Source organism: Cetorhinus maximus, unplaced genomic scaffold (genome assembly GCF_964194155.1).
Source record: "Cetorhinus maximus unplaced genomic scaffold, sCetMax3.hap1.1 HAP1_SCAFFOLD_1783, whole genome shotgun sequence".
Classification (NCBI taxonomy): Eukaryota; Metazoa; Chordata; class Chondrichthyes; order Lamniformes; family Cetorhinidae; genus Cetorhinus; species Cetorhinus maximus.
This window is the reverse complement of record NW_027597723.1, coordinates 7,135-68,422: the sequence shown is the minus strand read 5'-3', so window position 1 is coordinate 68,422 and position 61,288 is coordinate 7,135. Positions and strand designations below refer to the sequence as shown.

The 61,288-nt window shown below is 52.4% G+C and overlaps 2 protein-coding genes across 2 annotated transcripts; one reads left to right on the top strand and one right to left on the bottom strand.

Annotated features, from left to right (window-relative positions):
• The first annotated feature begins 11,014 nt into the window (after nucleotides 1–11,014).
• On the top strand, nucleotides 11,015–13,774 carry LOC144676649 (uncharacterized). The gene has a single exon (XM_078537020.1). The coding sequence runs from the start codon at nucleotides 11,015–11,017 to the stop codon at nucleotides 13,772–13,774; it is 2,760 nt and encodes a 919-aa protein (XP_078393146.1).
• An 11,003-nt stretch (nucleotides 13,775–24,777) lies between these two features.
• LOC144676648 (sperm acrosome membrane-associated protein 4-like) lies at nucleotides 24,778–35,263 on the bottom strand. Its single transcript, XM_078537019.1, has 3 exons — nucleotides 35,066–35,263; nucleotides 26,911–27,015; nucleotides 24,778–26,484 (listed from the first exon to the last, which is right to left on the bottom strand). Exons 1-3 carry the CDS (start codon nucleotides 35,112–35,114, stop codon nucleotides 26,285–26,287), a joined length of 354 nt encoding a protein of 117 aa, XP_078393145.1. The 5' UTR covers nucleotides 35,115–35,263; the 3' UTR covers nucleotides 24,778–26,284.
• Nucleotides 35,264–61,288: the final 26,025 nt, after the last annotated feature.

The window sequence follows — 61,288 nt, the reverse complement described above, 5'->3', positions numbered from 1 at the left end:
GGTTGGAGTTAGTGATTTACGGGCGATCTATGCCTGTCGCAGGTTGGAGTTAGTGAATGCAGGGCGCTCTCTGCCTGTCACAGGTTGGTGTTAGTGTGTGCAGGGCGCTCTCTGCCTGTCGCAGGTTGTAGTTTGTGAGTGCTGACAACTCTCTGCCTGTCGCATGTTGGAGTAAGTGAGAGCAGGGCGCTCTCTGCCAGTCGCAGATTGGAGTAATTGAGAGCAGGGCTCTCTCTGCCTGTCGCAGGTTGGATTTAGTGAGAGACGTGCGCTCTCTGCCTGTCGCAGGTTGGAGTTAATGAGTGCAGGGCTCTCTCTGCCTGTCACAGTGACTTAGTGTTGACTGGACTTAGTGAGTGAAGGGCGCCTCTACCTGTCGCAGGTTGTAGTTAGTGAGTGCAGGGCGCTCTCTGCCTGTCGCAGGTTGGAGTTAGTGAGTGCAGGGTGCTCGCTGCCTGTCGCAGGTTGGAGATAGTGAGTGCAGGGCGCTCTCTGCCTGTCGCAGGTTGGAGTTAGTGAGTGCAGGGCGCTCTCTGCCTGTCGCAGGTTGGAGTTAGTGTGTGCAGGGCGCTCTCTGCCTGACGCAGGTTGGAGTTAGTGAGTGCATGGCGCTCTCTGCCTGTCGCAGGTTGGAGTTAGTGATTGCAGGACTCTCTCTGCCTGTCGCAGGTTGGAGTTTGTGAGTGCAGGGCGATCTCTGCCTGTCGCAGGTTGTAGTTAGTGAGTGCAGGGCGATCTCTGCCTGTCGCAGGTTGTATTTAGTGAGTGCAGGTCGCTCTCTGCCTGTCGCATGTTGCAGTTACTGAGTGCAGGGCGCTCTCTGCCTGTCGCAGGTTGGACTTTGTGAGTGAAGGGCACTCTCTGCCTGTTGCAGTTTTGAGTTAGTGAGTGCAGGGCGCTCTCTGCCTGTCGCAGGTAGGAGTTAGTGAGTGCAGGGCGCTCGCTCTCTGCCTGTCGCAGGTTGGAATTAGTAAGTGCATGGCGCTCTCTGCCTGTTGCAGATTGGAGTTAGTGAGTGCAGGGCGCTCGTTCTCTGCCTGTCACAGGTTGGAGTTAGTAAGTGCAGGGCGCTCTCTGCCTGTCGCAGGCTGGTGTTAGTGAGTGCAGGGCGATCTATGCCTATTGAAGGTTGGAGTTAGTGAGTGCAGGGCGCTCTCAGCTTGTCGCAGGTTGGAGTTAGTGAATGCAGGGCGCTCTCTGCCTGTCGCAGGCTGGAGTTAGTAAGTGTCGGGCGCTCGCTCTCTGCCTGTCTCAGGTTGGAGTTAGTGAGTGCATGGCGCTCTCTGCCTGTCGCAGGTTGGAGTTAGTGATTGTAGGGTGCTCTCTGCCTGTCGCAATTTGTTGTTAGTGAGTGCTGGGCGCTCTCTGCCTGTCGCAGGTCGGAGTTAGTGAGTGCAGGGCACTTTCTGCCTGTCGGAGGTTGGATTTAGTTAGTGCAGGGCTCTCTCTGCCTTTCGCAGGTTGGGGTTAGTGAGTGCAGGGCGCTCTCTGCCTGTCGCAGGTTGGACTTAGTGAGTGCAGGGCGCTCTCTGCCTGTCGCAGGTTGGACTTAGTGTGTGCAGGGGGCACTCTGCCTGTCGCAGGTTGGACGTAGTGAGTGCAGGGCGCTCTCTGCCTGTCGCAGGTTGGACTTAGTGTGTTCAGGGGCTCCCTGCCTGTCGCAGGTTGTAGTTACTGTGTGCAGGGCGCACTCTGCCTGTCGAAGGTTGGATTTAGTGAGTGCAGGTTGCTCTCTGCCTGTCGCAGGTTGGAGTTAGTGATGCAGGGCGCTCTCTGCCTGTCGCAGGTTGGAATTAGTGAGAGCAGGGCGCTCTCTGCCTGTCGCAGGTTGGAGTTAGTGAGTGCAGGGCGCTCTCTGCCTGTCACTGGTTGGAGTTAGTTGCTGCAGAGCGCTCTCTGCCTGTCGCAGGTTGGATTTAGTGAGTGCAGGGCTCACTCAGCCTGTCGCAGGTTGGAATTAGTGACTGCAGAGCCCTCTCTGCCTGTCCCAGGTTGGAGTTAGTGAGTGCAGAGCGCTCTCTGCCTGTCGCAGGTTGTAGTTAGTGAGTGCAGGGTGCTCTCTGCCTGTCGCAGGTTGGAGTTAGTGAGTGCAGGGTGCTCTCTGCCTGTCGCAGGTTGGAGTTAGTGAGTGCAGGGCGCTCTCTGCCTGTCGTAGGTTGGAGTTAGTAATTGCAGGGCACTCTCTGCCTGTCGCAGGTTGGAGTTAGTGTGTGCAGGGCGCTCTCTGCCTGTCGCAGGTTGGAGTTAGTGAGTTTAGGGCACACTCTGCCTGTCGCAGGTTGGAGTTAGTGTTTGCAGGTCGCTCTCTGTCTGTCACAGGTTGGAGTTAGTGAGTGCAGTGCGCTCTCTGCCTGTCGCAGTTTGGACTTAATGAGTGCAGGGCGCTCTCAACCTGTTGCAGGTTGGAGTTATTGAGTGCAGGGCGATCTCTGCCAGTCGCAGGTTGGAGTTACTGAGTGCAGGGCGCTCTCTGCCTGCCACAGGTTGGAGTTTGTGATTGCAGGGCGATCTCTGCCTGTCGCAGGTTGTAGTTAGTAAGCGCAGGGCGCTCTCTGCCTGTCGCAGGTTGGAGTTAGTGACTGCGGGGTGCTCTCTACCTGTCGCAGGTTGCAGTTAGTGAGTGCAGGGCGCTCGCTCTCTGCCTGTCGCAGGTTGGATTTAGTGAATGCAGGGCGCTCTCTGCCTGTCGCAGGTTTGAGTTAGTGAATGCAGGGCGATCTATGCCTGTCGCAGGTTGGAGTTAGTGAGTGCAGGGCGCGCTCTGCCTGTCACAGGTTTGAGTTTCTGTGTGCAGGGCACTCTCTGCCTGTCGCAGGTCACACAGGTTGTGTGAAGGCCATTTCTGCCTGTCGGAGTGTGGATTTAGTGAGTGCAGGGCTATCTATGCCTGTCGCAGGTTGGAGTTAGTGTTGCAGGGCGCTCTCTGCCTATCGCAGGTTGGAGTTAGTGAGTGCAGGGCACTCTCTGCCTGTCGCAGGTTGGATTTAGTGTGTGCAGGGCGCTCTCTGCCTGTCCCAGGTTGGAGTTAGTGAGTGCAGGGAGCTCTCTGCCTATCGCAGGTTTGAGTTAGTGACTGCAGGTCGCTCTCTGCCTTTCGCAGGTAGGAGTTAGTGAGTGCAGGGTGCTCTCTGCCTGTCGCAGGTAGGAGTTAGTGAGTGCAGGGTGCTCTCTGCCTGTCGCAGGTTGGAGTTAGTGAGTGCAGGGAGCTCTCTGCCTGTCGCAGGTTGTATTTAGTGAGTGCAGTGTGCTCTCTGCCTGTTGCAGGTTGGAGTTAATGAGTGCAGGGTGCTCTCTGCCTGTCGCAGATTGGAGTTAGTGAGTGCAGGGCGCTCTATGCCTGTCACAGGTTGGAGTTAGTGTGTGCAGGGCGCTCTCTGCCTGTCGCAGGCTGGAGTTAGTGAGTGCAGGGCGCTCTCTGCCTGTCGCAGGTTGGAGTTAGTGTGTGCAGGGCGCTCTCTGCCTGTCGCAGGCTGGAGTTTGTGAGTGCAGGGCGCTCTCTGCCTGTCACAGGTTGGAGTTAGTGTTTGCAGGGCGCTCTCTGCCTCTCACAGGTTGAAGTTAGTGAGTGCAGGGCGCTCTCTGCCTGTCGCAGGTTGGAGTTAGTGAGTGCAGGGCGTTCTCTGCCTGTCGCACGTTGCCGTTAGTGAGTGCAGGGCGCTCTCTGCCTTTCGTAGGTTGGAGTTAGTGAGTGCAGGGCGTTCTCTGCCTGTCGCAGGTTGGTTTTAGTGAGTGCAGGGCTCTCTCTGCCTGTCGCAGGTTGGAGTTAGTGATTGTAGGGTGCTCTCTGCCTGTCGCAATTTGTTGTTAGTGAGTGCTGAGCGCTCTCTGCCTGTCGCAGGTCGGAGTTAGTGAGTGCAGGGCACTTTCTGCCTGTCGGAGGTTGGATTTAGTTAGTGCAGGGCTCTCTCTGCCTTTCGCAGGTTGGGGTTAGTGAGTGCAGGGCGCTCTCTGCCTGTCGCAGGTTGGACTTAGTGAGTGCAGGGCGCTCTCTGCCTGTCGCAGGTTGGACTTAGTGTGTGCAGGGGGCACTCTGCCTGTCGCAGGTTGGACGTAGTGAGTGCAGGGCGCTCTCTGCCTGTCGCAGGTTGGACTTAGTGTGTTCAGGGGGCTCCCTGCCTGTCGCAGGTTGTAGTTACTGAGTGCAGGGCGCACTCTGCCTGTCGAAGGTTGGATTTAGTGAGTGCAGGTTGCTCTCTGCCTGTCGCAGGTTGGAGTTAGTGATGCAGGGCGCTCTCTGCCTGTCGCAGGTTGGAATTAGTGAGAGCAGGGCGCTCTCTGCCTGTCGCAGGTTGGAGTTAGTGAGTGCAGGGCGCTCTCTGCCTGTCACTGGTTGGAGTTAGTTGCTGCAGAGCGCTCTCTGCCTGTCGCAGGTTGGATTTAGTGAGTGCAGGGCTCACTCAGCCTGTCGCAGGTTGGAATTAGTGACTGCAGAGCGCTCTCTGCCTGTCCCAGGTTGGAGTTAGTGACTGCAGAGCGCTCTCTGCCTGTCGCAGGTTGTAGTTAGTGAGTGCAGGGTGCTCTCTGCCTGTCGCAGGTTGGAGTTAGTGAGTGCAGGGTGCTCTCTGCCTGTCGCAGGTTGGAGTTAGTGAGTGCAGGGCGCTCTCTGCCTGTCGTAGTTTGGAGTTAGTAATTGCAGGGCACTCTCTGCCTGTCGCAGGTTGGAGTTAGTGTGTGCAGGGCGCTCTCTGCCTGTCGCAGGTTGGAGTTAGTGAGTTTAGGGCACACTCTGCCTGTCGCAGGTTGGAGTTAGTGTTTGCAGGTCGCTCTCTGTCTGTCACAGGTTGGAGTTAGTGAGTGCAGTGCGCTCTCTGCCTGTCGCAGTTTGGACTTAATGAGTGCAGGGCGCTCTCAACCTGTTGCAGGTTGGAGTTATTGAGTGCAGGGCGATCTCTGCCAGTCGCAGGTTGGAGTTACTGAGTGCAGGGCGCTCTCTGCCTGTCGCAGGTTGGTTTTAGTGAGTGCTGGGCTCTCTCTGCCTGTCGCAGGTTGGAGTTAGTGAGTGCAGGGCGCTCTCTGCCTGTCGCAGGTTGGATTTAGTGATTGCAGGGCTCTCTCTGCCTGTCGCTGGTTGGAGTTAGTGAGTGCAGGGCGCTCTCTGCCTGTCACAGGTTGGAGTTAGTGTGTGCAGGGTGCTCTCTGCCTGTCGCAGGATGGAGTTAGTGAGTGCAGGGCGCTCTCAGCCTGTCGCAGGTTGGAGTTAGTGAATGCAGGGCGCTTTCTGCCTGTCGCAGGTTGGAGTTAGTGAGTGCAGGGCGCGCTCTGCCTGTCACAGGTTTGAGTTTCTGTGTGCAGGGCACTCTCTGCCTGTCGCAGGTCACACAGGTTGTGTGAAGGCCATTTCTGCCTGTCGGAGTGTGGATTTAGTGAGTGCAGGGCTATCTATGCCTGTCGCAGGTTGGAGTTAGTGTTGCAGGGCGCTCTCTGCCTATCGCAGGTTGGAGTTAGTGAGTGCAGGGCACTCTCTGCCTGTCGCAGGTTGGATTTAGTGTGTGCAGGGCGCTCTCTGCCTGTCCCAGGTTGGAGTTAGTGAGTGCAGGGAGCTCTCTGCCTATCGCAGGTTTGAGTTAGTGACTGCAGGTCGCTCTCTGCCTTTCGCAGGTAGGAGTTAGTGAGTGCAGGGTGCTCTCTGCCTGTCGCAGGTAGGAGTTAGTGAGTGCAGGGTGCTCTCTGCCTGTCGCAGGTTGGAGTTAGTGAGTGCAGGGAGCTCTCTGCCTGTCGCAGGTTGTATTTAGTGAGTGCAGTGTGCTCTCTGCCTGTTGCAGGTTGGAGTTAATGAGTGCAGGGTGCTCTCTGCCTGTCGCAGATTGGAGTTAGTGAGTGCAGGGCGCTCTATGCCTGTCACAGGTTGGAGTTAGTGTGTGCAGGGCGCTCTCTGCCTGTCGCAGGCTGGAGTTAGTGAGTGCAGGGCGCTCTCTGCCTGTCGCAGGTTGGAGTTAGTGTGTGCAGGGCGCTCTCTGCCTGTCGCAGGCTGGAGTTAGTGAGTGCAGGGCGCTCTCTGCCTGTCGCAGGTTGGAGTTAGTGTGTGCAGGGCGCTCTCTGCCTGTCGCAGGCTGGAGTTTGTGAGTGCAGGGCGCTCTCTGCCTGTCACAGGTTGGAGTTAGTGTTTGCAGGGCGCTCTCTGCCTCTCGCAGGTTGAAGTTAGTGAGTGCAGGGCGCTCTCTGCCTGTCGCAGGTTGGAGTTAGTGAGTGCAGGGCGTTCTCTGCCTGTCGCACGTTGCCGTTAGTGAGTGCAGGGCGCTCTCTGCCTTTCGTAGGTTGGAGTTAGTGAGTGCAGGGCGTTCTCTGCCTGTCGCAGGTTGGTTTTAGTGAGTGCAGGGCTCTCTCTGCCTGTCGCAGGTTGGAGTTAGTGATTGTAGGGTGCTCTCTGCCTGTCGCAATTTGTTGTTAGTGAGTGCTGGGCGCTCTCTGCCTGTCGCAGGTCGGAGTTAGTGAGTGCAGGGCACTTTCTGCCTGTCGGAGGTTGGATTTAGTTAGTGCAGGGCTCTCTCTGCCTGTTGCAGGTTGGGGTTAGTGAGTGCAGGGCGCTCTCTGCCTGTCGCAGGTTGGACTTAGTGAGTGCAGGGCGCTCTCTGCCTGTCGCAGGTTGGAGTTAGTGTGTTCAGGGGGCTCCCTGCCTGTCGCAGGTTGTAGTTACTGAGTGCAGGGCGCACTCTGCCTGTCGAAGGTTGGATTTAGTGAGTGCAGGTTGCTCTCTGCCTGTCGCAGGTTGGAGTTAGTGATGCAGGGCGCTCTCTGCCTGTCGCAGGTTGGAGTTAGTGAGTGCAGGGCGCTCTCTGCCTGTCACTGGTTGGAGTTAGTTGCTGCAGAGCGCTCTCTGCCTGTCGCAGGTTGGATTTAGTGAGTGCAGGGCTCACTCAGCCTGTCGCAGGTTGGAGTTAGTGACTGCAGAGCGCTCTCTGCCTGTCGCAGGTTGGAGTTAGTGAGTGCAGGGTGCTCTCTGCCTGTCGCAGGTTGGAGTTAGTGAGTGCAGGGTGCTCTCTGCCTGTCGCAGGTTGGAGTTAGTGAGTGCAGGGCGCTCTCTGCCTGTCGTAGGTTGGAGTTAGTAATTGCAGGGCACTCTCTGCCTGTCGCCGGTTGGAGTTAGTGTGTGCAGGGCGCTCTCTGCCTGTCGCAGGTTGGAGTTAGTGAGTTTAGGGCACACTCTGCCTGTCGCAGGTTGGAGTTAGTGAATGCAGGGCGATCTATGCCTATCGCAGGTTGGAGTTAGGGAGTGCAGTGCGCTCTCTGCCTGTCGCAGTTTGGACTTAATGAGTGCAGGGCGCTCTCAACCTGTTCCAGGTTGGAGTTATTGAGTGCAGGGCGCTCTCTGCCTGTCACAGGTTGGAGTTTGTGATTGCAGGGCGATCTCTGCCTGTCGCAGGTTGTAGTTAGTAAGCGCAGGGCGCTCTCTGCCTGTCGCAGGTTGGAGTTAGTGACTGCAGGGTGCTCTCTGCCTGTCGCAGGTTGCAGTTAGTGAGTGCAGGGCGCTCGCTCTCTGCCTGTCGCAGGTTGGAGTTAGTGAATGCAGGGCGCTCTCTGCCTGTCGCAGGTTTGAGTTAGTGAATGCAGGGCGATCTATGCCTATCGCAGGTTGGAGTTAGGGAGTGCAGGGCGCTCTCAGCCTGTCGCAGGTTGGAGTTAGTGAATGCAGGGCGCTTTCTGCCTGTCGCAGGTTGGAGTTAGTGAGTGCAGGGCGCGCTCTGCCTGTCACAGGTTTGAGTTTCTGTGTGCAGGGCACTCTCTGCCTGTCGCAGGTCACACAGGTTGTGTGAAGGGCACTTTCTTCCTGTCGGAGTGTGGACTTAGTGAGTGCAGGGCTATCTATGCCTGTCGCAGGTTGGAGTTAGTGTTGCAGGGCACTCTCTGCCTGTCGCAGCTTGTATTTAGTGTGTGCACTGTGCTCTCTGCCTGTTGCAAGTTGGAGTTAATGAGTGCAGGGTGCTCTCTGCCTGTCGCAGATTGGAGTTAGTGAGTGCAGGGCGCTCTATGCCTGTCACAGGTTGGAGTTAGTGTGTGCAGGGCGCTCTCTGCCTGTCGCAGGCTGGAGTTAGTGAGTGCATGGCGCTCTCTGCCTGTCGCAGGCTGGAGTTAGTGAGTGCAGGGCGCTCTCTGCCTGTCGCAGGTTGGAGTTAGTGTGTGCAGGGCGCTCTCTGCCTGTCGCAGGCTGGAGTTTGTGAGTGCAGGGCGCTCTCTGCCTGTCGCAGGCTGGAGTTAGTGTGTGCAGGGCGCTCTCTGCCTGTCGCAGGCTGGAGTTAGTGAGTGCAGGGCGCTCTCTGCCTGTCGCAGGTTGGAGTTAGTGTGTGCAGGGCGCTCTCTTCCTTTCGCAGGCTGGAGTTTGTGAGTGCAGGGCGCTCTCTGCCTGTCACAGGTTGGAGTTAGTGTGTGCAGGGTGCTCTCTGCCTCTCGCAGGTTGGAGTTAGTGAGTGCAGTGCGCTCTCTGCCTGTCGCAGGTTGGAGTTAGTGAGTGCAGGGCGTTCTCTGCCTGTCGCAGGTTGCAGTTAATGAGTGCAGGGCGCTCTCTGCCTTTCGTAGGTTGGAGTTAGTGAGTGCAGGGCATTCTCTGCCTGTCGCAGGTTGGTTTTAGTGAGTGCTGGGCTCTCTCTGCCTGTCGCAGGTTGGAGTTAGTGAGTGCAGGGCGCTCTCTGCCTGTCGCAGGTTGGATTTAGTGATTGCAGGGCTCTCTCTGCCTGTCGCTGGTTGGAGTTAGTGAGTGCAGGGCGCTCTCTGCCTGTCACAGGTTGGAGTTAGTGTGTGCAGGGTGCTCTCTGCCTGTCGCAGGATGGAGTTAGTGAGTGCAGGGCGCTCTCTGCCTGTCGCAGGTTGGAGTTAGTGAGTGCAGGGCGCTCTCTGCCTGTCGCAGGTTGGAGTTAGTGAGTGCAGGGCGCTCTCTGCCTGTCGCAGGATGGAGTTAGTGAGTGCAGGGCGCTCTCTGCCTGTCGCAGGTTGGAGTTAGTGAGTGCAGGGCGCTCTCTGCCTGTCGCAGGTTGGAGTTAGTGAGTGCAGGGCGCTCTCTGCCTGTCTCAGGTTGTATTAAGTGAGTGCAAGCCGCTCTCTGCCTGTCGCAGTTTGGTGTTTGTGAGACGTGTTCACAAGGTTGAAGCACAGAGACGCACAAGGTGTTGGAGGGATTTCTTTCCCTTGAAAGATAAGCCCCCTGGTGTCAGAGAAATTGTTCCAGTTGTGATGTTTATTTAGGAATTCCACCCATTTCCATAGAATTACACAGAATATACAGCAACGAGAGAGGCCATTCAGCCCAACCAGTCCACGATATACCCCTCCCAAATCTTAACTTGTCCTTCTTAGTGTAACTCAATGTGTTGGGTAGTGTAGGGGTAGAAGCATATTATCCAAATGTTGAGAGATTGCTGAGCTCTGAGATTTAGAGGGATCTGGGTGTCCTAGTGCATGAATCACAAAAGGTTAGTATGCGGGTACAGCAATAATTAGGAAAGCTAATGGAATGTTATCATTTATTGTGAGGGGAATTGGTCACAAAAGTAGGGAGGTTATGCCCCAGTTGTACAGGGATCTGGTGAGACCACATCTGGAGTACTGTGTACAGTATTGGTCACCTTATTTAAAGAAGGATGTAAATGCGTTGGAAGCAGTTCAGAGAAGGTTTACCAGACTAGTACCTGGAATGGCTGGGTTGTCTTATGAGGAAAGTGTGAACAGATTCGGCTTGTATCCGCTGGAGGGTAGAAGGATAAGAGGTGACTTGATTGAAACATAAAAGATCCTGAGGGGTCATGACAGGGTGGATGTGGAGAGGATGTTTCCTCTTGTGGGAGAATCTAGAACTAGGGGTCACTGTTTAAAAATAAGGGGTCGTCCATTTAACACAGAGATGAGGAGAATTTTTCCTCTCAGAGGGTTGTGAGTCTTTGGAACTCTCTTCCTCAAAAGGCGGTGGAAGCAGAGTCTTTGAATACTTTTAAGGCAGAGCTAGATAGAGTCTTGATGAACAAGGGGGTGAAAGGTTATCAGGGGTCGGCAGGAATGTGGGGTTGAGGTTACAATCAGGTCAGCCAGGATCTTATTGAACGGGAGAGCAGGCTCGAGGGGCCGAGTGGCCTACTCCTGTTCCTGATTCGTATGTTCGTAGGACTGGTTGGCAGGCAGGTGGCGGAGGGGTGGGATGTAAATATTGGGCATCGCCACTGGGTATTAACCTGTGGTGGGAGAGACCCTCCCAGGCAGTCAAGGGGGGGGTACCTGTTTTATGAGCCCCCTGTGCCCATTGGAGGCTCCCATCCAAGGTATTACCACACCCTGCATTTCCCCTCCCCCCTCCACCTTTCCCTGTCCACCCCGGCTATCCCACAGCCCCTTGTCGCACACCCTCCACTGGGCTCTGCTCACCTGGCTCCAGTAAAACTTCCCCCCCACACCTACATTCAAATCCAGCTCTGTCGGCTAGATGCAGTCCCAGCTGTGGCCATTGCTCCCGGTGGCGCTGCTGGGACCAGAGGACCACCAGCCAATGAATGAATGGATGAATTAATTGACCGTCTAGGGGCTGCCTGTTCCCCCAGTAATATCCAGCCCAATTAGTGCAAGTGTTAGCTCCTTCTCCCTCATCCGATTACTCTGCATCCCCTTCAGTGAAAATATTCACCCCAATTACTCCCACATTCTGACTACAATTGTCCAGGGTTTTGGGGAGACCACATCTGGAGTACTTAGTGCAGTTCTGGTCTCCACATTTAAGAAAGGATAGACTTACACTGGGGTCGGTACAGTGAAGATTCACTAGATTGGTCCCTGGGATGAGGGGGTTGTCCCGATGATGAGAGGCTGAGTAAATTGGGTTTATATCTGTGCATTGTGTGTGTGTGTGTGCGTGTGAGTGTGTGCGTGTGTGTGTGTGTGGGGGGGGGGATGTGTGTGTGTGTTTGTGTGCGTGTATACTGTGTGTGTGTGGTTGTCTCTACTCTATCAAAACCCTTTCATAATTTTAAAGACCTCAATTTGTTCCCCCACCAGGTTTGAAGTAAGTTTAAGACTGTGCAACGGAATGTAAACATCGGCTATGGCACCCACGGTGAATCTCCCTGCCCTCTGTCTCCTTGTGGTGTCCTGTTTGACTGTCAGTCATCCCTACACCTTGGAAAGATGCCTGCGGTACTACCATGATCTAACCCAAGTTTACTGTGTCAACCACCAGATCCGAAACCTCTCGCTGACCCTGCAGGATATCCCGCCCAGCACGTTGCCCCTCAACCTGTCTCACAATCAAATAGGGGACTTGGGTGAGGGGAGTTTCTCCCACTTACCCAGCCTGCAGGTTCTCCGGATCGACCGGAATAAGCTGACCCGTGTGGGCAATGCCTCGTTCAGTGGCCTGCGGAATCTGTCACTGCTCAACCTGTCCTGTAACTCCATTGACACGCTTCTGAGCTGCTCGTTCTGGGGCCTTGGGAACCTGCGCACTCTGCTGCTGTCCCAGAACCGCCTGTCTCTGCTGCACCCGGGGGCCTTCCGCTCGCTGCCCAAACTGGCGCAGCTGGATCTGCATCTCAACAGCCTCCGGGACTGGGCCGGCCTGGTGGCCGTGGCAGTGAAGCTGCCCGGGCTGGAGGCCCTGGACGTGTCCGGCAACTCCATCGCCCGCCTCAGCCTCCAGAACGCCTCCCTTCAGGCTCTGAGTGAGCTGAACCTCTCCTACAGCCCCATCGCTGACATCGACCCCGGGGCCTTCCTCGGGATGCCCAACCTAACCTCCCTGACCCTTGACGGCCTCCGGCTCAACCTCTCCGAGCTCGGCCTGCGCTCCCTCCAGGCCCTGCGGGTGTCCAACAGCAGCGCCTTCGCCAGGCCGCAGCTGACAGACTCGTGCCGCTTCCTGAGGGGCCTCGGGGGCCTTCAGCAGCTGGTGGCCAAGGCGGCGGGGCTGACCTCACAGGGAGTCCGGGCCCTGAGCAGGTGCGCCCGGCCCACCTCGCTGGACCTGTCCTGGAACGCCCTGGGGCCCCTGGACGGTGGCGAGTTTGAACATTTCGAGGCCCTGGTCAGGCTGAGGCTGGTGAACTGCAGCATCGCCAAGCTTTCCAACGCCACCTGGATGCATAGCAACCGTCTCAAGCACTTGCAGATCAACCTGAGCAAGAAGCTGCACCTGGAGCCTTTCGCCTTCTCCCGGCTCCAGGCCCTGGAGTACCTGGACGTGTCCGCAAACCGGCTCAGAGAGGTGGACGTCTCCGTCTTCTACGGCCTGGAGGACCTGCAGCAGCTGCACTTCGAGGCAAACAAGGTGACCGACCTGGACATGGCCCCCTTCAGGTACCTGCGCAACCTCAGGGGCCTGAGCCTGGGGTGGAACAGCATCCGGGTCATCCAAAGGTCGGCCTTTCAAAACCTCAGCCAGCTGGTAAAGCTGTTCCTGGCACAAAACCGGATCAGCCGCATCGAGAGGGGCAGCTTCTCCGGCCTGGTGAGCCTCAAGGTGCTGCACCTGTGGGGCAACTGCCTGAAGGAGCTGCCTCTTGGGGCCTTCGCCGGTCTGGGGAGCCTGGTGCACCTGGACATCAGCCAGAACGAGCTATCCTCCTGGTCATCGTCCAGGAGAGCCCCCCAGTCACCCTTCGCCACACTCAGGCAGCTTCGCTTCCTGGCCCTCCAAGACCAGGGCTTCCACCGCCTCGGCCTCCTGCCTAACGCCTACTTCAAGGGCCTACGCAACCTGGAGAAGCTGGTGCTCGGCTACGGAGGGACCATCCAATTTGCCGATGCAACGTTTCAGCTCCTTCCAAACCTGCGGGAGCTCCACATCAGCTACGCCAAGCTGGAGGCCTTGGACTTCCCCCGTTTATTTCGGCCCTTGAAGAGCTTGGAAATCCTTTTCCTCACCAGTGTCGAGCTGGATGACATCCCACTGAGCCTCTTCCAGGGCCTGCCCCACCTCAAGTTCATCAACCTGGACCGCAACCACCTGAAGAACCTCAGCCAGGAGCTGCTGGACAACCTGGACTCACTGCAGTGCCTGTCCCTTGACAACAACCCCCTGTCCTGCTCCTGCACCAACGCCTGGTTCCACAACTGGTCGGTTGAAGACCCTCGTGTTCAGATCCCCTTTCTATCCAGCTACCACTGCAGCCACAAGAGGGGGAGATTCGTGAACTTTGACACCTCACCCTGCAACATCGACTTCAGCCAGTACTGCTTTATGGCCACCTCCCTGATGACCCTGTTTGTCATGGTACTGCCACTCCTGTACACCAAGGCCAACATATACTGCCGCTACCTGTGGTACATGCAGAGAGCCTGGCTGGGCAGCAGACAGGCGGACAAGCGACGCCAAGGGTGCAAGTACGACGCCTTTGTGTCTTACAGCTCCAGCGACGAGGAGTGGGTTGTAAACCAACTCTTGCCTCACCTGGAAGAGCAAGGACCCGAACACTTCCATATCTGTCAGCACAGCCGGGACTTTGAGCTGGGCCTGGACATCTTCAGGAACATTGAGAAGGCGATCTACAGCAGCCGAAAGACCCTGTGCGTGATCAGCAGCCAGTACCTGAGGAGCGAATGGTGCTCTCTGGAGATTCAGTTGGCCAGCCTCAGACTGTTCTATGACCAGAAGGATGTCCTGATCCTGATATTCCTGGAGGACATCCCAAACTACCAACTCTCCGCTTATCACAAGCTCCGGAAACTCCTGAAGAGCAAGACCTACATTGAATGGCCGGAGGAGATGGAGAAACAGGAGTTATTCTGGGCACGTTTAAGGGATGCTTTGAAGAACACGGACTCTCCGGACAAAGGCGATCAGATTGGAGACGTTGTTATATCATAAACTCCGAGTAGCTCCCCTTCCTTAGTTTACTTTCTTGTCCCGATGTTGTATTGTACCTGAACACATTAACACTCCTCTTTAAGTGAGTATGTGTTGTTTTTTTTCATTCATGGGCTGTGCACATCATGAGTAAAGTCAGTATTTATTCTTCATCCATAATTGTCCTTGAGAAGGTGGTGGTGAGCTACCCCACTGAACCCCGCTCAATGCTTTCCACCTCATCTTTTGAGTAGGTTTTTTACTGCCCCCAGGGACTCAGCATTGAGTTCAACAATTTCAGTCCAGAGTTTCTGCCCCCATTTCATTCCATCTTCTTTGCCCATTTCAGTTTTTCTCTCATTTTTGCTTTCAGACAGCAATCACACCTGCTCTGCAAACATCTTTTAGAAACATAGACACGTAGAAAACAGGAGCAGGAGTAGGCCATTCGGCCCTTCGAGCCTGCTCCACCATTCAATATAATCATGGCTGATCCTCCATCTCAACACCATACTCCTGCTCTCGCCACAGATCCTTTGATGCCTTTAGAGTCCAGGAATCTATCTATTTCCTTCTTAAATATATTCAGTGACTTGGCCTCCACAGCTTCTGTGGTAGAGAATTCCACAGGTTCACCACCCTCTGAGTGAAGAAGTTTCTCCTCATCTCAGCCCTAAATGGCCTCCCCTGTATCCTGAGATTGTGACCCCTTGTTCTAGATCCTCCCAGCCAGAGGAAACATCATCCCTGCATCCAGTCTGTCCATCCCTGTCAGAATTTTATACAGTTCAATGAGATCCCCTCTCATTCTTCTAAACTCCAGTGAAAACAGGTCTAGTCGGCCCAATCTCTCCTCATACGACAATCCTCATCCCAGGAATCAGTCTGGTGAACCTGAACTCTGCACTCCCTCTATGGCAAGTATATCCTTTCTTAGGTAAGGAAACCAAAACTGCACACAATACTCCAGGTGTGGTCTCACCAAGGCCCTGTACAGCTGCAGTAAGATATCTTTGCTCCTATACTCAACTCCTCTTGCAATGAAGGCCAACATACCATCTGCCTTCTTAACTGCTTGCTGCGCCTGCATGCTTGCTTTCAGTGATTGGTGAACAAGGACACTCAGGTCCCTTTGCACATTAACATTTCCCAATCTATCACCATTTAAATAATACTCTGCCATTCTGTTTTTCCTACCTAAGTGGATCACTTCACACTTGTCCACGTTATACTGCATCTGCCATGTATTTGCCCACTCACTCAACTTGTCTAAATCGCCTTGAAGCCTCTTAACATCCTCCTCACCACTCACATCCCCACCAAGTTTTGTGTCGTCAGCAAACTTGGAAATATTACATTTTGTCCCCACATCCAAATCATTGATATATATTGTGAATAGCTGGGGCCCAAACACTGATCCCTGCGGTATCCCATTGGTCACCGCCTGCCATTCCAAAAAAGACACATTTATTCCTACTGTCTGTTTCTTGTCTGCTAACCAATCCTCAATCTATGCCAATATATTACCCTCAATCCCATGTGCTTTAATTTTTCACACTAACCTTTTACGTGGGACTTTATCAAAAGCTGCCTGAAAATCCAAATACACCACATCCACTGGTGCTCCCTTATCTATTCTGCTAGTTACATTCTCAAAAAACTCCAGTAGGTTTATCAAACATGATTTCCCTTTCATAAATCCATGCTGACTTTGTCTAATCCTGTTGATATTTTCTAAGTGTCCTGTTATCACATCCTTTATAATAGACTCTTAAGATCTTCCCTATTACTGATGTTAGGCTAACCGGTCTGTAATTCACTGTTTTCTCTCTCCATCCTTTTTTAAATGGTGGGGTTACATTTGCCACCCTCCAATCTGTCGGGACTGTTCCAGGATCTACAGAATTTTGGAAGATGAAAACCACCATTTCCATGACCACCTCCTTTAGTACTCTGGGATGTAGATTATCAGGCTCTGGGGATTTATCAGCTTTCAGTCCCATTAATTTCTCCAGCATTATTTTTTCAGCAATACTAATTTCCTTCAATTCCTCCTTCTCACTGGACCCTTGGTTCCCTAACATTTCTGGGGAGCATTTCTGGGAAGCTAGACATCGTCCAGGACAAAGCAGCCCCGCTTGATTGGCACCCTATCCACAAACATTCATTCCCTCCACCACCGACGCACAGTAGCAGCAGTGTGTGTACCATCTACAAGATGCACTGCAGGAATTCACCAAGGCTCCTTAGACAGCACCTTCCAAACCCACAACCACTACAATCTAGAAGGACAAGGGCAGCAGATAGATGGGAACACCACCACCTGGAAGTTCCCCTCCAAGTCACTCACCACCCTGACTTGGAAATATATCGCCGTTCCTTCACTGTCGCTGGGTCAAAATCCTGGAGCTTCCTCCCTAACAGCACTGTGGGTGTACCTACACCACATGGACTGCAGCGGTTCAAGAAGGCAGCTCACCACCACCTTCTCAAGGGCAATTAGGGATGGGCAATAAATGCTGGGCCCAGCCAGCGAAGCCCACATCCCATGAATGAATAAAAAAAAAATTAGTGTCTTCTTCTGTGAATAATACTGGCGATAATGTCAGGACGCTCACCCAGCGTCATTTTGTGCAGCTTCACATGAGTGCAGTTCGAGTGTGCACCCGGCTGCCAAATCAATGTAAGATTCTGGCCTGTGCCTCCCTGATGTGTTTATCTCACTCCCTTTTAAAACTAAATTGGTTATTTCCATTGAACCACTCCCTGTGGGAGCAAGTTTCACATTCCCACCATGTCTGGGTAAAGTAGTTTCTCCTAGATTCTCTGTTGGACTTATTACTTTCTTATATTTCTATTATGACACAGCCGATGGTACAGGCTGAGTTTTTAAAATCCCGGAGGGAAACTTGAAACAACTGTCATTACCCATTTTTGCAATTTGAATGTTTCAAGATGCAGGCTTTGAATTTAGTAATAATAAGACCACCAAGTCTCAAGAGGGTATTTATAAAACTAAATTAAACATTTATTAATACAATAAAGATTATAAACACATACATATGTCTACAATATTGCTTCTATAATACCTACAAAAATCCCCTAATTAATCTGACTCTCAGTTAGACCTTCCAGTAAGGCAACAGTAAAACACACAGATTTAAACAGACCCCTGGCAAAGCACATCCTGGGCAGTCGCATTCAAAATGAGTTTCTTTCAGCTCTGGGTCCTTGCAGACTGCAGCTTGAGGCTTACAGGCTAGGGGCTTTTTCTTAGAATCCCTCCTCCTTTTACCAACAGCTTTCTCTCCTTTATACATATTTTCCTCTTTGAATGCAAATTCTCATGGTATCACGAGGTCTTTTTTAAACTTTAAATCTTCTAACCTTAAAACCCTTTCATAATACCCACTTTACTAGTAAGCTTTTTAAAAAATAAACACATTGTTTCTGAGCTTCACCTGGTTAGGTGTAATATTTCACCCGCTCTTTTGAATAGTCTATTTAAAAATACAAATTGCCCCCTTTACACCTCACCTCCTATTTCCCTATGTTTATCTAGTTATCATTTCAAACCTACTTCCCATCTACACATCAAAGCCTCTAGCTCAGCTGGCTCTAATCCAATTAAGACACCCACGCATAGGCACAGACACCACTAAACTCTATTTAAAATCATTTCCAATAACATTATAGACAGTATTAAACCTTCTTGATACTTCTCCATCTACCCCATTCACAAAGAAATCTATTTGGTCACCCCTCAGAGTTCATTTTTCTAGACAAAGGAACCCAGATCTGTTCAATCTTTCTGAACAGCTTCTCTATCCCAATTAACTATTATTCCTATCTGTTTTCACAGAATCACAGAATCTTAATGGCACAGAAGGAGGCCATGTCTGCACTAACTCTCCAAATGAGCATTATGACCTCGTGCCATTTCCCTGCCTTTTCCCCATACCTCTGCACATTGTTTCTGTTCAAATAATCATCTCATGCCCTCTTGAATGCCTCGATTGAACCTGCCTCCACCACACTACCAAACAGTGCATTCCAGACTCGACCCGCTCACTGTGTGAAGAAGTTTTTTCTCACATCACACATGCTTCTTTTGTAAATCACTTTAAATCTGTGCTGTCTCAGTCTTGATCCTTTAACAAGCAGGAACAGCTTCTCCCTGTCTACTCTGTCCAGCCCCCTCATGACTTTGAACATCTCTATCAAATCTCCTCTTAGCCTTCTCCTCTCCAAGGAGAACAGTCCCAACCTCTCCAGTCTATCCTCATAGCTGAAGTTTCTCATCCCTGGGACCATTCTTGTAAACCTCTTCTGTACTCTCTCCAATGTGTTCACATACTTCCTATAATGTGGTGCCCAGAACTGTACACAATGCTCCAGCTGAGGTCTAAGGAGTGTCTTATATAAATTCAGCATAACCTCCCTGCTCTTTACTCTATGCCCCTATTAATAAAGCCCAGGATACTATTTGCTTTATTAACTGCTCTCCACCTGTCCTGCCACCTTCAATGATCTATGCACATATACACCCTTTCTGCTCCTGCACCCCCTTCAAAATTTCACCCTTTGTTTTATATTGTCTGTCCATGTTCTTCCTACCAAAATGCACCACCTCACACTTCTCCACATTGAACTTCATCTGCCACCTATCTGCCCACTCCACCAACTTGTCTATGTGCTCTTGAAGTTCCACACCATCCTCCTCGCAGTTTACAACACTCCCAAGCTTCGTATCATCCACAAACTTTGAAATTGTCCCCTGCACATCAAGATCTAGATCATTAACATAGATCAAGAAAAGCAAGGATCCCAATACCCACCCCTGGGGAACTCCACTACAAACCTTCCTCCAGCCCAAAAACCATCCGTTGACCATTAATCTCTGCTTCCTATTTTTCAGCCAATTTTGTATCCACATTACTACAGTCCCTTTTATTCCATGAACAATACTTTTCTCACAAGTCTGTTGTGTGGCACTGTGTCAAAAATCCATGTACACCACATCAACAGCATTACCCTCATCGACCTTCTCTGTTACCTCTTCAAAAAACACCAGCAAGTTAGTTAAACACGATTTCCCCTTTAGAAATCCATGCTGGCTCTTCCTTATCAACCCATGTTTTTTCCACTAATTCTATCCTGAATAATTGTTTCTAGAATATTGCCCACCACTGAAGTTAAACTGGCTGGTCTGTAATTGCTGGGCTTATCCTTACAACCTTTACTGAACAAGGGTGTAATGTTTACAATTCTCTAGTCCCCTGAGTCTAGGGAAGACTGAAAGATTGTGGCCAGTGCCCCTGCAATTTCTACTCTCACTTCCTTCAATATCCTTGGATGCATCTCATCTAGTCCTGGTGCCTTGTCAACTTTAAGTACCGACAGTCTATTCCTAGTTATCAATTTTGAACCCTTCTAATGTCAGAGTTTCCTCGTCTGTCACCATGGCCTGGGTAGCATCTACCTCCTTCGTAAAGACGGATGCAAAGTCTTCATTTAATACCTCAGCCATGATCCCTTCATCCATGTGTAAATTCGCTTTTCGTCCCTAATCGACCCTACCCCTCCTTTTACCACCCTTTTACTATTTATATACCTATAGAATACTTTGGGATTCCCCTTTATTTTGGCTGCCAGTCTAATCTCATAATCCCTCTTTGTTTCTCTAATATGTTTTTTCACCTTCCCTCTGAACCTTCTGTATTCCTCTTGGTTCTCAATTGTATTTTCTACCTGACACCTGTCATAAACGCAATTCTTCTTTATCTTAATTACAATCTCCTTTTTCATCCAGGGAGCTCTGGATTTGTTTGTCCTACCTTTCTCAAAGTATGGAATATACTTTGACTGTGCCCAAACCAATTCTTTTTTGAAGGTAGCCCATTGTTCAGCTACAGTTTTTCCCACCAATTTTTCGTTCCAGTTTATCTGGCCCAGCTCCGTTCTTGCTCCATTGAAGTTGGCTCTTGTCCAGTTAATTATTTTTACTCTGGATTGCCTATCGTCCTTTTCTATCATCATCCTAAAACGTACAATGTAATGATCACTATCTCCTAAATGTTCCCCCACTGAAACTTGATCTACTTGGCCCACCTCATTTCCAAGAACCAGGTCCAAAGTGCATCTTTTCTTGTTGGCTTGGACACATACTGCTGTAGAAAGTTCCCCTGAACACAATCTAGGAACTTTTGCCCCTCCCCGCCCTTTACACTACCACTGTCCCAGTCTACATTCGGGTAATTAAAGTTTCCCATTATAACTACTCTATAATGCCTGCATCTCTCTGTAATTTCCCTGCAGATTTGTTCTTCTACGTCCTTCTCACTAGTTGGTGGTCAATAGACTACACCGAGCAATGTGATTGCACCCTTTTTGCTCCTTAGCTCTAGGCAAATTGATTCTGTCCTCAAGCCCTCTGGGACATCCTCTTTCTCCAGCACTGCAATGCTCTCCTTAACCAATACTGCCACCCCTCCTCCTTTCCTTCCTTTCCTATCTCTTCTGAACGCCTTGTACCCGGGAATATTTAACACCCTGTTCTGCCCTTCCTTGAGCCAGGTCTCTGTTATCACCACAACATCATATTTCCACATGGCCTGTAACTCTCCAATCTTATTTACTACACTCTGTGCAATCACATGCATGCACAGTAACCCTGATTTAGATTTTGTTACTTTCTCCCTTATCCCAATTTTACCTATTAACTTACTATTCTCTATACTAATACTATCTGTCCCTCCCAGTACTTTGTGCACCCTGGTATTCCTCTCTAATATTTTTTTCTTGGTTCCCACACCCCTGCTGAGTTAACTTAAAGCCCTCCCAACAGCACTAGCAAAATGCCCCACAAGGAACTCAGTCCCAGCTCTACAACCCATCCAACTTGTACAGGTGTCATCTCCCCCAGAGTCTGTCCCAGTGTCCCAGGAATCTAAAGCCCTCCCTCCTGCACCATCTTTCCAGCCACACATTCATCTGCCTTAACCTCCTATTTCTGCACTCACTGACACGTGGCACTGGGAGCAATCCGGAGTTTACTACATTCGAGGTCCTGCGTGCTAATTTTCTACCTAGCTCCCTAAGTTCTGGTCAGGCACCCTGAGCCCATCAGAAACCCCCTCCTGAAGAGTAATTCACCTCCCTGGCATTTCCCCTCCCCACCTTCCCTGTCCAACCCCAGCACCCCGCACCCCCACAGCCCTCTCTCCGGGGGCTGCCAGCCTGGCTTTGGTGAGACTCCGGAGGGTACCTGGAAGTCCAGACTCCAGCCCTGTAGTGGCCAATGCTCTGGGTGCCTGCCCTCTGAGGCGGGACTTCCCCTCCATCAGGGGAAGCAGACTCGCCTGAAGCCAATTAAAGGACTGGCCATCATTCAATTATCACAGGGTGAGCTGGCCAAGAGCAGGTGGGCTCAACACCGATTTCTTGATGACACCATCACATTAAAGATGCCATATAAATGCTATATAAATAAGTTGTTGTTGCAATATTGAACCAAATGGTCAAAAGCAACACATAATGTATTCAAATAATCGCTTGGTAGTACAGGACTTGAGTGTTGCTGAAAAGGAGACAGCATCATACAGCACTTACTGAACAATCCCGAGCGTGCCAGGAATTACACTCACGACCAATTTTAACATGATCGGTGGGGCCCATAACATAGCTCACTTATGCTAGTCAGAAGCTACATACACTGACATGCAGGGCCAAGCCCTCTGCAGGCAAAAGGAACATGTCCAGACATTGCATATTTTTCAGTTAAAAAGCTTGGGGCTAACTTTTCCCTGGTGTATTCCCCATGGCAACACCTTGACCAATCAGAGTCAACTTGCCTTTTTGAATTTAAACGAAAGTTTAGGGCTATCTGTTCCCTGGTGAATTATGTTTGGCAATGCCTCGGCCAGAGTCCACTCGCCAACCTTTTCTCATGCAAGATAAATTGTTTCTTCCTTTGAAATTTGGTATTCTTGTGTCTGTCCTGACAAAAAGCTTTAACAGCATGTCTCTTTTCAGCAGACAATGTATTCTGAAGTTTACAATGCTCCTGGCTGGAGAGGCTTATGAAGGAAGTCTGTAAATTACATCTTACTATGATAGTGTTGACATTTCCTGAACATTACCAGTGTTAGGTGCCACTGCTGGTGAATATTATATACTATCATGTTTATTTTTGTTTGGATTTTGATTGACAGAAGGTTCCCGTGCCAGGGAATACCTGCAAAAGCTGATTCAGTTCATGTCATTCCACCACTTAGCCCCACGTATGTTCCAGTGGTGATGGTATGTGTGGTTTTCAATCCCAGTGAAAGAATTCCGATTGAGAGGACACAAATGACTTATTATGCTGGACGACAGATGTGATTGGTGAAATTCTGCGATGACCTTTGGATCTTTTAATCTGCCTTTGTATAATATTACATATTAATAAATCTGAATTGTTCTTTTAACCTTTCATTGAAGTCCCTGGAATGGCGAATCGGGTGGGCCATTTGACAGAAAGCGATTCCATGCAACCAGCTTTGTTCAACACATCGCCTCCCCACCCCTGCAAAGACCCCTTTTTCTCAGCTCAACAGTTTGATTTGGGAGGTTGTGGTTGATGTGAGCACTAAGTGCCCTCCTTTGCACCCTTGCACAGCCTTCTCTGTGGCTCAAACCCAAGAATTCCCACCTCTGCCAGGAAATTGATAACGACAGTCAGAAACTGAAAGAGGAGGCTGATAGCCCAGACCAACAAGGGCCAAATTATACTTGCAGGTCCAGATGTCCGGCCTGGGATCTTCTGCTACCCTGAAGGTGGAGAGTGACGGCTTATCAGCATGTGGGGTCAGAATGTTAGTGTCCTGATCATCACCAGCCAAAAATACAGGAGTGGAAGGTCAGTTAAGAGCATAAGGGGTACAATTCTAAGGGGGTGCAGGAGCAGAGGGACCTGGGTGTATATGTGCATAGATCATTGAAGGTAGCAGGACAGGTGGAGAGAGCAGTTAATAAAGCAAATAGTATCCTGGGCTTTATTAATAGGGGCATAGAGTTCAAGAGCAGGGAGGTTATGCTGAATTTATATAAGACACTGGTTAGACCTCAGCTGGAGCATTGTGTACAGTTCTGGCTGCCACATTATAGGAAGGATGTGAACACATTGGAGAGAGTGCAGAAGAGGTTTCCAAGAATGGTTCCAGGGATGAGAAACTTCAGTTAAGAGGATACATTGGAGAGGTTGGGACTGTTCTCCTTGGAGAGGAGAAGGCTGAGAGGAGACTTGATAGAGGTGTTCAAAATCGTGAGAGGGCTGAATAGATAACGAGAAACTGTTCCCACAAGTAATAGGATCGAGAACGAGAGGGCACAGATTTAAAGTGATTTGCAAAAGAGGCAAATGTGACATGAGAAAAAACTGTTTCACACAGAGAGTGGTTCGGGTCTGGAATGCACTGCCTGGAAGTGTGATGGAGGCAGGTTCAATCGAGGCATTCAAGTGGACATTGGGGGATTATTTGAATAGAAACGATGTGCAGGGGTACGGGGAAAAGGCAGGGAAATGGCACTGAGTGAAGCTGCTCATTCAGAGCTGGTGCAGACATGATGGGCCGAATGGGCTCCTTCTGTGCCATAACATTCTGTGATAATAGGAGCAGGGAGTAGGCCATTCAGCCCATCGAGCCTGCTCTGCTGTTCAATACGATCATGGCTGATTTTGGGCTCCCACTCCACTTTCCTGCCCACTCCCCATATCCCTTAATTCTCTGAGACCAATATTCTGTCCATCCCCGGCCTTAAATATATTCACCGATGGAGCATCTACAACCCTCTGGGGTGGAGAATTCCAAAGATTCACAAACCCTTTGAGTGAAGTCATTTCCCCTCATCTCAGCCCTAAACGATCGGCCCCTTATCCTGAGACTGAGCCCCTGTGTTTTAGATTCCCCCGACCAGGGGAAACAATCTCTCAGCGTCCACCCCGTCAAACCCCTTCAGAATCTTGTGTGTTTCAATGAGATCGTCTCTCATTCTTCTAAACTCCAGATATAAACCCAATTTACTCAGCCTCTCATCATCGGACAACCCCCTCATCTCAGGGACCAATCTAGTGAACCTTCACTGTACCGACCCCAATGTAAGTCTATCCTTTCTTAAATGTGGAGACCAGAGCTGTGCACAGTATTCCAGATGTGGTCTCCCCAAAACCCTGTACAACTGTAATAAGACTTCTTTATTCTTGTACTCCATCCCCTTGCAATAAAGGCCAACATGCCACTTGCCTTCCCAATTGCTGCACCTGCATGTTAACTTTCTGTGTTCCCTGTACCAGCACAGCCAAGTCTCTGAACATCAAGACTCACTTTCACACCTTTTAAAAAGTATCCTTTTCTGTTCTTCCGACCAAAGTGAATAGCTTCACACGTCCCTGCATTGTATTCCAGCTTGTTGCCAGCTCACCCTATCCTGTCCATGTCTCTTTGTCCCAGCCTCTCTGTATCCTCCACACAGCTTCCTTTCCCGCCTTGGCTTGGTATCATCGGCAAACTGGTGGTCGCCTACTTGGCCCCCGGCGCCCATCCTGCCATTCAGTTCCATGACAGTCGACCTGTATCTCAACTCCGTCCGCCGCCCCAACAACAGCTTGTGCTTATGTAGCAGCCGTCGTGCAGTGCGGTGGTCTTGCGCACAGCAAGATCCCACCAGCGGCAAGGTGACGGTAAGAGCCACCGCGTGTCAGTCCCAGGGGGAACTCCCTTGGCGCTTCCTTGAAACGAGGCACTGTGAGACCTTTAAAGGAAAAGTGGGCTGGGAATTCGGGAGGGGTGGGGGGGAATGAGATTTTGGGAGGGTTGGTCGGTGGGGTGGAGGGAGGGGAGGGGAAAGAGGGTGGACATTGCTGGGCAGGGAAGGTCACAGCTCTGCGCCCCTGCTCCACCAGACCCAGCATGTAATAATCGAGCGTTCTTTTCTCTTTCTGATCAGCACAGCAAACATCTAACTTGCAGAAAAATAAACCGGACTTAGTTTGGGAATCTTTTAATAGCGTCGTTTATCATTTATTTTTACACAACAAAAAAATTAACCACGTCAGCGTGATAGAGACTGCTGCTGCCGTGAGGAACCGTTTACAACGTAACTCAGATTGTGACCTCCTGGTGTGAGACATCCCCAACAACGCACATTATACTGAACTGTTTTTAAAAATGACCATTTTTTTAATCCTAACATGTTCGTATCAGCAAAATATCGCGGGCGGGGAAAAAAAAACAAAGACGAAGAAACGCTAAAGCAGCGAGTCATTCAGGGGACACGCGCGTCCGTGGATGGGATTTTACAGCCCCTGCCAAAGTCGCCGGGACTTTGAGCTCCCGCCCCCCTCCCCCACTCCCCCAGACAGGGCTGTAAAGTCCTGCCCTGTGTCTGCTTGTTTGAAAATGGCCCTCCCCACCCTTTTGGAGCCTCCCCATGTAAAACCCCTTGGCCGACAAAGGGTCAGGGCATAAAAATAAAGGCAAGTGCAAGGCTCTGCTTTTAGTTCCACAGGGCAGCCTTTTGAAGGAGAGAGGAGAGCAAGCCACAATGCTGCGAGTTCAAGCCATAAGGGGGGGTGGTGTCAGGGAATCTTTAAATCTCTGCCGTTGATAGCAGATGTTTGATGGACCGAATGGCCTGCTTCTGTTCCAAAAGGGGCTATATTGCGTACTGCCCACAAACAGTCCACAATTTTTTTCTTTTTAAAGATAGCGCTATCTTAGGAAAAGCCAGCATCAGGGGCTTAAAATCATTTCTTTTGAAAGTACCTAAAGTATTTTAATTGCATTTGTTAAAGGGCATCTCTCTCCTAGGGGACAGAATATGGGCTTTTGTGTCATCTGTACACAGCGCTCCTAACATCGCGGAGAACAGCGAGGCCTTAGCCAAAACGTCCTCTTGGTTTGTCAACCGGGGTCTTAATCATTTTCTTTTACAACTTTAAAAGCAAGAAATGTTTTTGTTTTACAAACCAGGCGGGCGGAGGGGGGTTTAAGCTGAAACCGTTTTTCACAAAAATGTGATTTTTATTAAAAGGGAGCTCGCTACATTTTTTTCCAAATTAAGTTTAAAAACAAGAGAATTTATAAAAACCAAGATGCCGACAGGCAATTAAGGAACTAGCGAAACACACACCAGCCACGTCCTTTAGTTAATAGTTCTCCAAGTCCAGGTTGCTTCTGCTCAGCTTACTTTGCACACTTCAACTACAGCCTCAAATCGAGGGAGGAAAAGAAGGGATTGCACAGTGATAGCATTAAATACAGTTCACCATGAGGAATGGGTGTAGGGTCAGGGAGAGGTCTACAGGAATGGGTGCAGGGTCAGGGCAGGGTCTACAGGAATGGGTGCAGGGTCAGGGCAGGGTCTACAGGAATGGGTGCAGGGTCAGGGCAGGGTCTACAGGAATGGGTGCAGGGTCAGGGCAGGGTCTACAGGAAGGGGTGCAGGGTCAGGGCAGGGTCTACAGGAATGGGTGCGGGGTCAGGGCAGGGTCTACAGGTAGCTTGTGAGCCAGGCTAAAGCCACGATGGAGCCTGTCACCAGCGAGAGCTTGACAGCGGCAGCCCCATTGCAGTAATCGTAATTGCAGCAGGTGGTGGTCATCTTGTAGGTCACTCCAGCCAGGCTGTCCGCAAACTCTTTCCCGCACTTGTCAGTGGATGTGCATCCCGACGAGAAGACTGTGAATCCCACTGGAGAGAAGGGAAGGGAAGGTGGAGCGTCAAGCAAGCAACAGAACGGCAACGGGCAAGAACAGCAAAAAACAAAACAAAATCAAATAAATAAAGGCCTGGGTGGCGGACTCACACAGGAGAGGGAATAAATCTATCCTTCCCCATGCTTCCTGGACAGTGTCTTTTTTAATTAACATTCACGTTACTCTTCAATACATCGTTCCGATCCAGCCAACCCTCTGGTAAAGCTCCTTCTAACCAGGGCTGTACAGTCCGGGCCAACCCGCTCAGTTTAAGGACCGTTCGCAACTGCCCAGCGCTGAATATTCCAGCAACGCGGAAAAACACAGTGAGAATTTCCAAAGTGGCCCCTGTTAATCCCGGCCCACGGTGACATGAAGCAAACAGGGGGGAGGGAGAGAGAGAGAGAGAGAAATAACTTACGTGCAGTACTGTTCCTGGAGAAGCACTGCTCATCGGCGTCACATGTGGCTTTGAAGAGGCAGATGGAAGTGCTTATGCCGCATTGGAAACACTTCAAGCCAGTTGCTGTCCCATTGGGTGACACGAGAGAGAGAGAGAGAAGGAAAAAAACATTGTCAGCAGCAATTTTTTGTGTGTGTGTGTGTGTGGGATCTTGCTATGCGCCTTGCAGTTACCACATTCCATACATTGAGTGATTGGGCCATGAAAGGCGCTATATACTGACTGGGAAAGGATAATGAATGAGCTTCTTCACGTTCTCCTGGAGGGGAGAGAGCTGAGGGGGTGAACAAATCGAGCCCTGTACATTTATGACAACGTTGGATAGAGAGAGACCCTTCCACTCGAGGGGAAGGGCACAACGCACAGCCATAAATATAAGATAGTGACTCAGAAACCTGGGAGGTCACTGTGGCACAGAAGCTCCGGGTTCAAGTCCCACTCCTGGACTTCGAGGACATGGTGGTCATGTCACTGGACTGGGAATCCAGAGCCTACAGCTGGGGGCCTGAGGACATGGGTTCAACAGCAGCTGGTGGGACTTAAAACACTCAACTCATGAATCCTGAATTAAAAGCATTAGTAAAAGGGGATTGTTGTCGCTTGTTGTAAAAATAAATTAAGCGCCTTCTGAAATGTGGGCCTAACTGGGCACTGGAGCAGCAATGTCAAAAAAGACAGGCTGATTGTCAACCTGCAAATCCTTCCAATGCTTGTCAATGGCAGGTGGTATGAGTGAGAGGGATTCCTGGTCAGCGGAAGGGATTCCTGGTCAGCGGAAGGGATTCCTGGTCAGCGGGAGGGATTCCTGGTCAGCGGGAGGGATTCCTGGTCAGCGGGAGGGATTCCTGGTCATTGGGAGGGATTCCTGGTCAGAGAGAGAGATTCCTGGTCAGCGGAAGGGATTCCTGGTCAGCGGGAGGGATTCCTGGTCAGCGGGAGGGATTCCTGGTCAGCGGGAGGGATTCCTGGTCAGAGAGAGAGATTCCTGGTCAGCGGGAGGGATTCCTGGTCAGCGGGAGGGATTCCTGGTCAGTGAGAGAGATTCCTCGTCAGCGGGAGGGATTCCTGGTCGGCGGGAGGGATTCCTGGTCAGTGGGAGGGATTCCTGGTCAGTGAGAGAGATTCCTGGTCAGCGGGAGGGATTCCTGGTCAGCGGGAGGGATTCCTGGTCACTGGGAGGAATTCCTGGTCAGCGGGAGGGATTCCTGGTCAGCGGGAGGGATTCCTGGTCAGCGGGAGGGATTCCTGGTCATTGGGAGGGATTCCTGGTCAGAGAGAGAGATTCCTGGTCAGCGGGAGGGATTCCTGGTCAGTGAGAGGGATTCCTGGTCAGTTAGAGGGATTCCTGGTCAGTGGGAGGGATTCCTGGTCAGTGAGAGAGATTCCTCGTCAGCGGGAGGGTTTCCTGGTCAGCGGGAGGGATTCCTGGTCAGTGGGAGGGATTCCTGGTCAGTGAGAGAGATTCCTGGTCAGCGGGAGGGATTCCTGGTCAGCGGGAGGGATTCCTGGTCACTGGGAGGAATTCCTGGTCAGCGGGAGGGATTCCTGGTCAGCGGGAGGGATTCCTGGTCAGTGGGAGGGATTCCTGGTCAGCGGGAGGGATTCCTGGTCAGCGGGAGGGATTCCTGGTCGGTGAGAGGGATTCCCGGTCAGCGGGAGGGATTCCTGGTTGGTGAGAGGGATTCCTGGTCAGTGGGAGGGATTCTTGGTCAGCGGGAGATATTCCTGGTCAGTGGGAGGGATTCCTGGTCAGCGGGAGGGATTCCTGGTCAGCGGGAGGGATTCCTGGTCGGTGAGAGGGATTGCTAGTCAGCGGGAGGGATTCCTGGTTGGTGAGAGGGATTCCTGGTCAGCGGGAGGGATTCCTGGTCAGCGGGAGGGATTCCTGGTCAGGGAGAGGGATTCCTGGTCAGCGGGAGGGATTCCTGGTCGGCGGGAGGGATTCCTGGTCAGCGGGAGGGCTTACTGGTCAGCGGGAGGGATTCTTGGTCAGTGGGAGGGATTTCTGGTCAGCGGGAGAGATTCCTGGTCAGCGGGAGGGATTCCTGGTCGGCAGGAGGGATTCCTGGTCAGTGGCAGAGATTCCTGGTCAGCGGGAGGGATTCCTGGTCAGCAGGAGGGATTCCTGGTCAGCGGGAGGGATTCCTGGTCGGCGGGAGGGATTCCTGGTCAGCAGGAGGGATTCCTGGTCAGCGGGAGGGATTCCTGGTCAGTGGGAGAGATTCCTGGTCAGCGGGAGGGCTTACTGGTCAACCATGTGGTGCACAGAACATTGGAGCCTGTACTGTGCACAAGTGCTGGTTGGCACAGCATAGAAGTGACCTGTAACACACCCTCACTGGTAATGAATACATCAGGGGATTCAGGCAAAACCTCTTTACCCAGGGAGTGAAACTCACTGTAAGAGTGGTTCAGCTTGATGCATTGAAGGGGAAAGCTCAATAACCATTTTATTCTATTTATTACTGACTGGGCTAGGCCCTTCCCCAATTGCTCTGCAGCAAGGAGTGGCCTTGCCTGGCCAGTTAACAGTCAACTACATGGCTGTGGGTCTGGAGTCATGTGTAGGCCAGACCTGGGTAAATATGGCAGATTTCCTTCCCTAAAGTGGTCATGAGTGAACCGGATGAGTTTTCACAACAATGGATTTTAATTCCAGACCCTTATTGAATTCAAATTTCAAACCCTGGTGGGCTTTGAACCCAGGTCCACAGAGTTTTACCCTGGGTCTCTGGTCTAGCAACAATACCACTATGGCACCACCTCCCCACCGCGGACAGGGTTAGAGCTGAACAGGATTAAAAATTAAAATGCCAACAATTCTATTTAATACTTTGTAAAAATGCAAGTTCACTGTCTGGTTAACTGTGGGATGGAAAATTGCTATTGGGAGCTTCTTGGCAAGAAATGTTGCGCGATGGGTGTTGCTGGTCAGGCAAGCTGTGCAATAAACACTGTGCCCTATTCACAGAACCCAGGGCAAGCAATTGTGCTCTTCCCAGCCAGACTGGCGGACGCTTCCCGATTCAGACTCTGCACCTGCTCACCCAGAATGATGCAACAATACAGAACCAAAGGCCATTCGGCCCACTGTGCCTGTGCCAGCTCTTTGGTAGAGTTATCCAATGAGTCCCACTCCCCTGCTCTTTCCCCATAGCCCCGTCAATCCCTTCCCCCATCAAGCGTTTATCCAAATCAGGTTGAAAGTTATCACTGATTCTGCTCCTCGCATCGGTTCAGGCAGTGCATTCCCCGTTCATAACTATCAGCGTCAGTTAGAACACAGAGTTCAATTTTAAATCAGGTACGGAGAACAACATTCAGTGAGGGAAAGAAAGGTTGGATTTGGAGAGGGAGGAGATGAAAGAGGCAGAAGGAAAAAGTGACAAAAAAAAAAATGTTGATTATTTTTAAACCTCAAACAATGAAATCTGAAGGAATGAGACTCTCCACTTGTAAAAAAAAATAAAGCGCCTGAGATTGTTCTGCAGTGATTAAAGGTGTATCATGCCATTAAACGGATTATTAGACAGGAATGAACAAACCCTTACCTTTCTTGGCAAGTTTAATCTGTGTCTATGAGATATGTACAGGAACTTCATGACTCTCAATGTATTTGAATGGGGGAAACAGAGGGAGCAATGCTATTAGTGAGAAGATTGGTCTTTACTGGAAGGGGGTTGGAATGTAAAAGTAGGGGAGTCTTGTTACAAGTGTACAGGGGGCATCCCATACCAGGAGCACTGTGTAAAGTGTTTGTCTCTTTAGTTAGGGAGGGGTTGACTTCCATGGGAGGCATTTTGGAGGAGGTTCATTAGGTTGATTCCTGGGGTGAAGATGAGGAAAGGTTGTGCCTGTACTCATTGGAGTTTAGAAGAATGAGCTGATCCTATTGGACCAAAACTTGAGTATTGCAGAGAAAAGAGACGAGTTGTTGAAGCTTTTTGCCCTGCACTCATCAGGACAGATTTACAAGCACACCAATTGTAAAGGGAACAACAATTTATACTGCACGAGAAGAGAGAGTGCTAATTGGGTGGCAAGTGGACTCTGATTGATGGAGGTGTTGCCATGGAGAATGCACCATATAAGATCCAGAGGGGATCTGATACATTTCCCTCGTGGAGGGAGGGGGAAATCTAGAACTAGGGGGCACAGTTTAAAAGTTTAAACACAGTTTAAGAAAATAAGGGGTCTCCGAGAGGGAATTGTCTTCCCTGGCAAGCAGCGGGGGCTGGGTTCGACAGGTTTTTGACCTGCAGGAAAGTGGAGTTAAGGCCACAGGCAGATCAGCCATGATCTTATTGCAGGGCAGAGCAGACTCGAGGGGCCGAATGGCCTACTCCTGCTCCTATTTCTCATGACATTAGGGAGGGGCAGCGAATATTCAGCAGCAACATTAACTTCTGTGTTTGCCTGCACTGCCCTTGGTCACCTAGAGATTTTGATGCAGATACAGGTGGGCGGTGTTATTTCTGCTGTCAGTTATAGCCCCATTGCATCCAATTCAAATTATTGTCACACAGGGAGTCCAGAAACATGTCTGGGGAGGTTAATTGAAATTCATTGCACTCGATGGTAGAATGACTGGTTTCGAGTGGCTAGTTTTGTTCCCTATTGAAAGTTGGTGGTTCCTGTGAGAAAAGGAACGAATTGGCTGATTTTTGTACAACTTGGCCCCCACTGAAGTCTGGAAAGGGGAGCCCCTTTAATAACAAGAAGGGGTGAATTTAGTGCAAAATGTTGGCGGGGGAGAAATCCTTTGTTGGTCAAGGGGTGGAAAATAATCGTTTCAATTCTTGGCTTGTGCCGGTGGTTATAATGCTCTGTGAGGTGTCACAACTCAGGAATCCAGCAGTTAGCTGTTAACTTGCGCCTTTCATCGAGAGATTGTGTTCCTTTGTTCACCCGTGACAGCCCACCCCACCCACGACCTTCCCCGACCCCCCCCAACCCGACCTCTCCCACGTCCGAGCAGAACTGGCTTCCTTCCCCGCCCCATTAGCTCCTTTAGCTCAGCAGGGAGTGGGGAGAATGTTAAATGACTCACCCCAAAACAAAGGCTCCCTTGAGAGAAAGGAGGCTCTGTCAGTTTAGATGATCTCACAAAGGGCCACACCTTCCCCCCACCCCACCAACTCCTCACCCCACCCCTGCCACCCACTGGGAGAGGAGTGGACACACCAGAGGTGTCACACAGGGTGGGCTACAGGTTTCAGGTCTGAAAGGACGCCACCCAGATTCCTATTCCTATTTCTGAACCCACCATTGGATTTACCAGTGACTATCTTGTATCTAATGGCCTCTGATTCCGACTCACCCACCAGCGCAAGTCCCCACCCTCTTTCATGATCCTAAAAGGCCTCTAGTGAAAAGAGCCCCCCCCCCCAAGTCCGTTCCATTTTCTCCCCCACAAAGTAGATGCGAGGTGGGGAAAAAGCTTTGTCAGGCAGCGAGTGGTTGGGGTGTGGAACGCGCTGCCTGGAGGTGTGTGGTGGGGCAGGCAGGTCCAATTGAGGTGTTCCTGAGGGCCGCTGGATGATTATTTAAATAGGAACAATGTGCAGGGTTACGGGGGGGTGGGAATGGAAGGCAGGAGATTGGCGCTAGGTTAAAAAGCTCAGCGAGCCAGTGCGGACACGATGGGCCGAATGGCCTCCTTCTGCACCATAACAGTCCTGCCATTCTGTCCGTGCATTTGCAGCGGGCGCCTGCAGTGTGGACCATGTCCCGGTTGCACTGTAGAAACCCGCCAAGGCCCATCTGATGGGACAATAGCAGCCACTGCATGGGAGCAACGTTAACTACCGAGCACGCGCCACTCTAACTTGGGGCATCGATGCCCAGGAGATGCCAGTGGTCAGGCGCACTCCCAGATACACTGAGTGACTTGCCAGGCCGTTCAGCTGGGCAGTTAAAGGTCACCCACATTTGGACCTGGAGTCACAGGTTGGGTAAGGACACCCGAGGCGTCTTTCTCTAATAGTTCTTAGAACAATATGATTCGGCCACCATTACCGAGGCTAACTTTTCAATTCTGATTTATTTAATTAACTGGGATTTGGGTGGGGATGGGAACTCAGGCCCCCAGGTAAGTAGCACCAGCCTCTGATCTCATGTCCCGGTAACACAACCTGCTCTGATACCACACCCAATGGGCCAACACCCTGGAACTCCCTCCCCAACAGCACTGCGGGCGTATCTACATCACAGGGGATGCAGACGTTCAAGATGGTGGACCACCACCACCTTCTCAAGGGCAATTAGGGATGCGCAATAAACGCTGGGCCCAGCCAGCGACGCCCGCATCCCATAAAAGAATAAAACAAACTCAATTCCATTTGGAAAGCGACTACAGAATCTGCGTCCGGCAGACTCAGGCAGCAATGACTGGCTAGTTTGATGGCCCTCTTCCTCCCCATGACTCTAAAACCCACAGAAGCAGCAGACTGAAAGACTGATTTGAATTTATATAGCACACCTCACAGCTTCCCAAGGGCTTTGCAGCCAATGGGATGCCCCAAATAGCACAGAGATGTCTACGCTGGCACTCTGTAACGCCTGAGGGGTGACTACTGGCCAGGGCACCGGACGCAACCCTCCTGCCTTTCCTTTGCCATGGTGAAGAGAGGCCCTGAGAGAGCACATAGGGTCTCAGTGTAATGCCTCCTCAGGAACACAGCACATTGCTTGTTCATTAACTGGCACTGAGAGTGCCAAGGCCAAATTTAGAAGCTGAGGCTTTGGAGCAGGAATCAAGCCCACAGCCCCTTGTGAATTGGCAGCAGGGCCACTGAGTCACAATGTCCACAACTTCCCATCTGAAACGAGGCTGCAAAACATTCAGCGCTGGCCGGAAACAGGAACCCACCCCAGGGGCATCAACTGGTCCCTCCTGTCGTGGATATTCCAGCTCCACCGGCTCTCCAGGGAAGGAGAGGACTCCAGAGATAAAGGCTGGTCCCAAAGGATAGAAAGCCTGTCCTGCTTCTGTTTTGAGAGGAAAGTCAAGCAAAAGTCACCTTTAGTCAAGCTGCTAGCGTTACCAGGCAAGGTGGGACACACACAGACAGAGCGAGAGAGAGAGACACAGGCTATAACCAAGGGGCATATTCTCAAAGACAGGGCTTGCCTTAGCTCGAAACAGCCATCCAGCTGCTGTCAGCCTTTTTGGTTACACAGGGTATTCTGTGTTCATGGTCCGTGCCCTGCCTTCAACCCAAGGTAACATTTTCCAAAAAGCATCTCCAAAACTTTACTTATGGTAAAATGAGGGAGGGGAGGGGAGGGAAGGCGTGGAGAGAAATATGTAAATAAAACCACACAGAGCTTTTGATGCAAAATTTGCGAGCACTGTCTTATTGAGAGGGTGCAGGGGGGAAAAGGTTTGCATGATGGTGAAAAGGAAATAGTGTTTTGAGTAACAGTTCGAGAGAGAGAGAGAGATGATTTTTGCAATTGCAACTTCAAAATAAGGAGGAGGTGAACGGGATGTTTTGAAACGTGAAGTTAAATGCTCAGCGATTCCCTTCTAATAAAAATGCAATCTTATTTAAGCCCAGGCAGTCAAAAGTGCAACAGTCAAACACTTTGCTGAGTGGTGCCTGTGAGCCAGAAATAGATTTAACAGGGCTGCCCCTCCAGTAAGTTACAAAAGAAAACTTCATTTAATAAAAAACACACGATGGCTCATCAGAGAGAAACCAGCGGCTCCTCAGTGTCAGTCTTGTATTGCGGTGAGTTTGATTACATTTTTTTTAAGGTTGTTGTGATTCCCCTGGTCTTCAGCAGCCCAGCAATCGCCTCTAACTTTCTAATTTGAGTTCTGCGCAAAGTCCTCATTATTATTCCTTCAACTCCCTGCGACAGTTATCAAGCAGCAACTTTCTTTAAAGAAACGCTCTCGCTGAACCAAACGGGTTTCACACTTTTACCGAGAATAATTCGTTTTGTTCTTTTTTTTTTAACTAAAAATCTGGGCGATCATGAAACAAGTTAAGTTGGGAGGGATTACCTTTTAAAAAACAATCACCCTATGTGAAGGAGGCATAAAAGCAGTCTCAAAGGCAAAGCCTTAAGGTTTTAATTATTTAAAACAGAAACACAGCCTCACCTGGAACGATGAAAGAAGCCAGGAATGTCGCTAAAAACAGGAGCTTCATTTTCTCAACCAACTCGAAGAACAACAAAAAAAAACCTTTCGGATGAAGGATTTGTTTTGTTTGAAAGTTTAGGATCAGGCCAGCTGTTGTGTGTATGTCACAGTCTCCTCTTCAGAGCAGGGTTCACAGTGAATGCTGGGTGTCAGCAAACTTGCCTTTTATGCAGACCTCTGACGAAGGGGAGGGAGTTAACCCTTAATCATCGCAACCCCTCCTCTCCTCCCTTCTGCCCATGCATCACGGTAGTTCCAGGACATCTCTTCAGCATGGGACTGATTCAAAAGCAGAGCCAGGGCCAAACGCCAAATTTACTAATGGTTTTCATTAAAAGTGCAGATGTTCAATTTTAGCACAACTACACCCCAACAGACACAGGCATTTCGCACCCTTTCCCATTCCACCCGGGGCTGTTGGACACACAGGCTTCACTGAAGCCGCTGACAGAACTCAGCGCGTTGACAGTAGAGCCTCCCTACCTGGCTCATGCCCATCTCCTCAACCCGAATATGATTTTAACTCTCCCGCCTGTCTTCCCCAACCACCACCACAGTTTCCCTGCCTCTGCCCTTGTTCAAAACCTGTTCCATCTCTTAAGTTCCCCCACCACCCCACCCCCAGTTGTAACTCTTTCGAGTACATTCACAGTTCTTGACTTTTTTTTTTCCAGGAGTGGGACATGAACCCACAACCTTCTGACTCAAAGGCCAGGGTGCTATGAACTGAGCCACAGCTGACACCTCGTTACCCCCAGTTGTAGTGCAACGCCATCAACCTGAAACGCTAACTCTCTCCACAATTACCACCTGACTAGCTGAGCACCTCCAGCGCTTTCTGCTCGGGCTCCTCTCGTGCTCTTAGGCATGTCGTGCCAAATGTTGCGGTGCTGGAGCTGTGAGAAAATATGTTGGCCATATCATGATAAACCTGCCATTACATTGTTTACTATGCATTAATGATTGAGTCCTCAAATATCAGTAAAACTATGCTTTTTAAGTGAAAAATAGTATTGCCAGTTGACGTTTTATTTCGAATCATGTGGCATTTAGAATCATTAGTCCTTAGCATAGCTAGAATTGCATGACGCAAGTTTAATTATTTAATTCAAGCCTATTCAAAATGTGAATTACAGAAAGCTTTACTTATTTCTGATTGGGGGATGGTATACAGAGGGGCTGCTGCTTTTCTTGATTTAAATTAATGACCTAGACCTGGGTTTACTTGGGTTTAAAACTTGAAGATGATACAAGACTTGAACGTATTGTGAAATGGGGTGGGGGGGTGGCGGATAGTGATAGACTTTAAAGGGATATAGACAGGCTGGTGGAATGGGCAGACACGTGGCCAATGCAACTTAATGTAGAGAAGTGTGAAGTGAAACATTTTAGCCAGAAAAGCAAGGAGAGGTGACATAAAATAAAGGCTACAATTCTAAAGGAAATGCAGGAGCAGAGGGACCTGGGTGTAGATGTGCCTAAATCATTGAAGGTCACAGGGCAGATTGAGAAAGCGGTTAATAAATTATACTGAATCCCGGGTTTTATAAATAGGGGCACAGGGTACAAAAGCAAGTACATTATGAACCTTCATAAAACACTGGTTCAGCCTCAATGGGAAGGATGTGAAGGCTTTAGAAAGGGTGCGGAAAAGATTTACAAGAATGGTCCCTAGGATGAGGGGCTTCAGTTATGTGGATAGACTGGCAAAGCTGGGACTGTTCTCCTTAGAGAAGAGAAGATTGAGAGGAGATTTGTTAGACATGTTCAAAATCATGAGGGATCTGGACAGAGTAAATGGGGAGGGACTGTTCCCATCGGCAGAAGGTTGAGAACCCGAAGGTGATTAAAAAAAGGACCAGAGGCGGCATGAGGAAAAACCTCTTTATGCAACAAGTGTTTTGGATCTGGAATGAACTGCCTGAGCTTGTGGTGGAGACAGGATCACTTGCAGTTTTCAAAAGGGAACCGGACAATGATCTGAAGAGAAAGGATTTAACAGGGCTACAGGGAAAAGATGAAGGATGGGACTAGCTGAGTTGCTGTTGCAGAGAACTGACCCAGAGACAACATGCTGAATGGCCTCCTTCTGTGCTGTAAAAGTTCAATGATTCCAGTTATAGATACGTTCAAGGAAGTTGATAAACACATGAGGAAGGAAGAAGCTGAAGGTTACCCTGATGGTGTGACCAAGAAGGGTGGGAGGAGGCTTGTGTGGAACATAAACAACAACACAGATGAGGTGGGCCAAAGGGCCTGTTTCTGTGCTGTAAACTCCATGTAAAGCCCCAGCAGGGAATACAAACAATAAACTGTGTTTCACACCCTCAGGCCGCCACAACCAAGGAATTAATGTTCAGTAGGCAAACGCAGCAGGGTGTTTGGGGATATTGATGCTGCTTTAGATTCCAGGAACCTTGAGCTTCAAAGTCGCAGAAATGCCTGTTCCTGAGAGAGCTGCGTGCAGGGAGTTGTAAGGTCTGTATTTTTGGCCAAGGCGATTGATGCCAAGTCCCCCTGCGTCTGTTACTCCCCAGAGACAGGTAGCTTCAGTATTGGGGGCAGTGAGGGTTAAAATCCAGTCTGACAATTAACGGAGAGATTCCACGGAGGTGAGCGGGAAGGTAAACAAGCCTGTTTTTGGTGTGTATTGGTTCTCCGGTATAGCGTTACATCCCGGGTGAGGGGGGGATTCGAACCTGGGACTGCCGGGCAGAAGCTGTGTCCAGTGACATCACCACGATCACTGTGGATCATACAACAGCTCTTTCAGCAGCAAATTTGAATCAGCATGTGAGAAGCAAAAAGGGTTTGTCAGCAATGGAGATTTGTATAGAATCGAGGTCCTGGAGCATTGCTTTTCACTGAGCTTCTGTGTAAAACAGGTTTCGTCTGTTACCATAGTGCACAAGGTGCTTATACTGCCCCGGGCAGCTTCTCTCTCTCTCTCTTTCTCTCTCTCTCTATCTCTCTCTATATCTCTCTCTCGCTCATGTCCCTTCCTCTCTCCCACCTCTCTCTCCCCTTCTCTCCCCCTCTCTCTCCCCCTCTCTCTCCACTGCCTTTCTCTCTCTCCCCCTCTCTCTCCTGCCTCTCCCTCTCTCCCCCCTGCCTCTCTCTCCCCTTCTCTCCCTCTCTCTCTCCTTCCTCTCTCTCTCCCCCTCTCTCTCCCCCCTCTCTCTCTCCCCCCTCTCTCCCCTTCTCTCCCTCTCTCTCTCCTGCCTCTCTCTCTCCTCCCTCTCTCCCTCCTCTCTCTCCCCTTCTCTCCCCGTCTCTCTCTCTCTCTCCTGCCTCTCTCTCTCCTCCCTCTCTCTCCTCCCTCTCTCCCCTTCTCTCCCCGTCTCCCTCTCTCTCCTGCCTCCCTCTCCCCCCCACAACCCTCACTCTCCAGGAAGTTACCTTCCAGTTCAATCCAGGACAGTTTACGACCTCTGCTATTCAGTGAGCTCCCGTTCCTGTTACTTGCCACCTTCAAAGCTGGACCAAGTTGCTATCTGCAGCTTGCAAAACAGGTTACAGAAAAGCAGGGAAACTGTGAATGACAGAAAGGTACAGATCGGGAAGAACCTTCTGGAGAAAGAAAGAGATAAGGAGAGAGGAGGATCAAAAAGATAGACATGTTTATTTAGCACTTTTCTTGAATACAAAAAATTGCAAAAAGCGCATTGTAACCAACAAGATACTTTTAAAGTGTCGTCACTGTTGTAATGTAGGAGGCGTGGCAGCCAATTTTTGCACAGCAAGATCCCACAAGCAGCAACGTGGTAATGGCCAGATAATCTGTTTATCAGCTTGTTGCTTGAGGGATAAACATTGGCCGGGACTCTGGGGGCAACTTACCTGCTCTCCTTTGAGATAGTGCCGTGGGATCTTTCCCAACCACCCGACAGGGCAGGTGGGGCCTTGGTTTAACGCCTCAACCAAAGGACGGCATCTCCAACAGTGCGGCACTCCCTCAGTGCTGGGCAAGGAGTGGGTCCTGCAGATTTTCGTGCTCAAATCCTGGAGGGGGACTTAAACCCAGAGCTTCCTGACTCTTCAGATAGGGACATAGAAGGAACAGGAGGAGAAGGCCATTCAGCCCATCCAGCCTGCCCTGCTATCCAATGAGATCACCACTGATCTGTATCTTAACCCCATCTACCTTTCCTTTCCTAACAGGAATCCTGTCGATCTGAGGCTTGAAATTGCAATTAACCCTCAGCCTTAAGTGATTTTTTTTTGAGGGGGGTGGGGGTACAGATTTCCACTCCCGTTTATGTGTTTCCTAAGATCAGCTTAATTTACAGTTTCTTTTTAAAGAGAATCACAGAAATGTTCAATTCACCCGCTGCTACAGCACGATGGCTGAATTTGAATATTCTGTTGTTCCGTATTATTGCAGTAATTTAGCTAATGCTTTTACCAAAGCAGATGGTAACGATGATGAGAAATGCTAGTTTGAAGGTTTACATTTTTGCTGCAGGCCAGATGAAATTGAGCCCATTGGGCCAGAGGTTCCCCACCCCTGACCAAGGTTAAGAGAGCAGCTGATAAAGTATAAAGTATCTTAGACTTCACTAATAGGGGCATTGAGTACAAGAGTAAGGAGATCATGTTGAACTTCTATAAGACACTAGTTCAATCACAGCTATTTCTTTTTATTCATTCGCGGGATGTGGGCTTCGCTGGCTGGGCCCAGCATTTATTACCCATTCCTAATTGCCCCTTGAGAAGGTGGTGGTGAGCTGCCTTCCTGAACCGCTGCAGTCCATGTGGTGTAGGTACACCCACAGTGCTGTTAGGGAGGGAGTTCCAGGGTTTTGACCCAGCGACAGTGAAGGAACGGTGATATATTTTCAAGTCAGGATGGTGAGTGACTTGGAGGGGAACTTCCAGGTGGTGGTGTTCCCATCTATCTGCTGCCCTTGTCCTTCTAGATGGTAGTGGTCATGGGTTTGGAAGGTGCTGTCGAAGGAGCCTTGGTGAATTCCTGCAGTGCATCTTGTAGATGGTACACACTGCTGCTACTGTGCGTCGGTGGTGGAGGGAGTGAATGTTTGTGGATGGGGTGCCAATCAAGCGGGGCTGCTTTGTCCTGGACGGTGTCGAGCTTCTTGAGTGTTGTAGGAGCTGCACTCATCCAGGCAAGTGGGGAGTATTCCATCACACTCCTGACTTGTGCCTTGTAGATGGTGGACAGGCTTTGGGGAGTCAGGAGGTGAGTTACTCTCCACAGGATTCCCAGCCTCTGACTTGCTCTTGTAGCCACAGTATTTGTTCGGCTATTTCAGTTCAGTTTCTGGTCAATGGTAGCCCCCAGGATGATGATAGTGGGGGATTCAGTGATGGGAATGCCATTGAACATCAAGGGGCAATGATTGAATTCTCTCTTGTTGGAGATGGTCATTGCCTGACACTTGTGTGGTGCGAATGTTACTTGCCACTTGTCAGCCCAAGCCTGAATATTGTCCAGGTCTTGCTGCTTTTGGACATGGACTGCTTCAGTATCTGAGGAGTCGCGAATGGTGCTGAACATTGTGCAATCATCAGCGAACATCCCCACTTCTGACCTTATGCTGGAAGGAAGGTCATTGATAAAGCAGCTGAAGATGGAGTTCCGGAGTATTGTGTCCAGTTCTGGGCGCCGCACTTTAGGAAGGATGTGAAAGCACGAGACAGACTGGGGAAAAGATTCACGAGAATAGTTCCAGGAATGAGGAACTTGAGTTATGAATGTAGATTAGGGAAGTGAGGACTGTTTTTCTTGGAGAAGAGAAGGTTTAGAGGAGAATTGATAGAGATATTCAAAATCATGAGGTGTCTGGACAGAGTAGATAGGCAGAAACTGTTCCCATTGGTGGAAGGATCAAGAATGAGGGGGCAAAGATTTAAGTAATTGGCAAAAGAAGCAATGGAGACATGAGGAGCTTTCTCATGCAGCAAGTGGATAGGGTCTGGAAACCATTGTCTGAGAGTGTGGAGGAGACAGGGTCAATCGAGTGGTTAGGATCTGGAATGCACTGTCTGAGAGTGTGGGGGAGACAGGGTCAATCGAGTGGTTAGGATCTGGAATGCACTGTCTGAGAGTGTGGGGGAGACAGGGTCAATCAAGTGGTTAGGGTCTGGAATGCACTGTCTGAGAGTGTGGTGGAGACAGGGTCAATCGAGTGGTTAGGGTCTGGAATGCACTGTCTGAGAGTGTGGGGGAGACAGGGTCAATCGAGTGGTTAGGGTCTGGAATGCACTGTCTGAGAGTGTGGTGGAGACAGGGTCAATCGAGGCTTTCGAGAGGGAATTACATCACTGTCTGACAAGAAAGAATGTACAGGTCGTGGGGAGAAGATGGGGGGACAGCAATAGGTGCATTGGTCATTTGGAGAGCTGGTGCTGACATGATGGGCTGAATGGTCTCCTGTGCGTTGTAACAATTCGGTGATTCTCTCCTGAGGTGAGCAGAATACAGTCGTCCAGAGAGTGTCTAACCAGAGCTCTGAACAGCTGCTCCATACCCCTTCACCCATTTTATATTCCAAACCCCCTTCCAGTAAAGGCCAACCTTCCAGCGAGGGGAAGAGTTTCTGCCTATCTACCCTGTCCAGGCACCTCATGATTCTCCTCGGAACCTTCTCTTCTCCAAGAAAAACAGTCCTCACTTCCTCAATCTACATTCATAACTCAACTTCCTCATTCCTGGAACTATTGACTTTCTCAATTATTTTTGACGTTTCCATTCACTTTGACTGATTTCTGCGCATTGACTCCTAAATCTGTTTGTTCCTCCACAGCCCATAGCTTCCGGCTATTTCGAGAAACGCCCCGATCGAGAGGTGTGTTTTTCTCCGTCAGGGTAATCAGGATTAAAGAGCCAAAGCAGGCGAAATGGAAATAAAGTGCAGATCATCCGTCATCGGATTGGACAGCAGGACCAGCTCGATGGGCCAAATGGCCTCTTGTTAAAATGTTCCTAAAGATGCAGTAAACACCCAACCCAATTCCCGTCTGACACTCGCCAGTGAAAACGCTCCCAGGATAATTCCAGATCCTAACGGTTTCCAGCCTTAAATAAAACTCCCCTCGCCCCACACTCCATTCCTCTACTGATCCCCTCACTACCCCTCCCCTCCATTCCTCTGCTAATCCCCTCCCCTCCCCTCCATTCCTCTACTGATCCCCTCACTACCCCTCCCCTCCATTCCTCTACTGATCCACTCACTACCCCACCCCTCCATTCCTCTACTGATCCCCTCACCCCCCTCCCCTCCATTCCTCTACTGATCCCCTCACTACCCCTCCATTCCTCTGCTAATCCCCTCACTACCCCTCCCCTCCATTCCTCTACTGATCCCCTCACCCCCCTCCCCTCCATTCCTCTACTGATTCCCTCACTACCCCTCCATTCCTCTGCTAATCCCCTCACCCCCCTCCCCTCCATTCCTCTACTGATCCCCTCACTATCCCTCCATTCCTCTGCTAATCCCCTCACTACCCCTCCCCTCCATTCCTCTACTGATCCCCTCACTACCCCTCCCCTCCATTCCTCTACTGATCCCCTCACTACCCCTCCCCTCCATTCCTCTACTGATCCCCTCACTCCCCCTCCCCTCCATTCCTCTACTGATACCCTCAATCCCCCTCCCCTCCATTCCTCTACTGATACCCTCAATCCCCCTCCCCTCCATTCCTCTACTGATCCCCTCACCCCCCTCCCCTCCATTCCTCTACTGATCCCCTCACTACCCCTCCCCTCCATTCCTCTACTGATCCCATCACTACCCCTCTCCTCCATTCCTCTACTGATCCCCTCACTACCCCTCCCCTCCATTCCTCTACTGATCCCCTCACTACCCCTCCCCTCCATTCCTCTACTGATCCCCTCACCCCTCCTCCCCTCCATTCCTCTACTGATCCCCTCACTACCCCTCCCCTCCATTCCTCTACTGATCCCCTCACTACCCCTCCCCTCCATTCCTCTACTGATCCCCTCACACCCCTCCCTCCATTCCTCTACTGATCCCCTCACTACCCCTCCCCTCCATTCCTCTACTGATACCCTCACTCCCCCTCCCCTCCATTCCTCTACTGATCCCCTCAATCCCCCTCCCCTCCATTCCTCTACTGATCCCCTCCCCCTCCCCTCCATTCCTCTACCAATCCCCCCACTACTCCTCCCCTCCTTTCCTCTACTGATACCCTCAATCCCCCTCCCCTCCATTCCTCTACTGATCCCCTCGCCTCCCCTCCATTCCTCTACTAATCCCCTCCCCCTCCCCTCCATTCCTCTACCGATCCCCTCACTACCCCTCCCCTCCTTTCCTCTACTGATCCCATCACTACCCCTCCCCTCCATTCCTCTACTGATCCCCTCCCCCTCCCCTCCATTCCTCTACCGATCCCCTCACTACCCTTCCCCTCCTTTCCTCTACTGATCCCCTCACTACCCCTCCCCTCCATTCCTCTACTGATCCCCTCACTACCCCTCCCCTCCATTCCTCTACTAATCCCTTCCCCCTCCCCTCCATTCCTCTACTGATCCCCTCACTACCCCTCCCCTCCATTCCTCTACTGATCCCCTCACTACCCCTCCCCTCCATTCCTCTACTGATCCCCTCACTACCCCTCCCCTCCATTCCTCTACTGATCCCCTCCATCATCGCTAAAACAGGTTATCGATTCCTTGTCACCCCCCTCCCAGGATGTGTGTGTGTTGGGGAGGGGGTCAGGGTATTGCTCAATTCCCCAACACCCTCCCAGGATGTGTGTGTGCGTGTGGGGGAGGGGATCAAGGTATTGCTCAATTCCCGACCCCCCTCCCAGGGAGTGTGTGTGGGAGATGGAGGGGAGGGGGTCACGATATTGCTCAATTCCCCACCCCACCCCTCCTAGGGTGTGTGTGGGTGATGTGGATGAGGGGGTCAGGGTATTGCTCAATTCCCCACCCCTCCTCCCAGGATGTGTGTGTGTGGGGGAGGGAGTCAGGGTATTGCTCAATTCCCCAACACCCTCCCAGGTTGTGTTTGTAGGTGGGAGGGTGTCAGGGTGTTACTCAATTCCCCACCCCCTCCCAGGGTGTGTGTGTAGGGGAGGGTGTCAGAGTATTGCTAGATTCCCCACCCCCCCTCCCAGGGTCTGTGTAGGGGGTAGGGGTCACGGTATTGCTCAATTCCCCATCCCACTCCCAGCGTGTGTGTGGGGGAGGGGGTCAGGGTATTGCTCAATTCCCCACCCCCTCCCAGGGTCTGTGTGAGGAGTGGAGGGGGTCAGGGAATTGCTCAATTCCCCACCCCCTCCCAGTGTGTGTGTGTGTGTGTGTGTGTGGGGGGGGGTGGTGTGGGTGGGAGGGGGGGGTAGGGGAGGGAGGAGGGTGTCAGGGTATTGCACAATTTACCACCCCCACCTCCCAAGGGTGTGTGGGGGATTGGGGGGAGGGGGTAAGGGTATTGATCAATTCCCCACCCCACCCAGGGTGTGTGGGAGGGGGAGGGTGGGGGTTGGCGGAGGGGATCAGGGTATTGCTCAATTCCCCACCCACCCCCTCCCAGGCTGTGTGTGGGGGATGGGGGGGGTGGGGCCAGGGTATAGCTCAATTTCCCATCCCCCCTCTCAGGGTGTGTGTGGGGGATGGGCGTGACGGGGGTCAGAGTATTGCTCATTTCCCCAGCCCCACCCCCTTCCAGGGTGTGTGTGGGGGATGGGGGAGGAGGCGGTCAGGGTATTGCTCAATTCCCCACCCCCTTCCCAGGGTGTGTGTGTTTGGGATGGGGGGGAGAGGGTATGGGCATTGCTCAATTCCCCAACACCCTCCCATGAGTGTGTGGGGGATGGAAGGGGAGGGGGTCAGGATATAGCTCAATTCCCCAACACCCTCCCAGGATGTGTGTGGGGGGGCAGAATGAGGGGGTCAGGGTATTGCTCAATTCCCAAACACCCTCCCAGGATGTGTGTGTGTGTGGGAGTCAAGTTGAGGGGTAAGTGTATTGTTCAATTCCCCATCCCCCTCCCAGGACGTGTGTGCGGTGGGAGTGCGTTTAGGGGGTCAGGGTATTGCTCAATTTCCCAACCCCCTCCCAGGATGTGTGTGTGGTAGGAGGAGGGGTCAGGGTATTGATCAATTCCCCATCACCCTCCTAATCAAATTCCCAGTGTACTCCCAAGGTGTGGGGGGTGGGGGGCTGTTGGTGTAGAGTGGGGGGGGTGTTTGTGTAGAGTGGAGGGGGGGTGTTTGTGTAGAGTGGAGGGGGGGTGTTTGTGTAGAGTGGGGTGGGGGGTGTTTGTGTAGAGTGGGGGGGGTGTCTGTGTAGAGTGGGGTGGGGGGGTGTTTGTGTAGAGTGGGGGGGGTGTTTGTGTAGAGTGGGGGGGGTGTTTGTGTAGAGTGGGGGGGGTGTTTGTGTAGAGTGGGGGGGGTGTTTGTGTAGAGTGGAGGGGGGGTGTTTGTGTAGAGTGGGGGGGGTGTTTGTGTAGAGTTGGGGTTGTGTTTGTGTAGAGTGGGGGGGGTGTTTGTGTAGAGTGGGGGGGGGTGTTTGTGTAGAGTGGGGGGGGTGTGTTTGTGTAGAGTGGGGGGGGTGTTTGTGTAGAGTGGGGGGGGTGTTTGTGTAGAGTGGGGGGGGTGTTTGTGTAGAGTGGGGGGGGATGTTTGTGTAGAGTGGGGGGGGTGTTTGTGTAGAGTGGGGGGGATGTTTGTGCAGAGTGGGGGGGGGTGTTTGTGTAGATTGGGGGGGTGTTTGTGTAGAGTGGGGGGTGTGTTTGTGTAGAGTGGGGGGGTGTTTGTGTAGAGTGGGGGGGGTGTTTGTGTAGAGTGGGGAGTGGTGTTTGTGTAGAGTGGGGGGGGTGTTTGTGTAGAGTGGGGAGGGGTGTTTGTGTAGAGTGGGGGGGGTATTTGTGTAGAGTGGGGGGGGGTTTGTGTAGAGTGGGGGGTGGGTGTGTGTGTAGGAGTGGGGGGGGATGTTTGTGTAGAGTGGGGGGGTGTTGTGTAGGAGTGGGGGTGTTTGTGTAGAGTGGGGTGGGTGTTTGTGTAGAGTGGGGGGGGTGTTTGTGTAGAGTGGGGGGGGTGTTTGTGTAGAGTGGGGGGTGTTTGTGTAGAGTGGGGGGGTGTTTGTGTAGAGGTGGGGGGGTGTTTGTGTAGAGTGTGGGGGGGTGTTTGTGTAGAGTGGGGGGGGTGTTTGTGTAGAGTGGGGGGGGGTGTTTGTGTAGAGTGGGGGGGGTGTTTGTGTAGAGTGGGGGGCGTGTTTGTTGTAGAGTGGGGGGGGTGTTTGTGTAGAGTGGGGGGGTGTTTGTGTAGAGTGGGGGGGGTGTGGTGTGTGTGTGGGGGGGGTGTTTGTGTAGAGTGGGGGGGGTGTTTGTGTAGAGTGGGGGGCGTGTTTGTGTAGAGTGGGGGGGTGTTTGTGTAGAGTGGGGGGGGGAGTTTGTGTAGAGTGGGGGGGGTGTTTGTGTGTGTGTGGGGGGGGTGTTTGTGTAGTGTGGGGGGGGGTGTTTGTGTAGAGTGGGGGGGGGTTTGTGTAGTGTGTGGGGGGGGTGTTTGTGTAGGGTGGGGGTGTGTGTTTCTGTAGAGTGGGGGGGCGTGTTTGTTTAGGGTGGAGGGTGGGGGTGGGGTTTTGTGTAGAGTGGGGGGGTTTTTCTGTTGAGTGGGGGGGAGTTTGTGTAGAGTGGGGTGGGGTGTTTGTGTAGAGTGGGGGGTGTTTGAGAAGATTTGGGGGGGTGTTTGTGTAGAGTGGGGGGGGTGTTTGTGTAGAGTGGGGTGGGTGTTTGTGTAGAGTGGGGGGGGTGTTTGTGTAGAGTGGGGGGGGTGTTTGTGTAGAGTGGGGTGGGTGTTTGTGTAGAGTGGGGGGTGTGTTTGTGTAGAGTGGGGGGGGTGTTTGTGTAGAGTGGGGTGGGTGTTTGTGTAGAGTGGGGGGTGTGTTTGTGTAGAGTGGGGGGGGTGTTTGTGTAGAGTGGGGGGGTGTTTGTGTAGAGTGGGGGGGGTGTTTGTGTAGAGTGGGGAGGGCTGTTTGTGTAGAGTGGGGGGTGTTTGTGTAGAGTGGGGGGTGTTTGTGTAGAGTTGGGTGGGGTGTGTTTGTGTAGAGTGGGGGTGTGTTTGTGTAGAGTGGGGGGTGTTTGTGTAGAGTGGGGGGGGGGTGTCTGTGTAGAGTGGGGGGGGGGTGTCTGTGTAGAGTGGGGTGGGGTGTGTTTGTGTAGAGTGGGGGGGGATTTTTGTGTAGAGTGGGGGGGGGTGTCTGTGTAGAGTGGGGTGGGGGGTGTTTGTGTAGAGTGGGGGTGGTGTTTGTGTAGAGTGGGGGGGGTGTTTGTGTAGAGTGGGGGGGGTGTTTGTGTAGAGTGGGGGGGGTGTTTGTGTAGAGTGGGGGGGGTGTTTGTGTAGAGTGGGGGGGTGTTTGTGTAGAGTGGGGGGGGATGTTTGTGTAAAGTTGGGGGTGGGTGTTTGTGTAGAGTGGGGGGTGTTTGTGTAGAGTGGGGGGGGTGTTTGTGTAGAGTGGGGGGGGTGTTTGTGTAGAGTGGGGGAGGGAGGTGTTTGTGGGGGGTGGGGGGTTTTTAATTTAATTTTTGGATGTTGCTTGTGGGGGGTCTATTGGGGCAGGATGTTGGTAAGGATCTCCCTGTTCTTGGTAGCTGTAGGATCTTGGGGATTCAGCCGGGGCTTGGGGAGTCAGTACTGAGGGAGTGCTGCACTGTCGGAGGGTCAGTACTGAGGGAGTGCTGCACTGTCAGAGGGTCAGTACTGAGGGAGTGCTGCACTGTCAGAGGGTCAGTACTGTGGGAGTGCTGCACTGTCAGAGGGTCAGTACTGTGGGAGTGCTGCACTGTCAGAGGGTCAGTACTGAGGGATTGCTGCACTGTCAGAGGGTCAGTACTGAGGTAGTGCTGCACTGTCAGAGGTTCAGTACTGAGGGAGTGCTGCACTGTCAGAGGGTCAGTACTGAGGGAGTGCTGCACTGTCCGAGGGTCAGTGCTGAGGGAGTGCTGCACTGTCAGAGGTTCAGTACTGAGGGAGTGCTGCACTGTCAGAGGTTCAGTACTGAGGGAGTGCTGCACTGTCAGAGGTTCAGTACTGAGGGAGCGCTGCACTGTCAGAGGTTCAGTACTGAGGGAGTGCTGCACTGTCAGAGGTTCAATAGTGAGGGAGTGCTGCACTGTCAGAGGGGCAGTACTGAGGGAGTGTTGCACTGTCAGAGGGTCAGTACTGAGGGAGTGCTGCACTGTCAGAGGTTCAGTACTGAGGGAGTGCTGCACTGTCAGAGGTTCAGTACTGAGGGAGTGCTGCACTGTCAGTGGGTTAGTGCTGAGGGAGTGCCGCACTGTCGGAGGGTCAGTACTGAGGGAGTGCTGCTCTGTCAGACGGTCAGTACTGAGGGAGTGCCGCACTGTCAGAGGGTCAGTACTGAGGGTGTGCTGCACTGTCAGAGGGTCAGTACTGAGGGAGTGCTGCTCTGTCAGACGGTCAGTACTGAGGGAGTGCTGCTTTGTCAGACGGTCAGTACTGAGGGAGTGCCGCACTGTCAGAGGGTCAGTACTGAGGGTGTGCTGCACTGTCAGAGGGTCAGTACTGAGGGAGTGCTGCACTGTCAGAGGGTCAGTACTGAGGGAGTGCTGCTCTGTCAGACGGTCAGTACTGAGGGAGTGCCGCACTGTCAGAGGGTCAGTACTGAGGGTGTGCTGCACTGTCAGAGGTTCAGTACTGAGGGAGTGCTGCACTGTCAGTAGGTCAGTACTGAGCGAGTGCTGCACTGTCGGAGGTTCAGTACTGCGGTAGTGCTGCACTGTCATAGGGTCAGTACTGAGGTAGTGCTGCACTGTCAGAGGGTCAGTACTGAGGGATTGCTGCACTGTCAGAGGGTCAGTACTGAGGTAGTGCTGCACTGTCAGAGGGTCAGTACTGAGGGAGTGCTGCACTGTCAGAGGTTCAGTACTGAGGGAGTGCTGCACTGTCAGAAGGTCAGTACTGAGGTAGTGCTGCACTGTCATAGGGTCAGTACTGAGGGATTGCTGCACTGTCAGAGGGTCAGTACTGAGGTAGTGCTGCACTGTCAGAAGTTCAGTACTGAGGTAGTGCTGCACTGTCAGTAGATCAGTACTGAGGGAGTGCTGCACTGTCGGAGGATCAGTACTGAGGGATTGCCTCACTATCAGAGGGTCAGTGCTGAGGGAGCGCTGCACTGTCGGAGGGTCAGTGCTGAGGGAGCGCTGCACTGTCAGAGGGTCAGTACTGAGGGAGTGCCGCACTGTCAGAGGGTCAGTACTGAGGGAGTGCTGCACTTTCAGAAGGTCAGTACTGAGGGAGTGCTGCACTGTCGGAGGGTCAGTACTGAGGGAGTGCTGCCCTGTCAGAGGGTCACTACTGAGGATTGCTGCACTGTCAGACTGTTAGTACTGAGGGAGTGCTGCACTGTCGGAGGGTCAATACTGAGGGAGTGCCGCCCTGTTGGAGGGTCAGTGCTGTGGGAGCGCTGCACTGTCGAAGGGTCAGTGCTGAGGGTGTGCTGCCCTGTCAGAGGGTCAGTACTGAGGTATTGCCGCACTGTCAGAGGGTCAGTGCTGAGGGCGTGCTGCACTGTCGGAGGGTCAGTACTGAGGTAGTGCTGCACTGTGAGAGGGTCAGTACTGAGGGAGTGCTGCACTGTCAGAGGTTCACTACTGAGGGTGTGCTGCACTGTCAGAGGGTCAGTACTGAGGTAGTGCTGCACTGTCAGAGGTTCAGTGCTGAGGGAGTGCTGCACTGTCAGAGGGTCAGTGCTGAGGGAGTGCCGCACTGTCAGAGGGTCAGTGCTGAGGGAGTGCGTGACTGTCAGAGGGTCAGTACTGAGAGAGTGCTGCACTGTCAGAGGGTCAGTGCTGAGGGAGTGCCGCACTGTCAGAGGGTCAGTACTGAGTGAGTACCGCACTGCCAGAGGGTCAGTACTGTGGGAATGCTGCAGTGTCGGAGTGACAGTACTGAGGGAGTGCTGCACTGTCAGAGGGTCAGTACTGAGTGAGTGCTGCACTGTCAGAGGGTCAGTACTGAGGGAGTGCTGCACTGTCAGAAGGTCAGTACTGAGGGAGTGCTGCACTGTCAGAGGGTCAGTACTGAGGGAGTGCTGTACTCAGTCCTGAGGGGGTGCCTCACTGTCGGAGGGTGGGTGCTGAGGGATTGCTGCACTGTCAGAGGGTGAGTACTGAGGGTGTGCCGCACTGTCCGAGGGTCAGTGCTGAGGGAGTGCTGCACTGTCAGAGGTTCAGTACTGAGGGAGTGCTGCACTGTCAGAGGTTCAGTACTGAGGGAGTGCTGCACTGTCAGAGGTTCAGTACTGAGGGAGCGCTGCACTGTCAGAGGGTCAGTACTGTGGGAGTGCTGCACTGTCAGAGGGTCAGTACTGAGGGATTGCTGCACTGTCAGAGGGTCAGTACTGAGGTAGTGCTGCACTGTCAGAGGTTCAGTACTGAGGGAGTGCTGCACTGTCAGAGGGTCAGTACTGAGGGAGTGCTGCACTGTCCGAGGGTCAGTGCTGAGGGAGTGCTGCACTGTCAGAGGGTCAGTTCTGAGGGAGTGCGTGACTGTCAGAGGGTCAGTACTGAGGGAGTGCTGCACTTTCAGAGGGTCAGTACTGAGGGAGTGCTGCACTGTCGGAGGGTCAGTACTGAGGGAGTGCTGCACTGTCAGAGGTTCAGTGCTGAGGGAGTGCCGCACTGTCAGAGGGTCAGTACTGAGGGAGTGCCGCACTGTCAGAGGGTGAGTACTGAGGGAATGCTGCACTGTCAGAGGGTCAATACTGACGGAGTGCTGCACTTTCAGAAGGTCAGTACTGAGGGAGTGCTGTACTGTCAGAGGTTCAGTACTGAGGGAGAGCTACACTGTCGGAGGGTCAGTCCTGAGGGGGTGCCTCACTATCGGAGGGTGGGTGCTGAGGGATTGCTGCACTGTCGGAGGGTGAGTACTGAGGGAGTGCTGCACTGTCGGAGGGTCAGTGCTGAGGGCTTGCTGCACTTTCAGAAGGTCAGTACTGAGGGAGTGCTGCACTGTCAGGGGGTCAGCACTGAGGGAGAGCTGCCCTGTCAGAGGGTCAGTACTGAGGGAGTGCTGCACTGTCAGAGGGTCAGTACTGAGTGAGTGCTGCACTGTCAGAGGGTCAGTACTGAGGGAGTGCTGCACTGTCAGAAGGTCAGTACTGAGGGAGTGCTGTACTCAGTCCTGAGGGGGTGCCTCACTGTCGGAGGGTGGGTGCTGAGGGATTGCTGCACTGTCAGAGGGTGAGTACTGAGGGAGTGCAGCACTGTCGGAGGGTGAGTACTGAGGGTGTGCCGCACTGTCAGACGGTCAGTACTGATGGAGTGCTGCACTGTCAGAGGGTCAGTACTGAGGGAGTGCTGCACTGTCATAGGGTCAGTACTGAGGGATTGCTGCACTGTCAGAGGGTCAGTACTGAGGTAGTGCTGCACTGTCAGAGGTTCAGTACTGAGGGAGTGCTGCACTGTCAGAGGGTCAGTTCTGAGGGAGTGCGTGACTGTCAGAGGGTCAGTACTGAGGGAGTGCTGCACTTTCAGAGGGTCAGTACTGAGGGAGTGCTGCACTGTCAGAGGGTCAGTACTGAGGGAGTGCTGCACTGTCAGAGGTTCAGTGCTGAGGGAGTGCTGCACTGTCAGAGGGTCAGTACTGAGGGAGTGCTGCACTGTCAGAGGGTCAGTACTGAGGGAGTGCCGCACTGTCAGAGGGTGAGTACTGAGGGAATGCTGCACTGTCAGAGGGTCAATACTGACGGAGTGCTGCACTTTCAGAAGGTCAGTACTGAGGGAGTGCTGCACTGTCGGAGGGTCAGTCCTGAGGGGGTGCCTCACTGTCGGAGGGTGGGTGCTGAGGGGGTGCCTCACTGTCGGAGGGTGGGTGCTGAGGGCTTGCTGCACTTTCAGAAGGTCAGTACTGAGGGAGTGCTGCACTGTCAGGGGGTCAGCACTGAGGGAGAGCTGCCCTGTCAGAGGGTCAGTACTGAGGGAGTGCTGTACTGTCAGAGATTCAGTACTGAGGGAGTGCTACATTGTCGGAGGATCAGTACTGAGGGAGGGCTGCACTTTCAGAATGTAAGTACTGAGGGAGTGCTTCACTGTCAGAGGATCAGTACTGAGGGAGTGCTGTGCTGTCAGAATTTCAGTACTGAGGGAGATCTACACTGTCGGAGGGTCAGTCCTGAGGGGGTGCCTCACTGTCGGAGGATGGGTGCAGAGGGATTGCTGCACTGTCAGAGGGTGAGTACTAAGGGAGTGCAGCACTGTCGGAGGGTGAGTACTGTGGGTGTGCCGCACTGTCGGAGGGTGAGTGCTGAGGGATTGCTGCACTGTCAGAGGGTCCGTCCTGAGCGAGAGTTGCAGTCGGAGGATCAGCACTGAGGGAGTGCTGCTCTTTCAGAGGGTCAGTATTGAGTGTGTCTTGCCCTGTCCGAGGGTCAGCACTGAGGGAGTGCTACACCGTCAGAGGGTCAGTACTGATGGAGTGCTGCCCTTTCAGAGGGTCAGTACTGAGGGAGTGCTGCACTGTCGGAGAGTCAGTGCAGAAGGAGTGCTGCACTGTCAGAGGGTTAGCACTGAGGGAGTGCTGCACTGTCGGAGGGTCAGTACTGAGGGAGTGCCGTCCTGTCGGAGGGTCAGTGCTGAGGGAGTGCCGCACTATCAGAGGGTCAGGGCTGAGGGCGTGCCGCACTGTTAGAGGATCAGTACTGAGGGAGTGCTGCACTGTCGGAAGGTCAGTACTGAGGGAGTGCTGCACTGTCAGAGGGTCAGTACTGAGGGGGTGCTGCACTGTCAGAGGGTCAGAATTGAGGGAGTGCTGCCCTGTCAGAGGGTCAGTACTGAGGGAGTGCTGCCCTGTCAGAGGGTCAGTACTGAGGGAGTGCTGGACTGTCAGAGGGTCAGTACTGAGGGAGTGCTTGACTTTCAGAGGGTCAGTACTGAGGGAGTGCTGCACTTTCAGAAGGTCAGTACTGAGGGAGTGCTTGACTGTCAGAGGGTCAGTACTGAGGGAGTGCTGCACTGTCAGTGGGTTTGTACTGAGGGAGTGCTTCAATGTCGGTGGGTCAGTATTGAGGGAGAGCTGCACTGTCAGAGGGTCAGTACTGAGGGAGCGCTGCACTGTCGGAGGGTCAGTCCTGAGGGGGTGCCGCACTGTCAGAGGGTGAGTACTGAGGGAGTGCCGCACTGTCGGAGGGTCAGTACTGAGGGAGTGCTGCTCTGTCAGACGGTCAGTACTGAGGGAGTGCTGCACTGTCAGACGGTCAGTACTGAGGGAGTGCCGCACTGTCAGAGGGTCAGTGCTGAGGGAGTGCTGCACTGTCAGAGGGTCAGTACTGAGGGAGTGCTGCTCTGTCAGACGGTCAGTACTGAGGGAGTGCTGCTCTGTCAGAGGGTCAGTACTGAGGGAGTGCTGCTCTGTCAGACGGTCAGTACTGAGGGAGTGCCGCACTGTCAGAGGGTCAGTACTGAGGGTGTGCTGCACTGTCAGAGGTTCAGTACTGAGGGAGTGCTGCACTGTCAGAGGTTCAGTACTGAGGGAGTGCTGCACTGTCGGTAGGTCAGTACTGAGCGAGTGCTGCACTGTCAGAGGGTCAGTACTGCGGTAGTGCTGCACTGTCATAGGGTCAGTACTGAGGGATTGCTGCACTGTCAGAGGGTCAGTACTGAGGTAGTGCTGCACTGTCAGAGGTTCAGTACTGAGGGAGTGCTGCACTTTCAGAGGGTCAGTACTGAGGGAGTGCTGCACTGTCGGAGGGTCAGTACTGAGGGAGTGCTGCACGGTCAGAGGTTCAGTGCTGAGGGAGTGCCGCACTGTCAGAGGGTCAGTACTGAGGGAGTGCCGCACTGTCAGAGGGTGAGTACTGAGGGAATGCTGCACTGTCAGAGGGTCAATACTGACGGAGTGCTGCACTTTCAGAAGGTCAGTACTGAGGGAGTGCTGTACTGTCAGAGGTTCAGTACTGAGGGAGAGCTACACTGTCGGAGGGTCAGTCCTGAGGGGGTGCCGCACTGTCAGAGGGTGAGTACTGAGGGAGTGCCGCACTGTCGGAGGGTCAGTACTGAGGGAGTGCTGCTCTGTCAGACGGTCAGTACTGAGGGAGTGCTGCACTGTCAGAGGTTCAGTACTGAGGGAGTGCTGCACTGTCAGAGGTTCAGTACTGAGGGAGTGCTGCACTGTCGGAAGGTCAGTACTGAGCGAGTGCTGCACTGTCGGTGGGTCAGTACTGAGGTAGTGCTGCACTGTCAGATGGTCAGTACTGTGGGAGTGCCGCACTGTCAGAGGGTCAGTACTGAGGGAGTGCCGCACTGTCAGAGGGTCAGTACTGAGGGAGTGCCCCACTGTCAGAGAGTCAGTACCGAGGGATTGCTGCACTGTCAGAGGGTGAGTACTGAGGGAGTGCCGCACTGTCGGAGGGTCAGTACTGAGGGAGTGCTGCTCTGTCAGACGGTCAGTACTGAGGGAGTGCTGCACTGTCAGAGGTTCAGTACTGAGGGAGTGCTGCACTGTCAGAGGTTCAGTACTGAGGGAGTGCTGCACTGTCGGAAGGTCAGTACTGAGCGAGTGCTGCACTGTCAGAGGGTCAGTACTGAGGGAGTGCTGCACTGTCAGAGGGTCAGTACCGAGGGAGTGCCGCCCTGTCAGAGGGTCAGTACTGAGGGAGGGCTGCACTTTCAGAAGGTCAGTACTGAGGGAGTGCTGCACTGTCAGGGGGTCTGTACTGAGGGAGTGCTGCACTGTTTGAGGGTCAATACTGAGGGAGAGCTACACTGTCGGAGGGTCAGTCCTGAGGGGGTGCCGCACTGTCAGAGGGTGAGTACTGAGTGAGTGCCGCACTGTCGGAGGGTGAGTGATGAGGAATTGCTGCACTGTCAGACGGTCAGTACTGAGGGAGCGCCACAATGTCAGAGGGTCCGTCCTGAGGGAGAGCTGCACAGTCGGAGGGTCAGCACTGAGGGAGTGCCGCACTGTCAGAGGGTCAGTACTGAGGGAGTGCCGCACTGTCAGAGGGTCAGTGCTGAGGGATTGCCGCACTGTCAGAGGGTCAGTACTGAGGGAGTGCCGCACTGTCAGAGGGTCAGTACTGAGGGAGTGCTGCACTGTCAGAGGGTCAGTACTGTGGGAGTGCCACACTGTCAGAGGGTCAGTACTGAGGGAGTGCTGCACTGTCAGAGGGTCAGTACTGAGGGAGTGCTGCACTGTCAGAGGGTCAGTACCGAGGGAGTGCCGCCCTGTCAGAGGGTCAGTACTGAGGGAGTGCTGCACTGTCAGAGGTTCAGTACTGAGGGAGTGTCGCACTGTCAGAGGGTCAGTACTGAGGGAGTGCTGAACTGTCGGAGAGTCAGTGCTGAGGGAGCGCTGCACTGTCAGAGGGTCAGTGCTGAGGGAGCGCTGCACTGTCAGAGGGTCAGTACTGAGGGAGTGCTGCACTTTCAGAAGGTCAGTACTGAGGGAGTGCTGCACTGTCAGAGGGTCAGTGCTGAGGGAGTGCTGCCCTTTTAGAAGGTCACTACTGAGGGAGTGCCGCACTGTCAGAGGGTCAGTACTGAGGGAGTGCTGCACTTTCAGAAGGTCAGTACTGAGGGAGTGCTGCACTGTCAGAGGGTCAGTACTGAGGGAGTGCTGCCCTGTCAGAGGGTCAGTACTGAGGGAGTTCCGCACTGTCAGAGGGTCAGTACTGAGGGAGTGCTGTACTTTCAGATGTTCAGTACTGAGGGAGAGCTACACTGTCGGAGGGTGAGTACTCAGGGTGTGCCGCACTGTCGGAGGGTGAGTGATGAGGAATTGCTGCACTGTCAGACGGTCAGTACTGAGGGAGCGCCACACTGTCAGAGGGTCAGTGCTGAGGGATTGCCGCACTGTCAGAGGGTCAGTACTGAGGGCGTGCTGCACTGTCAGAGGATCAGTACTGAGGGAGTGCTGCACTGTCAGAGGGTCAGTACTGAGGGAGTGCTGCCCTGTCGGAGATTCAGTACGGAGGGAGTGCTGCACTGTCATAGGGTCAGTACTGAGGGAGTGCTGCACTGTCAGAGGGTCAGTACTGAGGGAGTGCTTGACTGTCAGAGAGTCAGTACTGAGGGAGTGCTGCACTGTCAGGGGGTCAGTACTGAGGGGGTGCTTCAATGTCGGTGGGTCAGTACTGAGGGAGAGCTGCACTGTCAGAGGGTCAGTACTGAGGGAGCGCTGCACTGTCGGAGGGTCAGTCCTGAGGGGGTGCCGCACTGTCAGAGGGTGAGTACTGAGGGAGTGCCGCACTGTCGGAGGGTCAGTACTGAGGGAGTGCTGCTCTGTCAGACGGTCAGTACTGAGGGAGTGCTGCACTGTCAGAGGTTCAGTACTGAGGGAGTGCTGCACTGTCAGAGGTTCAGTACTGAGGGAGTGCTGCACTGTCGGAAGGTCAGTACTGAGCGAGTGCTGCACTGTCGGTGGGTCAGTACTGAGGTAGTGCTGCACTGTCAGATGGTCAGTACTGTGGGAGTGCCGCACTGTCAGAGGGTCAGTACTGAGGGAGTGCCGCACTGTCAGAGGGTCAGTACTGAGGGAGTGCCCCACTGTCAGAGAGTCAGTACCGAGGGATTGCTGCACTGTCAGAGGGTGAGTACTGAGGGAGTGCCGCACTGTCGGAGGGTCAGTACTGAGGGAGTGCTGCTCTGTCAGACGGTCAGTACTGAGGGAGTGCTGCACTGTCAGAGGTTCAGTACTGAGGGAGTGCTGCACTGTCAGAGGTTCAGTACTGAGGGAGTGCTGCACTGTCGGAAGGTCAGTACTGAGGGAGTGCTGCACTGTCGGTGGGTCAGTACTGAGGGAGTGCTGCACTGTTAGATGGTCAGTACTGTGGGAGTGCCGCACTGTCAGAGGGTCAGTACTGAGGGAGTGCCGCACTGTCAGAGGGTCAGTACTGAGGGAGTGCCCCACTGTCAGAGAGTCAGTACCGAGGGATTGCTGCACTGTCAGAGGGTCAGTACTGAGGGAGTGCTGCACTGTCAGAGGGTCAGTACCTAGGGAGTGCTGCACTGTCAGAGGGTCAGTACTGAGGGAGTGCTGCACTGTCAGAGGGTCAGTACTGAAAGAGTGTTGCACTGTCAGAGGGTCAGTACTGAGGGAGTGCTGCACTGTCAGAGGGTCAGTACCGAGGGAGTGCCGCACTGTCAGAGGGTCAGTACTGAGGGAGTGCCGCACTGTCAGAGGGTCAGTACTGAGGGAGGGCTGCACTGTCAGAGAGTCAGTACCGAGGGAGTGCCGCACTGTCAGAGGGTCAGTACCGAGGGAGTGCCGCCCTGTCAGAGGGTCAGCACTGAGGGAGGGCTGCACTGTTAAAGGTGGGTCCTTTCAGTTTAGACATTAGCCTGAGGCCCTGTCTCCTCTCTCTCTGCTGTGTGTGTAAAACCAAAAATACCCAAACAATCTTAATTTGACGTTTCTCTCAGTTCCCTGGTCAATATTCCCCCCTGGACTAACATCACTGATTATCTGGTCCTTTTCATCACGCTGCTGTTTGTGGGAGTTTGCTGTGTGCAAATTGGTTACCGTGTTTCCCACATTACAACATTCCCAAACAGTGTTGCACTGCGTGTGAAAGGCGCTCTGACTGAGGGTTATATTTTGTTTTAGTCTGCTCCTGTGTTGGGATGTTGTTGTGTTAAAGGCGCCTTTATCGTCCTTATTGAAAGAATGAAGGACTTGCATTTCCGTAGCGCCTTTCGCCACCTCATGCCGTTACAGGCGACAAAGTCATACAGTCACTGTTGCCGCGTAGGAAACGTGGCAGCCACTCTGCGCTCAGCAAGATCCCATGGACAGCAACGGGGTAAATGATGAGTCCCTCCATTTCCCGTCCTGTCCGATGGGGGCGCCTGGTTTCATCTTAGAGGTGGGGGTAGCTCAGGAGGCGCTCTTAGCTGTGGGAACCCGCCCTCGGTACCTCACTTAACCCAGCCCAGGAAATACCGGGGTGGGGGGTGGTGTGTCAGTCACAGCGGGAAATGGCCATTGACCAGCTCCCTCCCCCACTTCCACCCACCCGCCCACCCCATCACCCCTGAACATGCTTCGGGCAGGAATCCCAGTGATCACCAGGGGTGATTCACAGGTCTGACTCCACACCCCCCCAAACTGCTAACGCCACCTTGTGTCTTAGTTCTGGGTGTGTGACCCAGTTTATTTACATCAGAGGACAGTACATGGAAATAATGAACAGACTGGGCCTCTTTTTATCCTGCAGAAGGCTGACGGGTAACCTGATGGAGGTGATGAAGTGCTTCACTAGGGTAGACACAGAGAAGATGTTTGGGGTGGGGGAGGTCCAAACCTAGGCAAGGCAGGAAATGTCAGATTACATCGAATTTTACAAAAGGGGACCAGGCCTTGGGGCTCAGCTGGTGTTTACCCTCCACACAAGCCGCACCCCACTCCCCCCCTCAACTCAAGCATTGAGAATAACCTCCCTGTGCTTCTCCCCTCATGTGTTTACCCAGCTTCCCCTTCAAGGCATCTACGGCCTTTGCCTCAACTACTCTATGTGGCAGCCAGCTCCCCATCCTCGCCACAGGCTTCGGGGAGACAGGAGGTGAGTGACTCGCTGCAGGATTCCCAGCCTCTGACCTGCTCTTGTAGCCACAGTATTTATCTGGCTGGTCCAGTTCAGTTTCTGGTCAATGGTAACCCCCAGGATGTTGATAGTGGGAGATTCAGTGATGGTAATGCCATTGAACATCAGAGCGCGATGGTTAGATTCTCTCTTGTTGGAGATGGTCATTGACTGACACTTGTGTGGCGTGAGTGTTACTTGCCACTTGTCAGCCCTGAGCCTGGATATAGTCCAGGTCTGGCTGCATTTGGACATGGACTACACCAACAGCACTGTTCAGAAGGGAGTTCCAGAATTTTGACCCAGTGTCTCGCGATTGCACGAGGCTGAGAATTGATTGAAGTGGGGCGTTGAGTCTCAGACCGGTGCTCAGGCTGAAATCAGAATCAGGAGGCATTGCAGAGCAGGTTGGATGGCATCACCCTCCTGTTTTATACCTGGCCAGCTCTGTCACACAGGGCTCTGCGCTCTACAAACTGTCCCCAGAGATGCACAACGAGATAAACATCAACCACTGCTGAAAGGCTGTGAACACTGTGAAGAAAGGAGCCCTTTGCTGTGCTCGACACTTGTCGGTCTTCCAGTGCAAAGAGCTGTCAGGCGACCGAGTGTTGCAGACTGGCACAGGGAAGGTCCAGGACTAGGCGCTGAGGGACGCACTAAAGCTTGGGGCACCGACTAAGGCCCTCTCTCCATGGCAACCCAAGCGACTGGAAGCTGTGTAAAAACCGCTCGGGCTGTGTGCCCGTGAAGTGTAGATATGCATTGTAAGTACAACCTGTCAATGGAAGTGTAATACCATGTGTACTTTGTTAAACTGATCTGGATTGCAATTCATAAAGAGTTAAATTTGAACTGTTATGTAATCTACCTTTACAAATCTCATGATTAAAGTACATTTTCTGTGGGGGGATGGGTGGGGGGGGAGAAAAGATGCCCGTCTCCCATATCGGTCAGTTTTAATGGTGCTGGATAGCGGGTGTGTGGGTCCACCACACTGAAAAACCCATCGCCCCTAGTCTCCCCCTCACCCTGACCGCTGTCGTCCGGGGCTCAGAGATCGAGGCAATGGTCATGGGGGAGGGTGACAATCGGCAAGCGGGGAGGGGGAGTGGGAAGAAAGCAAGGTGGGATGTGTCCTTGCTATGGCGGAGAGGGTGGGCTGCAGGAGTTCTGCAGAGCGGGGTCAGCAGAATGCCGATTGTTGCGGAGATATTATTAGACCCGGGCGGATTGAAAAGGAAACTCAAGAAAGGGTCGACTTGCATTTACGTAGCGCCTACACGACCTCAGGGCGTCCCAAAGTGCTTCACAGCCAATGGAGTGCTTTCGGAGCGTCGTCCCCGGGATGGGCTGCAGAAAACGCGTCAGCCAGCTGCGCACAGCAAGATCCCACAGTCAGCAATGATTTGCTAATTTTGGGTGAGGGTTAAATGTTGAGCAGGACATCAGCTCCCACTCCATTTGTACGCCTCCCCCAACGCCCACCACACCCCCAACAAACCCCCCCGCAACCCACCCCCTCCCCCACCACCGCCAGAATTCTGGCTGTGGGATCTTTCCTGTCCACTTATGAGGGGACAGAAGAGGCTTCGGTTTAAAGACTCATTCGAAAGACGACACCTCCAAAAGTGCAGCACTCCATCCCTCCTACACTGGGAGTGTCAGCCCAGGTTATGTGCTCAAGTCTCTGAATTGAGGCTTTGACCCATGACCTCCTGACCTGTGACCTTCTGGTTCATACAAATAATGCTGGACTTGGGCCTTTACATTCTTTTTTTATTCGTTCACGGGATGTGGACATCGCTGGCTAGGACAGCATTTATTGCCCATCCCTAATTGCCCCTTGAGAAGGTGGTGGTGAGCTGCCTTCTTGAACCGCTGCAGTCCCTGTGGTGTAGGTACACCCACAGTGCTGTTAGGGAGGGAGTTCCAGGACTTTGTCCATGTGGTGTAGGTACACCCACAGTGCTGTTAGGGAGGGAGTTCCTGGATTTTGACCCAGTGACAGTGAAGGAACGGCCGATATATTTCCAAGTCAGGATGGTGAGTGACTTGGAGGGGAACTTCCAGGTGGTGGTGTTCCCATCTATCTGCTGCCCTTGTCCTTCTAGATGGTAGCGGTCGTGGGTTTGGAAGGTGCTGTCTAAGGAGCCCACATATTAGTTATGATGTGGCTGTAGGATTTGGAATTTGAAAGGCAAAGTAAGCTCAGGGTGAGGCACTAATTGTGTGTTACTTACCTTTGGTACTGTACTGAAAGGCAGTACAGGGTCAGCTCCTCTCTCTCTCTCTCCGGCTCTGTCCCATTCATTTCAGAATGGAATAAAGCAACAAAACAAACCTTCAAAGGGAAGGAAGGAGGGACAAGGGGGGGTTTGAACTTGGATGTCACTGCACCCCAGCCTGTGTCTCAGTGAGTTGTACTCTTAACTCCCCAGTCCTGAAAGTGGTGGGTTGATGTCCCACTCCAGAGGGCTGTGTGCGAAAGTGCGGGCTGACACCATCATTGCAGATGGTTGTAAATAAAGAAACAAAGTGTGGATTCAGAGCGAGCGTTAATGACAGAATAATGAACAGCTCCATTCAAAACCGCACACATGGGAACAAGAGGCAGACTGGCCAAAAAAAAGGATCAAAAGCTGTGAGATGG

What these genes read in the sequence shown, in the direction of transcription:
- LOC144676649 (XM_078537020.1), top strand. Translation starts at nt 11,015, where the DNA reads ATGGCACCCACGGTGAATCTCCCTGCCCTCTGTCTCCTTGTGGTGTCC.
- LOC144676648 (XM_078537019.1), bottom strand. Translation starts at nt 35,114, where the DNA reads ATGAAGCTCCTGTTTTTAGCGACATTCCTGGCTTCTTTCATCGTTCCA. An exon ending in GGCTTCTTTCATCGTTCCAG is followed by an intron (nt 27,016 to 35,065) that starts GTGAGGCTGTGT and finishes CCAATGGGACAG; the next exon opens with CAACTGGCTTGAAGTGTTTC. An exon ending in CTCCAGGAACAGTACTGCAC is followed by an intron (nt 26,485 to 26,910) that starts GTAAGTTATTTC and finishes CCTTCTCTCCAG; the next exon opens with TGGGATTCACAGTCTTCTCG.